We start from the raw sequence: 72,089 nt of genomic DNA on the forward strand, positions 1-72,089 counted from the left end.
TTTAACGCCAACCCCAATAAATAGGTCTTGGAGGAGTTGCTTTGATTGGGATACTTTGAGGTGTTGATACTGTCTTATGGGACGACTCCTTTTCAATCCAAATTTAAGATAAAAATGTTTCCAGTGAGAGCCGCGCAAAACTCCTGTTAATGGTGAAAACCAACTGCAGCAGATTTGCCAGTTAAACCTTTATTAGCGCTGGTAATTAATTAGCAGGCAGCTGACGTTGTTACTACAATGTTTTGATGCGTGGGAGAAAGTAACAGTGAGAACTTTTCTCAGTGATTTGTGCATCTAGAGCAGACATTAGGTGGACCATATATATATATATATATATATATATATATATATATATATATATATACAGTATACACAAACACACACACACACACACACACACACACACACACACACACACACACACACACACACACACACACACACACACACACAGTCTGTATATGAACACATTACAGAGTAATAAAGACCCTGCACCACATAGAGTGAGCACCAGTGCACATGCGTGTTTTAGAATTGCCAGTTGCCACGCATATGCGGTTTGAGCAACAACCTAATCATATCCTGGTTGCTTAACAATATCAAGTGGCAACCACTGGTTCTTCAAAGTGAAGCTAATTTGTAAGTACCTTAAACTTGCATTCTTTCATATTGACAGCAGGGGGCAAAAAGTAGTCTGATTGTATAGAAATCTGTGAGAAAATGACCCTACTTCTCACTTGATTTAATCCGTCAGTACACATTTTCCTAATGAGTTTATATTCTCAATCGCTAGTTACAAGTCTTCTTCAATACAGCATGATGTTCATTTTTGTAAATTATAGTTCCATTTAGTGCAAAATAGATGATAAAGCAGCGCATGCTTTAGGGCGTGATTCCCTTGTGATTGAGCCCTGCAGGCTGCAGTAATCTCTTTCACTACTGTCCCTGTCACCTGACCCATCTAGCCCACCTGTTTACACCTTCCTTCATCAGCCCTGCAGTATTTATTCAGCCCTTTACCACTCACTCCTGGGGCCTGTACTACGAAGCAGGATTTGGGGTTAGTGAGGTAACTTTAGGGTTAACCCCGGGTTTTCAGTCCTACGACGGTGGTTTACTTCTTACCGGTTTAGATTGGCATGGCAACTTATGCTGCACACCTAACCTGCTCCGGAGCAAGAGATCAACTCGTGTAAAAGCATCGTCTACGGTGGATCGTAAGATAAAACGAAGTAGTTATAGGCTATATAAAGTCATAATCCAGGCTAAAAGCAACACAGTTTAAACTGCCAAATGCAGGAAGAAGAGCTGGCTAAAAATCTCCGACTGTGTGAATGCATAATTTAACAGGTTTTTAATATCACTATCCCATATAGGGGTACTATAATTACATGTGTATTCCAATAAATGTATGTGTTGCTTAGATGTAACCTATTCTTATGGCGTGTATGACAATATTATAGTCTTATTTTTCAGCTGTAACCGCTGTGATTGGGAACGGACTGGGAAGAAAATTAAAAATAAATATGAGAATATAAAGCTTAAGCATAAGTTTAAGTTTATATCTAATAAACACCTACAGCATACACAAAAGTACCTTATAGCACTTATATCAAATCAAATCATACATTGACACTTTGTGTCAGCGTCTTGAGCCGTGTGTTGCCGTGTGACCCGTCGCAGTCGTGTGGTAGCCTGGTTTATGGTTTGAACTTCTGTGTATTTGTATAATATAGCAGTTTACTCTTCATTTTTTAAATATGACGCTCTGCCGACAGCACACGTGTACCTGTTTATAATTGGTCATACGCTGTAAATCCCGCCCTTTTTTAAGTGAACTGGGTTCACTTACCGAGTTGATAACCACCTTTGTGGGACCGCTTAGCGGGAGTGTGGTTGTTAGGGTTAGTTAAACCAGATAACACAAAGATATGCTGGGTATGTTGAACACGCTTCATAGTACAGGCCTCTGGCCTCTGGTGCTTTATGCCTTTGCTTTCCCGACTCCGTATTCTGCATCCAGTAACCTGCAATCTTTACCTGAACCCTGTATTCTGAAACCTATATCTGTAGTTGCCTGTCTGTCTGCACCTTTTCCCTCCAGCTTGTTCCTGCCCCATTCCGGTTACCTGTGTGGATTATCAGTTACTTCTGTTTGGACCTTCTACCCATGCCCGTAAGCATTTGAATCCTCACTTTGGTCGATAAATCATTGAACTGTCTCTGTCTGCCTTGAATGTCTGCGTTTGGCTCCTTCCCCTGTTGCCTTGCGCTCACACCTGCATGACACGAAACAAAATATATTTGTACTGCTGGTCAGACAAAATAAGCAATTTAAAACCATCACCTTGGGCTCTAGAAAAATATTGTGGCCATGTTTCACTATTTTCTGATATATTATAGACCTAATGATGAACAAGAAAAAGTCATCAGCAGATGAAAATAATTATTAATTAACTAGTCTTTCCATCGAGCCTTAAATTGGGCTTGCATTTTGGCGACCCATCAACATATCGCATTTAAAGGAGCATTCCACTAATTTTACACATGAAGATCACGTTAATTGTCATAAGGAGTATTACTCAACCAGTGACAATAGTTGTATCATGTCTTCAGGAGCTTTGAACAAGCTGTGAAAATAACCTTGATGATGCCTAAGTGATGTAATGGGGGTTATCTTTCATTACACTTACAAGGTGGGAATGTGGCGTCTGAAAGACATGGCCATCAGGCTATGATGTGTGTTTGTTAATTGTAGCATCCAGTGTTTTCGGAGCTCGTCTACGGTGGCCGACAAGGGTAAATACACTAAAATGGCCGCAATACATTTCTATTATGAGGAACGTGCTGCACCTACAGAAACGATGCCAAACAATACCAAAACAGCTGAATGTATGACTCTATTATAATATTGTAAAAGATTAAAATAAAGAAGATGTACCATTTCATGTCACCTCTTTACTCCACTTTTCTTCCCGCTTCAAAAACAAACACACTCTCTCCTCTGGTTTCTCTCTTATAGGCAAACATATAGCTGTTCCGCTCTGCACTCCCCCTAAAGGCCTTGAGAACTTCTGTTTTGTTGACTGGATATGCAGCATTTTTTGACTTTGCACTGTTTCAGTATTTGTAGCATGCTTGCTGTTAATTTATTTGTTTTCTGCAGCACGTTTTGTTTTCTTCATTTGCGGCACATTTCCGTTGTTGTGCTACATTTGTTTTGGATCTCCGTGTGTGTTTTTGAACTGGCATCGTTTCTGAAACTGAAGCGTGTTTCTTCTAATGGAAATGTTTTCGGCTGTTGTTGCATGTTTTCTCTTGTCGGCCACCGTACTTTACCCATGCCAGGTAGTAAAAGTCAGGATACCTCTGCCTCTGCTGTGTCAACTTTGCTAAAAGCAAGTTTTATGGAAGTGTAATACTAAATCGTTAAGGTAGACCAAGTACCACATTTCCATGAGGGTTAGGTAACAGTATGCCCATTGTTCTCTCATGGAGCCTGACCAATTGCATTAATTATATCGAAGTCAGTAACACAAACCAAAAGATTACACAACAATATACTGGCAAAAATACACTAGGTTCAGAGTATTTTTAGTATTTTACTAACTCTATGAATGTACTGTATACAGAGCACATACACGGTCAAGTGTAAGTGTAAATGATACCTTCAGTGCATTGCCTGCACTGATTCTTTAAGAATAAATCCTTTATGTAACATGTTGATTACAGCTGCAACTCACTCCCTGTATTGCTGTATTGTTAAACAGCTTCCCTTTGTCCCACATATCTATAATTCATACTCACAGTTTTGGTTGCTTTGTTGTCCCTGCAGGCAGTCCCAGGTAAGTCCTGGTGCCTCAGTGGTGCTGTATGGCCGGGAGGCCCCGGGGTAGAGCCTCGAGCAATGGCTTTGGCCCAGCCGCTCTCCAGAGACAACCCTTCTCAACTGGTCCGCTCCATCTTCAGAGACAAATACAAACACTCCAGTATCCTTCAGCAGTCACACTGTCTCTGCTTTCTCTCATATTATGTTCCTCTCTCGCTCTTCCCACGTATTCAACCCAAAGTGACTTACACCCTACAAGTGCTGCGTGTGGGTGTACTCTTCAAAATTGTGCGAGTGGGGTCAAGGGGTCAATGGTGGAGGCGGCCAAAATACGTATTTCATGACTTCACCAATACAAATACATTTCACCAAACAGATTCAGAGAAGAGGGACATAATGAGATGCTGTCTATATGGAATATGAAATATAACATGTTGTAATCTAGACAAATATTAATTATTTAACAAAAGCACATACATCTCTCATTCCTGTGGGACTGAATCTAAACAGCACTCACAAACTGTCAGAAATGAAGCTTTCTTTCAGACTCTGCAGGCCACCTTGGCCTTTCAGGCTAGGGCTTGCCGGGGTATTAGGGGTGTCAGGTTCTGTGATGGGACTGTGAACAGTAATTATAGCAAGGCCCCAGCCCCTGTTAAGATCCCCTGGTGTCATGAGGACAATGCTGGATTGGCAGGAGGAGCACCAGCTCCGGAGTCTCCAGAGGACCCATTAGGACGGAGGCACAGTGTCCTGATCAAGCAACCCCTGTGCACTTCTACTGCACAATTACAGCTAGGCCCGCTCAGTTGTGGAGCTCACTGTTGTTGTTAGCGTCACCTCAGTCCACAGACTCCTTAATAACGCACTCAGTAGCGAGAGCTTGCAGACCAGCAGTCAGCAGGGTGAGACGTGCAGGTTGAGTTAATGATGGGGTTACGGCTTGCGTGTGATGTTACATGAGATCTGATTGGTAGAGAGATCCTGACCTTGTGGTGCACTGGACCTATTGTTGAAAAATTCGACTGCAGGCTTTGTAATTGCTCAGGGTTTATAAGTAGAGTTTGGGTTAATATTCTATTCAGGACACATTCTGGATGTCTTACTACTGAAATAAAGACACAACAGGTTCCTACGGATGGTGAGAGGTATTTCCTTTTTATTGTTTACATACTTTCAGTGTGTTTATAAGTACATGCACTAGGTGCCAAAAGTATGTAGACACCTGAGCAAAGTGTGCGAATACCCGAACATTCCAGCCACATGCAATAGTGAATCAAGTTATTTCAAACTACAACATTAAAATGCTGCTTACACATCATTGCATCAGTGTTGATAATCCATTATTCTGATGTGAATGGGGCTAGAAGAAATACTCATATCTTTTTGCCACTCAACTTGACACAAAAGGACTTAAAACGAAAGACACTGTTAAAGCATTGGTGTCTTTATTGATTGCGATCTCAGTCTTAAAAACCACATGAAAGCAATAACTAAATATGCTTTTTACTATCTCAAAATCATAGCCAAACTTATGCCTTATCCCCATTAATATCAGGTCAGCAGAAAGTCTTCATATTTTCCGTCGCAGACTGAAAACCCACCTGTTTCGACAGCACCTTAGCCAATAATACAAATAAATAAATCATTATTTCTGTATGTAGCACTTATACTGGTTTGGCTCATTTGAAGCTATTGTATTTGCAAGATTCTTGCTGTTTGTATCCTCATGATTATTTTCACTTATTGTAAGTCGCTTTGGACAAAAGCGTCAGCTAAATTAAATGTAATGTTATGTCTGATTCATTCTTTAATTTCCAGCAGGTTTGACAACTGCAATGGTCTTCCTAAAAAGACTATGAAACAGCTTTAGCTTGTACAAAATAAAAATGCTAGAGTTCTTACGAAAACTAAAAGAACTGACCATATTACTCGATACTTAAGTCATTACACTAGCTTCTGGTAAGTCAAAGTATTAATTCGAAAGCACTGCTGCTTGTTTAATAAATTGGGGCAGGACCAAAAGCCTCCCTTAGATATTTTTCAGCAGTACACACCTGCTGTCTAGCTCAGATCACTTGAGAGAAATCTGCTGTCGGAATTAAACTTGGTGAATCAGCTTTTAGCATCAAAGGTGCTCCAACTGTAGCCAGCTTCAAATCTAAAGTTAAAACTGCCTCAGATGCTTTTCGTTAACTGATCGAATGCACTCTAATTTCTATGTTGTTTTAGCTGATCTAATGCATTCTTTATTTGCTTCTTGCATCTGCTTACTTATAAAGCACATTTGCCAATGTGTATGAATTGTGCTATAAATAAACCAGCCTTACCTCTTTAAGGGATGCCGTTGTAGATTTTGAACAAAACGTCACACACGCCTAAACCACGCCCGTAGCTGGACACAAGCGTGATCCGTGAGCGTGAAGGACGGTGCCCCACCAATTACAAGGCTTAATTCAGAGTCAATGAATATTTACAGAATGAAATTAATATATATATCATTTGTATTCTCTTTCCTAATGGCCACTGGCCATGCAGTACAGAGTCATTCAACAATAGCTTCCTCCTGATCCCACCTCCACAAGTAAATGGGTGTATAAGGGGTGCAGAAGACAGCACCCTAAAACCAATAAAACAACAAGATCAGCTGAGAAGCAAGTGAATATCTTGTAGAAGAGAGGCTGTTCCTGTTTGCTTTTCTATCAAGTTTATTGTTAGTGAATTAGAGACTTTTAGCTTTGAGCTTTGAGCTTGATTCCACTACACACAACTCAATTTGGTCTTATATTTGTGTTGTCAATACAAAGGGACACAAGCCAACTTTATTCAACTTCTTCCAGTTAACATCTAGTCGTATTAAAGTAGCCTCGTATGACACACCTATCCATTACTACAGTATTATATATTTAAGCTTCACTAGTCCAGTCCAGCCGTTGCAGACAATGATCAACAGCAAGATGGCAGGGTAGGCTTAACTGTAGTTTCTGTGTTTTATCTGCATTGCTGTAATCATCACAAAACAGTAGGCCTTTAAGCATTAAGCAGAAAAGCAAAATATGACAAGTCAAGACAATATTGTATTATGCTTATTAAAAAAGGAGAGAGAATGTACATTAGGAAATTATGTTGAATTTAAGTGTAAACATATGTGGTTCTTTAGCAGCTAAATGCTCTACTATGTTCACCGGCCTCTGGGCTGAAAGACCCTAAAACACCTCGTAAAGCTGAGGGGAACTGCACAACGCTGTCGGTTATTTTCCTGTGGATTCATCACTTTAAATGACACATTTAACATCACACTTTTATATTGTTAATACAGCAGTGCATATTTATTTACTATATTTTGTTAACAATACTTCATACTTCTACCTTTACTAAGTATTCATAAGTGCAGGACTTTTGCCTCTGATTGAACATTTTTACATTATGTTATTGTTACTTTACTCGTGCAAATAATCAGAATATTTATTTAACCACTGGTCAGAAGAGCGTTAGTGAGGTCGGCCATAATATTGGGTGATAATAAGCCTTTGCTCGCATTTGCCGTACTGGTTCATCCAATATGCTGCATGGGGTTGAGGTTAGGACTCTGTGCAAGCTAGTCAAGTTCTACCACAGCAAACTGGGAAAACTCTTTCTTTATAGAGCCAGCTTTGTGCTAGGGGGCATTGACATGTTGAAACAGGAAAGGATCTTTCCCTAACTGATGGAAGCACTTAGAATTTAATTTTATGCTGAAGCGTTAAGATTTCCCGTCATTGGAGTAGGCCAAAATTACACAGGGGAATCCACAAACCTTTGGTTGTGTATTGGGCCTTCCACATATCCCTTTTCATTTCCTTTGCCTGCTTATACATTTAACTGAAAGTTTGTGAGTTTGTGTAGCGTGTAGGTAGAAGGCCTATTGCTTTCTGTATTTTCAAAAACTGCACCTCTGTTTATCGCTGATACACAGTTCTCCTCAGATCCTCCATCTGCCCTGTTTGATTACACTCATCCTCCAGAGAGAGAGAGGAGAGAGAGAGAGAGAGAGAGAGAGAGAGAGAGAGAGAGAGAGAGAGAGAGAGAGAGAGAGGGTGCAGTGCCTTTGAGTCTCCTCCGCCATTTCATACAACAAAATAAGACGTCTCATCGCACAACGTTTCTCCACCAAACGAGCTGGGTGGGTTGGAAACTGAAAGAAAATTGCCTTTTGAATAATCCACTTCTTGATTTTTTTTCTTTTTTCATCCTGAAAGGTTTTCTGAAGGTTATTGTTGAGAATAATGCAGCTCCTGCCCCCCTGCAGATGACAATCATCTTTCCAATTTGTTTGAGATTAGGTCATATGGAAACAGCGCATCGTAAACACACAGGGTCGGCACGCCGGCGATGGAGGATGGGGAGGGTGGCACCGTTTCCCCCTGTTCTGGGTGCATCCAGCCTTGATTGCCATGACACTGGCAGTAGGAGAAACCAGGGCAACAAACAAACAGAAATCCACAGATCTCTGTTACTAACTGGGAGAAAGAGAGAAGTCGACCCCCCATCCTCCTCCCGAAGCAGCATGACCAGATTGGATGTTTGATTTGCGGCTGGATCAGTAAACACACTACGGCTTCGGCTGTTTCTTTTGATTCAACATAAATCATATCTGAACAAACAAACGAGTTCTCAGTGTTTGAGATACGGCAGTATTGACATCAGCGCTGCCATCTGAGAAGAACATTAATATTTCTCTTAGCACTACTAGAGGCCCACTTTTATCACTAAAACACTTAGAATAACATTGCAAAGCATGGCTTCTGTTGGTCAACTGTTGTGTGTTTTTGTGAGTGTGTGTGTGTGTGTGTGTGTGTGTGTGTGTGTACGTACATGTGTGGTGGATTGTAGTCATTTTCCTTGCATGGTTGAGCTGGTAGACTCAGGCCTAAATGGACATCTGGTAGAGGTTACCCTGCTACATCAAAAGAAAGATTTCTGAGAGCCAGGAAGCTGAAAGCCTGCAGAATCCTGCATCTCACGACCGTTAGCGACTTGCTATGCAGTCTGACTGCACTGTGGCTAATGACAGGCTGATTTTTCAGTGTTGAAAACTCTCCCTGATGGTTTCCCTGAATAGAGGATCAGTTGACTGGGTCAGATTTGTGCTGGAACATGTGTTTCAGATACAATCAATGGGGTGCTAATTGTGTGTCTCAGGGACATTGACATCTTTTGCAATCTAGAATGTCAATAATCAACCGGGTTAGCTGGTCACTCTGCATCAGATGCCTTTTTTCTTTTCGTTTTTTACTGAAGAAATAACACGGTACCAGAATGCTTAACAATATAGATTAGCCTGATAATTAGACAAAATAACATCCAATCTACTGCAAAAGCTTTGTGGAATATGTATTGTAAGGGATAAGACCCAATGAGGTGTCCATTATCAGGAATTAATGAGCGCCAGGCAGGCCATTAAATCCAGATTATGGACATCTCGAAAGGCATTATCCCGCTTATTACTATGGTCAATTGTAAATAAATAAAATAAGGCCATTCATAGACTGTATATATTCAAGCGTTTTGCATTAGAACACATTTTCACAAGCCATAACTCCATTTCCCTGGTAACACCTGGGGGTTTGACTATTACCTGGAACAATCAATATCATCCTATAACGGTTTTGGAAATGTTTTTCACTACTCAAATAAATAGGATGGACCTTGTGGGTGGATCATTTATGTGATACAAAGTATCAGTGAATTCAGGGGGCAGCGTACTTCTTGAGGTACATGTGCTATCCTGTGAGGTGTTCAGAGGATGAGGCACTGAAGGACTACACGTAGTGTTGTAATTAGATGTAATTAATTTCAAATGGAGGCTTTGACTGCCTTCCCATTGTTATGGTTACTCATTTTAGATACAGCCAGCGCTTTAATTTAGAACAGTGAAAAGACAGTTTCCCTGGAACTACTAAGTAGGTGTACGTACTTTATCAGGATTTAATGGACACCTTACAGCCAATGACAATTGAGTGTTCACCCAGACCATGTTTAGATTCAAACATTCAGTGACCATAGGAGGCTGTGTTCAATGTCCATTACAGCCTAATAGACTTTGTGTTTGACATAGTGAACAATATTTGATTTTGCTATTCTGCTCAGTCAGCTTAACAGCTGAATTTTGGACTAAAATCACTTAATTTAAGTGGAATTTCCTGCAATTAGTGGATTCAATCACACAGGCAACGTACATTCACCTTTTCAACTGTACTCTGCAATGTAGACGGTCCCGCATGGAGGAAGGAATCATATTAGCTGTACTGCACCATGGAATTGTTTAGAACCTTCTTAACTTGAGAACATTTAGTCAATAGCTACCTTCCTTCGCAAGAACGTGCAAATACATTTTGCTATACCACTTTCTGGTGTGACGTTGATGATGGAAGCGGATGAGAAAACGTTACTTGGCCCAGTGAATGGACAGTTTACATTTAATACACTCCCGGATGTAACTGTTGATGCTCCGTTCTGTGCGATTCCTGCAGTAAAGAATGTTCGAACCATCGGAGAAGTTCAAGCCTGAAATATCACCTCAACGCAAAGCACTTAGCAGCTAGCTCGGAGCTAGCTAGCACCACACTGATGCTAAGGTGAGCGACCTGTCTCGTCATCTCTCGATCAGGCGTTCAGACGCAGAATGAGTCGGTCTACCTGAGACACATTAACAACTCTATCACAAAATGTATTGCAATGGACTGCAGGTGGTAGAGGACAGAGGGTGAACGGAGGCTTTACAGATGGCGTCAAATGACACAACTTTTAAGCCGCCACAACATATTGTTTATTTTGCGATGAAAGATGTTATGCCAGATTTTGAATTGCACTTTATGTCAAACTGATCTGTGTTGTCTAAGATAATTGTGGCAAACAAGATATTGGAGAAATAGTATTGAAATAAAAGACATGTTGACCTTTAAGTTTATAATGCTACTCATTGAATATTTTGAATTGCTTCTCACAGCAAATATTGATATATGCGATTAATTTAGATTAATTAATCACAAAGCATGTAATTAATTAGATTAATTTTTTTTATCGCTTGACAGCCCTATCTTAAATATTGATCTACTGTTAGCACTAAACAAAGGGTCAGGGATCATCAACAACATTAGGGTTCATCCTCTGGGGTATTAACAATGTATACCCACACGCTGCTATCTCGTCATGACAACATTTAGATCACAAACAAGCTGGTGTTTCCCAAATGTTTATCCTATGGGGACCATGAACATCCTCAGCAAATTTCACATAAATTCATTAGTTTTGAGCATACCTTGGCATGGACCTTGACGAGTGTTGCTGGAATAGGAAGGGTCAAGGGACTACCAGATTTAATAGGACACATTCGGTGGGGACCACACATATCCCTATTAAATTCAGCTTGGAATCTCTCTACACCTCAGTGAGGGATGTTAAAGCAGCTGCTTTCCATCAACTGTCAAAGTCAAAACACCTGCTTTGACAGCCATGACTGAGGTGTAGCAGCAGCTGCATTCTTAACACCACAGCTGTTATCTCTAAGTATTGCTTATGAAATTAAAGAACATTGTATGGAACTAGTTTACTGCTCCTTTCCTCCCTCCCTCTATTGTGACTTCAATCGGGTTTAGGTGGGTGGGGTTTTCAAAATCAAAAAACAAGGCCCCAAAATGGTTTCGATTGGCCCTGAATAGTGCCACAGTGGGTCAACACAGATTACCAGCACAGATGAAACATCTACATAATTAGTGGTGAGATAGATATCTAACAACTTTGGTACAAACAATCATTATCCAGACAATTATATATTCATTTGATGTTTTTCTTTTTTTTGTAGAGAAAACGTCATCATTTCCTTCGGCTACCAGCCTCTGATTGGTGAATCAGTAATGGCAACCTCAGTGTAATGCATTGCTACTGATGGCTGACTAATCTTCCAAAGAGCTGTACTCAGTTGGGAAGTACACTCAAATCAGACCAAAAATACAAAAGTCCATTATCCCTGCAATAAAGAGCTAATGACCCAACAACTATATTTGCCAGGGCACCCATCTCTTTGAAAGGGCCAAAGGAGAAGGAGTCATTAAAGCAGCGTTATCTGGTCCAGATAGCATTGGCATGTCTGTAAAGATCATTATTTTTGCGCCTGGAGCCGTTTGAGAGCAGGGCTTACTGCACACCCAGAACTAACTCCAGGGTCAGTGTAACACAGGGATGAAGACGTTAACGATACGCAGCCTGGCAGCTAATGCTTTTTCTAAATGCTCTTAATGACTGCGAACCCTAATGTGGGAGAGTTTGGCATCTCTGTTTTTCTTTGTGCTTTCTCAGCTCACTGTAGCTGACAGGGACATGGTTGAGTTGTTGCTTTCTCATTTTCTTTACTTTTACCAGGGTTTCTTCTAATTTGATGTCTTTTTTCACTCTTTTCGGGTGGAGGGAGGTGAGTGCACATCTCACTGTAGGCCCCAGTGATCTGTGAGTGGCTGATATTGTAATAAAGACTTTAACTTTAAATAAGAAATAGCAGCAACTAGCGCCTCTTGGCTGTTAAAATCAGTCGTGACAGCGACGTTGGTATTGTTTTCAGCTGTTGAGTCTATGTGCGTCATCATGGCAAAAGTGTTCCTGGAGTCACCTACTGTAGCAGGAACTACCACAGACATCTTTTGAGTATTCTAGGTGTTTATATTTCTGTCTGTGGACAGATATTGTCACCGCAATAGCATCGTAACTGAGCAAGATGCATTTACAAAACTTTACAGATGTGTAGATGGGATCAAAATGATGTTTGAGTTTAAATATTAGTGTGGTCCCCTTCCTGATTTGGCGTCACAAAACTTTCCAGGTGTGTAGTTGATATTCCAATGAAGGCTGTGGTTCGAGCAAGGGCGCCAGAAGTATTGGGGTAGGAAGATGGTTAAGGACCTGTAGAGGCTAAGCCAACGCTTTAAGCCACTGGGGTTCCTGGGCTTTGTTGCTCTAGTTGACGCACTCGTTGTCGGGCCTGCTGAATAAAGATTGCAATTCAAACTCTTTTGATTGAACACTCAGTCCGTTTATTTCGTGTTGAATTAGCTTTCCCATCAGCAAACAAAACCTGACATTCAGACACACACTAACTTAACCTAAGGAGCAAACGCTACCTCAGCCAACTTGTGTATGTGTGTCCGGTATGTATGTGTGTGCATGTGTGGTCAAAAACTGTTTACCTTTGGGCGGAACACCACCGCCAACAAACATTGGTTCCTACTTATAGCAGGAGCGCTAATTGGCTCCTACAGGGCCATTAGCTCCCTCACTTTTACACCCCTGCTCCAATTTGGTGTTGCGGCTGGAGTGATCCCATTGCAAAATGGTCAGTGGACTAAGTTTAACTTTAGGAAAATGTACCTTTTTTAGGAAAATACATCATACTTTAGGTCATTTTAGGTCACAAAGTATTTCTTCATTCTAAAACTTCCATGAACCAGTCTTTGAGAACGTCTTCTTAAACATGTGTTTATATTATCTTTTTGTTTGTTGGTGGGATTATTTTAATTAGTCAATAACAATTTTTGCAGCCAAAAAGTATTCTTGAGGGAGAGCTAGAAGGTATCAGAAATGCTAATTTAAAATTTTTCACTTATCACATTTTTTATATTTCCTAATTAATAGTGCTTTAATATTTGTTTTTTTTTCTTGGTAATATGTTTTAGTTCTGCAATAATAAATCTGATCCAATTCCAGAAAAAAATGCATGCTAGCACGTTACTTCATATTAGTGCTTATACATTGCCATATGCTGACTTACTGTACAATAACTAATCATTTTCATTTGGGTTTTTCATTTATGTTACAGTGTTTTCCTGCCTCCCAGGAAGCCATTGTTTGCTATTTATTTCAATATGGTAGGTGCATCAACCTGTGTAATCAATCATAGAGAATTGAACCTGTGTAGAAACAAATGTTGGGGGTGTCAAGCAGCATTGACAAAAGCTGCTGATAGTCTAAACCTTTTGACCCAATGAATACTGCTATATCAGTGTGTAGCATTCAAGATAACAAATACATAAATCTAAGCCTATTCATTTTTATTGGTTTTTCGTTCTCACACAAGACCTGTTAACCTCTAGTGTATGAAAACATTGTGTCCTACCACAATGATCATAACGCCATCTGTTATATATAAATTGGTTGAAGTATTCTACAATAGCATTCTCCTAAGCAAACAAAATATTTGTAAAAAAGATTCATACAAAACACCACCTTCATTCATCTGCATACGTTGTAGTGGTGCAGACAGCACACCTTTGCATTGCATCATCCCCGTGACACCAGACAACACGGCGGTAATGATGCTTCGTTATCAGCAGCAGGATTCGGGGGTTAACATCTGACTCCAGAGCAGCTGAACCATAATAACACATGACACATGTCTGCCATTAGTGAGAATTCTCCCTATGGTTGCCACACTTTCTTTTAATTTGACTCGGCTGTAATCTCCATGTGTTTTCATCTAAAGAACTTTCAACAGCTTGAGCCTAATCAAAGAGTCTCTCTCTCTTCTTTGTGTCTCTGGATAAGGAAATTCAATTAGCTTAATTGGCCTAGATATTATGCTCTGTAATGTGATGTAAGCATCAGTGTCGACAAACTTCACAGGGCACTTTGGAAGCACCTCGCTAATTAGAGCAATAACTTTAATCCAAATGTTTTACTTCGACATTCCAGATGATTCTAAATTGAAATCCAGGTAATTAGTTGAAACAACCCACAATGAGATAGCTGGCGCCCCTTCTTGAAAGCAGCTGACGGCGGAGTATCATGGAAGCTTTGGTTTTTTCTCTTGTTCCATGTTTGACACATGTCAGCACCAAAATAGAAAATCCACTTTTTCCTCTGACAAGATGAAAGTCCATTGTGTTTTTAGAGCTGAACAAAGAATGGATTTGAAAAATGAATCTCATTAGAATGGGAAATGTTAAACAGTGCAACCAAGGCTCTTCTTTCAGAGGTTTTGTGAGCTTCCTATCATCGGGACAAAACTAAAAGAGGGCATTTTACAAGCAGCAGACACAACAAACTGAGAAAATGACTGCTCTTTAGATCAATCATATATCATAGGCTGCAACATGCTCTGCTGGTTAGGGTAATGGACAGGGAACAGGCTCTTTCTGGTGGCTGGTTTGCATCTAATGCTGTGCCCTTGAGCTAGATACTTAACCTTAGCTGTTTCAGCAAACACAGTGACTTCCAAATGAATATATAATGAAAGTCTAAACTTTCTTCAGAAATAAATCTGAGCCTAAGCCTGCCAACTATTAAAATAACAATGAAAGAAAAAAGACACCACACTCACTGGTAACACAATAAAACTGTATTACATTTGTGCTTAAAATTATTACAATTACAGTATTTACAAGCGTTGTCCTAAAAATAAACATCTCATGCTGGATGACACATAAAAAGAAATCATTGTACAATAGCAAGCAAAAATTAATATTTCTTTTATGTACACCCACAATTTACAAATTAAAGAATGTTTTTTTTTCCCAGCTAGAAATGTTGCCGAGCGCTGTTTGCACTCGTTCAGATGCTGATATTTAATATTGGAAGTAACTCCTCTGCAGCAGGGAGCCACCGTTACTGAGATGACCAGATCTGATGGTGTCTGACCTGCTGCAGAGTGCAGTTAACTGAACCCAAAGCTGTGTCGAAAATCACGCAGCCACCCTCAACATAAGCCAAACAGTGATTGAGAAATCATCGATTGGATTCAAGTATCAGCATGTCAAACAATGCTAAATTTTGGACAACAGGTGACGCACTGAATGCTTATCAAATAAATAGTGTACAAAAAGTAACCAACCCCCACCATCCCCGACCAATCCCTACACCCCTACAAACGCTACAACAACCTGCCTCCACAAGCATATTCCCACATTTCCATTTGACCAGTTTCGATAAATAGAAATACTGTCTCCAGCAAAAAATAGACAGCCTTCTTTCAGAACAGAGCCAGGCTGCCCAAATACGGCTAAAAGTAGCTCTGGCGGAATGCATTTCAGGAATGGAACCGTAATTTTGTTCACCCCATTAAAGATAGTCTCGCACAACCACGTGTTTGTCTACAGGCATTAAGTCTGGTCCATAAGGTTTAAAGCAGCTTCAATTGTTTTTTTGACCACTTGAGGGCAGAAGAACAAGCTGAAAGCATCTGAAAATGCTGTATTCCTTTCTAAAAGGTGTTGTCTAAACGTGTCTCGCGGCATCACGAGAGCAAGCGAGAATTGCGGGATAACGAGATCAGGCAAAAATCCATCTTGTCTAGTTCAAGTAATGCGTTTGTGTCAGAACCACAGTGGATCGGACCAAACAGTGTCTTGTGAGGCGCTACTGGCAACTACGGGCATGGTTTAGGTGGCAAAGAACGGTACTGCCGTTGATCTAATTGGTAAGTTAGGTGTTTGTGTCCATGCAATGAATGGAAATCTAATGTTCACTCAGCTTTTTGCTCTGTTTTGGTCTCCACCAACTGCTGAGAAAAATATCTGGCTCTTTAGTTGCTAAATGCTCCACTTCACCAACTAGTTGCGAACTTTGATTGCCGTTTGATGCTGAGCAGGCAAGAGGCTAAAAAGCTCAGAAGAGCTGAAAGCAATTTTTGTTAAAAATAAAAAGGTTTAGTGTCCTCAAATGCTTCTTACTTTGACCAGGAAAGTTCTTTTCATTGATATTCAGATGCAGTCGCATGTTTGTGACACTATGTGACACTCGTCTTCAAGGGTTAACTGTCTTTTAGTGACATAGTGGTCTCAAATATATTTATGTAGGGATTGTGTGGGAGATTCCATCCATCCAGAGAAACACTGATTATTATAACTCTGATTTTATGTCACGGAGCCAATGCAGCTGTGTGATTTGGAAGCATGTAAATACTCTTGTGATCAATTTTGGAATCTGGAATTTGGAGTTTTGACGGGACTATATGGACCAGACTGAGCCTCCCAAGACTGCATGACAGATACATTCCCAACATGCTCTCACACACACACACACACACACACACACACACACACACACACACACACACACGCACACACACACACACACAAAGAAACAAATTAGTCATCCGTGTTAATTTTGCCGCTCTTCCGTTTACATTCACTGTGTTTTAAATCTGATATCATACAGTAAAAAGGTCTTTATCTCAAAGTTACATTGATTGACAATACCTCAGTGTATTTTAGATTCAAGTAGAAGTTGTCTGTCAGATAAGATGACACAAGACTGCTTTTGGGTGGGTTAAAACATTTTTTTTTTTTTGCTTTCCAACAACCGGGATCAGCTGTTGGTTGCTCTGAGGCCGGTGTTTGTTGGCCAGGAAGAAAGGAGGCAGCATCCGTCACAAACAAAGAAATGGCCAAACTATTTTTTTCATACTTGTAGTTTGTTGTAGGCTTCCAGGGCCTTTCCCTGCCACATTGGCGTCTCTATGGCTATTCTGTACAGCAGAGTGTGTCCCCTCCCCTCTCAGGGAAGCTTGCTTAGTTATGTACATGTGGGGGACAGGAGCTGGACAGGAGGCAATAGTGCTTTTTGTTGTGTGATTGCAAGCTCTCCTTCAGTCTCTCTCTTTCTCCCACTCCTCTTCCTCCTTCTCCTCTTCCTTCTTGTTGGTCTACGAGGGTCAGCGGACCTGGGGAGCGTAGCCCTCCTTCATCAGCCCTTCCTCGTAGTCTGTCTGGCACAGGATCATGTTGTTCTTCAGGAAAAACTTGTCTCCCACACAAAACCTGCACCACACAAAGAGACAGAGGAGGGAGGGGTTTACATAAGCATCAAAGCAAGAATCTCATCATTAGCACTGAGCTGTAGGCTAGCAGGCCTAGCCAGCTGCAACGCTGCCGTGTGCAAGCAAGGTTCTCCTCTAGGAAACAGTCAACTCAATTACAAGGGGGGAAATGCAGGCTAGGTGGGGGGGCGTTGGTGGAATTATCTCTGTTTCAAGCTGGGGTTCCTTTTCACCTGCAGCTTTTACACAAACCCCCACCGACCTCGGCAGTGGCCCGTCCTGCTCCAGCCAGAGGGGGCCACAGTTACGCTTGACCTTTCAGCACAGTGCCAAGTGGAGATTATGTTGAACGCGTAAGAGCAGTAACTCTTCCTGTATTGTCCTGAGGGCTGCTTATCTCCCTCAATGTACAGGTTAGACAAGGTCGGCAAGCAGCGATGCCAATGTTTACCAGGGGGGAGGTGGAGCTGGGGTAAGGGAATGGGGACAGTGAACCTCGCATCCGTTTGACTTTCTTAGATGTTAAGACTGCAGAGTTCAGTGCTGGGAGCTGCACACAGCGCATGGAGCTCAGGTACCTGACAAGATCGGGCTGTTCAGAGCATTTATTCAGGGCTGCAGGGCAGATTGAGAGCCTGATTTGTTACATCCATTTGGGACCAATTAGCAGGATTCAAATACACCGTAGGTGTTGGCACAAAATACCAAAAAGTGTGAGAATGTTGTGTTCAGAGGAAAAGCTGACATTTATTTAGAAAAAAATATCACATAAAGCGTTATACTCTGATGTAGTTGTTTAAGTTCATGAACATTGCAGTGATGTACGACATGGGCATTAAAGTCTGTCAGTCACTTATACAGTACGTACACCAGGTGACTCCAAGCTGATTTTAGGGATATGATGCTGTCAATATTCCTGGCACTGTAGGAAATGAATCAAGGGCCCTTGTCGACTCCTTCTTGGAAGCTTGGTGCAAGAAAACTCCTTGCAGCATCCTATCAGGAGGTGCTTTTAAAGCTACGCCCAATAATGCACTGGCCACATACATAAGAGACTATAAAAGGCAGCCTTTGCACATAAAATCAGCTAGAGCTTTTTTAAAAGGTGAATATTATCAGTCATGGCTGACAAATAGAAATGCATGTGATTTCACAAAACAAATATTTTTACACTAATAAGAGAAAACAAGGGCAGCCATAAACATAAATCGGCCTACAAACAAGTGGCAGTAGGGCTGTAGCCAGAATTACAGCCAAATATTGGAGTTTGATAAAGAAAATGAAACGGCACCGACGTCATTAAACACTTACAGTGACGATATAAACACGCAATATCGTTGACAAAAAAAGACGAGAGTAAAATATATTTAAAAATAATAATAACTGTACCAAAAAAAGAAAAATTGTGTTAAAAAAGGAGGAGACAATATATATATAATAATATTCTGTTTAGACACAGCTGCACACAAGCACAGTCTGGAGAACTTGGAGTAACTTTCTTTCTTAAGTAAAATGAACAACAACATGGTTTGAAAAAAAGAAAGGTGATATTTTTACTGAAATGTTCAATATAATCTGAATGACTAACAAAGTCAACATTCACTGACCAAAGCGATACTAAAATAATTACTTCTTTGACTAAAACGCACAGATTTTTAGTCAACTAAAACTGGAAAATCAGGATGAGGTTGACTGCATATGACAACTGACAAGGATATTTGACACAGGACTAAAACTAAATGAAAAAAGAAAAATAGCTGACAAAAGGAACACTATTTCCCTGAGATGGCTTTGACTGGAGACTGGAGGAGCAGTTGCTTTTTGTCTACACAATGATGAATTATGAAATTGGATTTCGAAGCATGTGGCTTTCTTCCCTGAACTGTAGATGATCCCATAAAACAGCAACTCAAGATTAGCTATTTTTGTCAGGAGAAAGAAAAGTTTAGCCTGCAATACAGTCGTTTCCTTTCATATCGATTGTGGTTAATGCCAGGATGCTCTCACACCTTTATTAACAAACTAAACACAGACGACTATTATCCATTCACCTGGGCTGTTTGACAAAGTGATTAACCAGAGGCAGAGGTGTGTTTCATGTAATGGTGTCATTCACTCTAATAAAAATGTCCTGTTAAAATGACACATTCTCTCCCAGAATCTATTAGTGTCTGTCTTTACTGACCCACTCCCACTTTAGCTTTATCTCCCTTTTTTTTTTAGATTTTCTTATACACCCTCTCCCCACTAGCAGTACTGCCTCTCTCCCTCTCCGTCATCCTCTTCCTCCTCCCCCTCCTCGCAGCTCTTATCCCTGCCCTCCACTTATTTCACACGGCCAAATTGTTTCTGCTCGGTGAAATGTCAACAGCATATGTGACATCTGTGCACCAATTATGATGAGGATATTACACTGTGCCTATCGCAGGCGTGTCTAATAAAGGACCTTGTGTTGCCCTAGTATTTCCACTTTCTTTAAAAACAATTCCAGGGCAGATCTTCTATACAGCTCTCTATTAGAGACTGCTGATATATTAGTTTGCTGCTACTGGAATTTCAGTAAGAAATTGGATTACTAGCCAATTTGTGTTGCTCACTGCTGATATAATAAATGAAATGACTTTACTGTATTAGCTTCAACAGTATTCGCCTATAAAATCTGCAATCTGATTCATCCTGATTTGAGGAGCTGATCACCCACATTACACTTTAGCACACTTTCAATAGCATGGCAGTTCAAAAGCCGTTCCACACTGACATCAACACAAATGTTAAAAAACCCCACAAGAAATAATTGTAAATATTCAGACAAAAAGGTAAGCAAATCATCAGACAAACTTTACCCAGTAATTGTTGTGGTCTTATAATCTTGCTTCGTATCTGTATATGTATATTATATTTTTATAAAAGTACATGAAACGACATCATTCTAGTGAGAAATAAATAAATAATCCAGACTACATCTGCTCATGAAGACTGTGGGATGCTGTTTTAAGCCAATAGTGATGCTTCTAACCTTACTAAACAGGACTTTTGACATGTTTACACACAGTTACTCTTCCACTATATTGAGAAACAGATGCGTCACAATGAGCTACAGAATGCTCTACGGAGGCTGTCAACGTCGCTGGTTTTGGACGAGACCCGCATATGTGTGTGGCCCGACCTGCCGGCTGGCCTTGAAGGCACTTTAATAATGTTTTTCCATTTTGACGTGGATTATTTTTAAAATAGTGCCTGTATGAGGAAAAACACAGCCGGAAAATCTGAAACTGCTGTTGAATTAGGATGAGATCTGGTGGGTCAAGACCATGACATATGGTTCACTTCATTTTCACACTCATCAAACCATTCAGTGAGCCCCTGAACTCTGTTTGGAAGCATCAGCTTTGATTATTTTGTATTCATTTACTCAGGTTCAGGTTTTTCCTTTATTTTGTCACCCATATGTACCTCACACAACGTTTCTGTGTGAGCAGCCCATATGAGCTAGCTATAGCTCAACCTTCATTAAAGCTCTCCCTTAACACCACATCTGGTAGTATCTATATAGTTGTGCCATCATATCATGGTTTCCAACTTCAGTCAGCTTCTGCTGGTGCCGTCTTCCTCTCTCCCTGTACTCCCTTCACTTTTCTCCCTCTGTCTTCCTTCCTTTACTTAGAGGTGACTGTGACTAATGAGTCTTTAGAGACCTCTTGTTGTAGGAGGAAGAGAAAGAATGGCTTCCACAGGCACACACTTAAAAGATGTATTGCGATGCCAGCAATTTGCCTCGGAGGCCTGTGTTAACTAGAGTGTTCACTTCAACTCAAATGAAGAAACAGGGAGATTGTCAAAGAGAGAAAATAGTCTCAACTGCACCAAATCTAATTACTGTTGAGATGCATACAGGTTCAGAAACACTTGGCCCTGTGACACTGATGCTTAATTGTAACAGCATGTTGTAAATCTTCTCTGGCAGATTGCTGTTGGGCAATCAGACAGCAGCACAAGGACACACTGAAGATGAGTTTTTCTTTGGGGAGTGTAATGTAGAGAACATAATTTCACATATGGAAAGGAGGAGATTGACATTTATTTATTTCTTTTGTCTCCCATCTTTGGTGCTAAACATCCACTGCTGTTGTGTTTTAAAACGCTCTGGCATTTTATTCATTCAGTCTCCTTCTATAATGCTCAGCACTCACATGCGTCAGGTTTCTGTACTGTACCACCAACAAATCAATTGTTAATCAAACATTGTGGCCACAAATGGTGGAAGCCATCATTATAGCTGTGTTTCACTATCCAATTTAATATGACCCTACCCTGCCAGAGTATAAAGTCCAACACAGAAATGCAACACAGTCAGCCAGAGACAGCCTTTGGAATAGGCAGCCCCTTAAATGGGACTGACGTGAACTTACTAGCCGACCCATTTTGACGAGTTCAGTCTAAAAATGCTGACCTTGAAGGATGTTGTCTCTGATGGTACACAGCTAGGATTGTTAGAATGCTGAAAATGTATGAACTGGTTATTGGTTGAAACAATATCTTATCATCTCCATGAGCAGATATAAACTGACATTTATTTGTATAAAATGTGTCATTTTCCCTTTAAATTGTGCAGGATTACGCAGTTAAATTGTGTTCTCTAGTAGGCTGGCTGCACAGGCTCTGAGTTCTCCACACCAATCATACACAAAGTGACAACTGTGTCCCTTATTGGCTATTAGGCTTCTGTCTAACAAGTCTAACTCATGACATACAAGGCACCAGTGGCTAAGCTTAGCTGTGCTGAACCCAATTGGTGTCAGTCTCTCCTTCCAAAGCTCGAGTATGGAGCATCCTCCCTTATCAGCACTGACCTTCCCCTGCACTGTCACCCATCCTGCTCTCCTTTGCTCCCCTCTACTCTAACCTTCCTTCAGCCTCCCTAGACTGTGGCCTCCAGCTCATCAGGGGGAAATTGGGCCAGCACTGGCTAGATGATGAGGCTGGACGACAGCCCCATCGATTAGCTGTCCCCCAGGGCTGATCTGTGGCTAACTGCTTGCTGGATGGAGTCTCATATCTCTGTCCTTATTCCCAACACCCCCACCCTCACTAACACCTCCTCTCTTCTTAGAACCAGCCCCCTTTGCCTCTAAGACCACGATGGTGCTTCCTCTCCCCGGCTCAGGTAGGAAAAATAACAGGTCTGGCTGGTGGGAAGGTCACGACTGCAGATTTATGTCCAGTTTAACAGAGTAAGGCCACGTTGGGTGCAGACATGAGCAATCAGAGCCAATGTAGGATCCTATATTTTCACTGATAGACCAGGGACAGGAGCTATTCACTCCCCTCAGCTTGATACCATTTCAAAGTCATGCACAGAGTGAAGAAAGGGGGAGATGGGGGGCGCTTTTGCTCTCTGGCAGATACACAAGTAAGATAACTGGTGAGGCTTTTCCATTTATCTTATTCCTGAAGCAGGTTCAGCTCTCAATGCTTTTTTCATGGCAAGCAAGAGATTGCTGACAATTTGGTGGTGATGATGACAAAGAAGAGGGGAGCAGTTGCAGGTCATGATTGCAGTGACATGTCCACTCAGCTAACGGGCCAGTCTTTCTATCTCTGCCCTGCACTAACTGGCCTATAACTTAAGCAAGGCCCTTAATAGCCGAGCATGGCAATGACTATTAGAGTCCTGCAGTGAGTCCCTGATGAAATCAGAATAATCACTGGCTTCGAGTTCCCCGTCCTTGCTCTGTGGGATACAGTAGGGTGGATGTACCCACAAAGCAACGGCGTGGATAAATGCATGAGTGAGTATGTTTGTGTGTGGCGGGGGCGGCTGTATGTTCATACTTGATTGGAGCAATTCAACCTTCAAACGGCAACATGGGCTGCGGCTGACCTGCAGGAGTGAGGGATAATTACAATGTGTGACCCCTGCTGACCTTGTGATCGCCTGCTCTGTTTATCAGATTTCACATTTTCTGATGATGTTTTGCAGAGAAATCTCTTGGCCATTTGTGAGATGGATTAGATTGCTTTATTGAAGGGCCCATGGGGGGGGGGGGGGGGGGGGGGGGTCGATGGAGGCTTTCATGTTTGTTTGAGGCTGGAAAACGAGAGGGGACAGAGCTGGTGTAGATGAACAAGGCAGCAGATCGGTATGCCAGACAAAGACCAGAAGCCCATTTCCAGGCAACAAGATGCTGAGAAACTATTCGGGAAATCTTAAGTGAGATCTCCTGATAGATCTCAGACTGAGGCTGGGAACATTTGTAAAAGGTCATTCTATTAATCTGGATGTAAATGTTAAAAAAAACTCACTCAGACTTGATTAATTTAGTAATGTTGTGGTCATCACTGAAAATGCAATAAACCTGCTCTGAATCCCAAATCTTAAAAGACAGACATCAATTAATTCAAAATGTTAGATTTATGACTACAGAGATAAATATTGCAGTGGCATATAACTCCAAAACACTTCCTCACAGAACAATAGCTTGCTAGTAGGCTGTAGACTGTAGTCTGTTTGCAGACAGAGGGTAATAATTTGTGCATCAGAGCTTAATTTCAAAATTTAAATACCCATCCAAATAATGTTTTCTTTAGGATGTGAACTCATGAACTCATGGCAAACAGATCGATCCTATCGAAAGTATTTCTCCCCCCGACAGGGGTACCAATGTAAAGAAACAAAATGGAAAACAAAAAGCTGAGCTGAGGAACAGCTTCAATTAAAGTTGGTGCCACACCATAAATCTTGGCCGGGCCTTGGAGAAATTGTGATGGGCATCTGAACGGTGCTTTCAAGGCCACAGTGGACCATGTGAAACACACTGACGTCGATTTTATTCAACAGTTCATCAACTGGCCTAATGTAAAAAGAAAGATTTGCTCGCGCTTTAATGGGTTTTAATGTGGGAGAGCAGAGTTGGCCTGCCTGGGCCCGGCTGATGAAGATTAGCTGACTTCTTCCATTAGGAGAGGCTGTCTGGTGCAGCCGGCTGAAGTGGCAAGACAATAACCGAGTGCTAATTGTGCGTAACCAGGTCCTTTGCCTTTAGCATGCACAATGTGTCTGGTTTGTGTGTTAGTGTGTGTGTGTGTGTGTGTGTGTGTGTGTGTGTGTGGTTGCATGCAGGTGCCTGTGTCAATGTGTCTGCAAAAAAGCCAAGTTTGGGTAAAGGGGTGAGAGAAACATAGGAACCTGGCAAGAACATAACCTTCAGGACGTTTCCCAGAGGTTTGCTGTTTGATGGCGTTTCTTGTAACCTTCAAAAAACCTTTGATAACATTCTGGTTTGTTCATTAGCTCCAAAAATGTTCCCAAACGGCGTTCCATCATAGTAACAAGGGAACGTGGATCCTTTGAGATTCCCATAACTATGCAAAGGAATGTTTTACATGTGTCAAGAAAACTTTCTGGGGCCCAGGATGTGCAGGGCTACAGGCTTTAGCATGTTTTCAACAAAGAGTTTGTGGGGTCTTCTAGTAGCGTCTGAAACATCCTTTCCGAGAGCGTGTCAGGAGATTAGCTCTATGTTATACAACCTATTCTGTTATTTTTCATGTGCACAACTACTTGCATTATCCATGAATGTCCCAAAATTGGCTCTGTCATCTCCATTTGTGCAGTTTTTCCATAATAAGGCTACAGGTACATGCAAAGATATTCCAGATTCTTGGAGGGAGACTAGGAGGCAGTGGGATGCAGCCAGTATGAAGGCAGGCTTTTGGCCTTTGAGTTGTGGAATGGTATAGACATTGTTGCCTTTAGACATGGTTGTCATGAAGTGTCATACGTACTAGTTAATTTGAAGGACACACTGGATACCGCTACAGAGACCAATGTTCAAATTGGCAGCAGTGCCTTTTCGAATGGTCCATCAAACACCACTGTCAGGATGTTTGCGGGTAGTAAGGCCATGAGGGATTGTGTCTTGTTGTTGTATTAGCAACTTGGGGCACTTTAAGAATCAGCTCTCACAGTGGCTTTCCACACTCTCCTTTGAGAGAAGTGTAAGTGTGAAGGTACTGGCCATTCCAAAATAACCATTTAAGAGAAAGATACTAAATAAACAAAGCTCATGTTATTGTGTACACTGTGAAACTGGTGTGTTATTGTTTCTAATACTCCTGTCATGTACGTAAATGAGGGTGGACAAAAGCAGTATTCAAATTCAACTCTAAAAATTCACCTCTAAGTATGAACTCAGATACAGAATATTATTAGCATCACAGAGATAGGACGTATTGCGGTCTTGTTGTATTAGATTGCAATAAATTGTAACTCATTTTAAGGGATACCAGAGAGATTCAGTGAGGGTGACACTGGAGTTTATTAAACAAGGGTTTTTCTTGCACTGAGTTCAATACCTCCATGTCAGCTCCCTCTACTTTGCTGCTGTGGTCCTAAAATCTCTGACCACATTCTGTCTACAGGAGGAGGCTCAGTAATGAAGACTGATGGGAAGCATAATGAATGAACTGCACCTGTAGCTCCAGGCTGACACTGTACAGTAGTAGTGCAGGATTATAATCACTGTGCTAGGTCCAGCAGGTGTCCCTGAGGCCCCGGATGTGTCTTCTTGGTCACTGGTTAGAGAGATAAATCTATGATGTGGGATCTTTCTTCAACTTTCAGTAGTACTTGAGATTCACTACGCTGCAATCTTGCTTCCCTGACCAGCCATCTGCCTAGGTGCAGGGATGGGAAAGGAGCAGTGGTGTGGTCCAATCACTCACCTCTGATTGCAGAGCTGGCATGCGAAGCAGTCCAGGTGGTAGACGTTCTCCTTGGCCCTCATGACCATCTCGAAGGCTGGAATTAGCTTGCTGCAGGCTGCACAGTTCCCCGTTACACCAAACAACCTGAGACACACACACAAAGAAGACATATGATGCAAGTCCGCCTCAGTACACAACAGTAAGTCTGGGAGGGGTGTAGGTTAGCTTAGCACAAGGAAAAATGACATACTGGCCACATGGAATGGCAGTCTTTGTTCCCCCTACTACTTTTTATTTTCAAATGTATTTGTTTTTAGGTGTTGGTATTATGGATCTTCTCCAAAGTGTACAGGTTTCCCATTGACCGTTGATTACATGGTATGCCATTTGAAAACTTACATTCCCATACAACAAAACTTTATCCTCAATTACATTTCGAGGGGAACACATTTTCTTACAGGCGCAGTTTTAAAAACACGTGGTTAACGTTGTAAATTGAAACGAAACAAATAATTGGTTTGGCGGACGACGCAACGGAGGAAAATCTAAATAAGTCAGTGTTGACGTTTGGTTTCATACAGGACACGAACACCAGTCCTGTGTTTGTTAAGTTATTTTGAGTCCAAAATGTGTTAACTTGACTGTGTCCCACCATTGCACCACCATTATAACTGTGAATACACCAAACAGAATTTACAAGCGAACGACTGCTTGCGCTGCTTCTCGGTGCCTCTGAGAATGGAGTGACAGCTGTCAAGAGATTGTGGTAAACACACTAACATGAGCTGCTGACACAGATAGGGTCTCTGAATCAGGCACATAAATAGGTTGGACAGAGCTGGGCAACAGTAGCACAGTAAAAAATAGCAGGGCCACAGCTTGTGCTATGGAAATAGATGGGACATGGCTAGCACTACTGCCCAGGGAGGACCCTATTATTTCTTTGCCTGCTCCGGGGACATTAATGTGAGTATTCATTAGGGATTCAGGGCTGTTACTACACAGCGACCTAGACCAGACTAGCAAGGGAAAAAAATATCTGATAACGAAATCATATAACAAAATAACCTATTAGGCAGACTTCTTGAGGCACTTTTAGCCGTCGTTGTTAAAATGATAAAACGGCATGCCACTCTCAGAGTCTGTAAGAGATCGCAATCTGATAAATGATCTCAGGGCTTGGGAAATGCAGGGTTGTTTATTAACCTTCAGAAAGTATGTTTCCCAGAGGCAAAGGAAGCAGATAGATTGTGCCCTCATGAATATCTACAGAATTAAGAGCCACTGTCAACACACCTTGAGACAATGAAGGATATCTCTTGTAACATGGTAGGTGGAAGAAAACAAAGAAGGCCAATTCGATGGATTAGTGCTCACTTAATTAAAAGAATTATGCCTTTTCCTTTGAGCAATCTAAATTTAGATACATTTGTGGTCTCTTTTGTCCTTTCTCTTTTCTGCACAAATGTGCATTGCCGGAAGGCCTTCACATGAAATAGATATTTCATCTATTTCTCTCCTTACAAAGCAGAGTAATTGATCTAAAAAAACCTTTAAAAAAGAACAAGAAATGATAGATTTAGTGCAAGATAATGAGCATGAGTGTTTGAGCATAACAGCAGCACTTTGTATGGCATCTTACGACAAAGAGTCACAATGCAGCCGCCTCTCACTTTGCAGGGGCGAATGTCCTTGTCTCAGTAATCTGAGTCATATTCAGATAGCATGCACTCAAGCTCTGTATTATAAATGATGTAGGGTATTTGTGTAAAAAAGTGATGTTTTAGGCTTTCTGCCTGCCAGCTTGAATCAAAACGGTATTCTGTTTCACTGTTTCACCGTGTCTGTCCATGCTCTTCTCTCATCTCTTGCAAATCTGAGGTGGCCTGAGCAGCTGAAAAGGACTGTCACACTACTTTGCTCTGAGAAATTCTGGGTTAAAGTCCTTGTGTCTGCGAACAACCAGAGTTTGTGCGTGTCTCCCATCTGCTCGGCACTCAGAATAAAGAAATAAGGCAAAGAAGTCCAACCACCACCAACACATTCTTACTTAATGTAAAACAATAACATATGTTTAACATCTTACAGATGGTGTGTAATGTTTCAAACTGGTTTTCTATGGCTAAAACATCAAGTCAAGAAAACGTTATAGTCCAGCGCATAGACCAGAATATGACAGCTATGGTCTGAGATATGTATTCCTAACTGGTGGAATAAATGTCAGTATTCTTAACAATGTCCAAAAAATTAAATAAATAAAAAATCATATTATATATTATATTATACATATATAGGGTTTTATTTATATGAATTAAATACAAGTAATAATTAATGAGTTATAATAACAAGACAAATGCATTTTGTATCTCAAACATGACAAGACATTGACATCTTCTATGGACTTAAAACCTGTAGGCTAACAGCGATACAGTGTGCACTTTTTAATCAGGACAGGCTGTCTCATTAATTGAAAGTTATAGAAGTAAGCACATCAATTTGACTGAATTTCGTACAGAGGTAGTTGCATTAGGCGCTATGCTTTCACAAATCTTATAACATTCAAGCTGGACTCCGAAAAAGAGAAATTCTATTTTTGAGAATATCTTTCAGCCAATACATTCATTGATTTTTCTTACTAAGGAAATGGAATCCATGTAAAAGATAAAAAAATAAAAAATTGTAAATACCCCCAGGGTTCCCAAAAAGAACATCCGAACTCCTGCCTGCTTCTCAACCACTTTTTTTTGCTGCATAATTCATCCGGTACCTTCCTGTAAACACTGCTTTAAATGATTAAACATCACTTCATGGGAACAATACATATACATTCACTGCACTCAAATCAAACAATCTTTTTAGTGTTTCCGACAAGCTGAGCTAGAAAAGTAGAGCGGCTGATAACAGTCTTCAGAGATTTACCCAAACTGTATCTGCGGCAGCGCCAGCATGTAGCCAGTCGGCTCGATGGGCTCTTGTGTGGCAAACACTCTTCAAACCGGCAGTGCACAGGAAGCCCTAGCTCACCCTGTGGGGAGGGAAGATGGATGGAGCGTACCTGCCACTCGTCTTTTGCCGCTCCGCCAGTTTGATGCCACAGACGCTAATGGCTCTCGAGGGAGGAGGCAAATTAAGCGTGGTTTGGTTGCAATGAATTCAAAGGCACAGCCTCAAACACAATCAGAGGATGACAGTTTAGAGGCCTTGTGTGTAAGACCCAGGGCCTGAGACTCAATGCTTTCAGCACTGGATTATAATATTATAGTCGGGTAATAAATATATACCTTTTCTAATGCATCTCTCTCAGGCTGAAAAGGGTACAGCTGTCTGCTGTATCTAGAATGCTTCTAACTGTGGGTCTGCTTTAAAAAAAATGAAATACAGAATAACATATGTAGAATAGCAGGCTTGACATACACTTCATATCCATGGCTGACAAGACAGCATGTATATTTAAAGAGGTTGAAGATACAACATGAAATTAAAATTCATGCTTTGCTCAAATTTGAATTTGAAAGAGAATAGATGCAGTCAGTGCCCAATACCTTGTTTTAGTCAAAAGGCATTCACTGTGCATTACAGCCTGGTACGGCTCAGTGGTACCTATTTGATGAGAGAAAAACAGACACCAATTAAATTATTCCACAAGGCTTTAGCCCAGTGGACCCCAAAACCCAATCCGAGTGTACAGGCCCCCGCCCCTTTTGGAGAATGCAGAAGCGGCGTCATGCCAATGCTTTTTCTCAGCTTTGTCAAGCTAAATCCAAAATACAATGACCGCCCAATTACCGGGGTGTAGGAAGTAAAATGCATTATTATGGAACATATACATGGAGCAACAAAAAACTCCACAAAGGCAAACAGGGCTGATGGTCGATAACTTCAGAACTATTTTGTACCAAAGAAATAACCCCAATATATGGGAATTATTCTGCGGAGAGTGACACTGTTTCGGGAGAGAAATGTTGCTGCTGAATGTGATTTTCATTGGCGAGAACGCCACATTAATAAATTTCATTCGCCTCGAATTTAGAGGCAGGTATCTTAGAGAAAGGTATCTCAAAACATGAACAGACAAAATGATCAGCATGGATAGATACCACTAAAAAAGGGAAGAGAGGAAATATGTTTTTTTTTTTCCTGCTTTGGGTGAGCCAACCCTTTAAAACTACGGCTGCCTACTGAACAAACTTTGGTCGAAAGGATCAATCAAATGCTCTCATCGTTCACCTGACTGGGTATTCCAGCAACGGGCAATGCTTTTTTGGGGTAAATCCATTTTTGAGAGCAGGAGGGGGGACACGGATAGCACCAGTGTCTCCAGTTGCCGTTTGAAATTCCAGTGGCAGCGTTGCTCTCCTCCTCCCTCCCCCAACCCCCATCTCTTCCATCCCTCCCACCACTTCAATTGCTCCAGCCTCGGCATGCATTCATCAGCTGCCGGATTAGAATTTGTTTCCTCACAAACCATTGATCATCGGCCTATTACTAGGCAAATGACAGTTAATTACCCACTACATTAACCACCGGGACCCGGGGACCGACTCCCTGTGCCATCAGTCAACATGATGAATGTGGCAAGTTCAGTAATGCACGGCCGTTCCCTCGTCCGCCTGCCACGCTGAGAACAACCCCTGGATCTCACTTCCAGGCAACCAGGGAAAATCTATGACAATCTGCATAATCACAGGCTCAGGGTTAATAACAGACAAATGATTCGTTGCATCTCAACATAGGCTTTTTTAATGGGGACCGTGCTTTGTCCACTTGATGATCCACCCCTGGTGTCCCACTTGGAATGTAATCACAGTGAGAAGCTTAAGTTTGGCTGAGCAAACAAGAGTTTGTCCAAGGAAGGGACAAGAGAGGCGAGAAATGGTTGATACGGTTTGCCCATCAATGCTTCATCTCAAGAAAATCTTGACAAGAAAACAGAAAAAGAAAAGTGCTGCAGCAGAAATCTAAGGGGCTGATGTGAACTGTGGCAGACGGGGGAGGGGAGACAGTTAAGGGTGGCAGATGTAATCAGACTTGTGCGTTCCTCAATTTTGTCCGCCCTGCGTGTTTGATTGTCAGTGATTAAACAACTCTGGGGGCAAAATTATTTCAATTACCACAGGCATGACCTGGGAATTGTCCCTGGGATAAGATTTTCCTCCTTGAGTGCCCCGACTTGCCTGGCTGCCGGCTCTATCAGTTCTCATCTGCACCTGGACTCTGATATCCTAATGATGAATTATGGCCTGCTTTCTGAGAGACTGCCGACTATACAGAGGAACATTCCCCTGAACTGTCAGCCTGAAGAGCAGCTGCAGAGTGCTACCTAATTAGCTCCTATAGAAAAGGTTGAAAAACACCCACCATTCCACATTCCACGCTTCTCTGAAAGCGTGAGAAGAAGAGATAAACTACTGGTGGCAGTAACTGTCCTAAATTACTATCATCAAATTACATTTTTTTTTAAGCAAACCCTAACCTAACCCATTAAGAAATAATGCCATATCTTTAAACCTTTACCTCTCTTCTAAATCTACTCACACCTAACATCACATTGGTTACATTTGACCAAAGTTCCTTTGCCCTTAAACTAGAAACAACTATTTAAAAAAATAAAAAAGCGTGTTTCAAACAAAGTAACCAGGAAAAGGCTTTCAGCTCAGTTTTTTGGCAGTGCTGTGTTTGGGTCCATTTTGAAGAGGGTGTAATGAAAGATTTTGAGCCCCACAGGGGCCAGATGTGCAGTTCGATAGGCACTTCCCTACGCCAACACACCTGCAATCCCAAGCTGAGTGCCAGGCTGTGGCACACCAACCCTGCAATTATCTGCACCAAACATGCACAGTCCCAAGAGTCATTGCTCTTCACAGCTAATTTAGCTAATCTCAACTGGAGGGGACGGTCCAAAAAATGATGTGTCCAGGCGACTGAACTGAAGCATTTTAGTTTAATACCAGTGTTATGTTCCACATGGAGACAAAATGGTGGTCTTAATATTCAAGGGAAGTGAGAGAAAAGCAAAAATATGTCAGTGATTCCTTCAGAACTGTGCGTATGCATTTTGAGACGAAAGAACTGGAAGAAGTTTATGGAAAATACTGAGAGAGAATTCAACCAGTGCAGTATTTGCCAGTTTTAAAAACATGACACTTTTAAATACAGTAGTCAACAACAAATCAACAACATGTTATGTCCTCTAAATACTTTATGACTTCACTACCCTTTCTGCGTGTGCTTTTTCAGCCAAATCCATTGATTCCTGCTAGAAAACTTAAATCGTTAAAGTTCGCCGCCAGACACGTTTTAAAGTATGTTAAAATACTCTGCTATGATTAGAATTTTGTTTATCAAGGTTTTCCAACAGAAAAAGTAATAAAAAAACCTCTGCAATAGGAATACTCTTTCTCCCTCATTGAGAATCTCTGTATCTGGCCTCGCCCTGCACATAGATTAGTTTACTTGTAGGCATGCTATGAGTCTGGCCAACACATGTTTTCATGTTCATATGGGCACCTGGCTATTGTTTTAAGACATTCAGACACCTTTAAGGACTCAATTACATCAACTAAATAGTCATTTGTTTTTTACAGTGTTAGGTTTCAGTCATGTGAAAACTATTTGTTGGTATTAGTTAGCCATGTTCATCACCATGAGTCAGTTTTAGCTATTTATTAATAGTCGAGCTGCTTTATTAGGATATTGGAAATTACAAGACTACTAAGAGCTTTGGTTGATAGCTTTCTTCCCACTAAAATACGGGCTACATGATATTGTCATTGAAGGCCTGTCATTTATTCCATCAAATAACATTCCTTCTGTGCATTTAGAACACAAAGGCACCCACTCTTGACCTCCCTGTAAGGAAATGTGACCCCTCTCATCGGAACAATTAAGTGCTGGATGGAAACAGACCTTCCAGTATGTATGACCCTCCTTCAGACTCAATCGCTTGTGATTACCTGTGCCCAGTTTGACCCCTTAGCATTTTCAGATTACATGTGAAAAGCCCAATTTAATTACAGGAACTTCAGAACACGCGTATTTGCGAGCTCAGGCATTATTGCCACGGTAATTGCTAGACGTGTGAAGTGAATTGTGGTGTTTGGAGGTTAATGGCAGCCAAGCTTTTCTAAGCACAACATAGCAATTATAGGGTGCTTTCAGAGCTTTTAACATCTATGTGCCATGCCATTTCATTAAACTGCAAACTGGAGGTGTGAGCTGCAGAGGTACACATTTCTTTGTAATATATTTTCTGGCATTTGAACCTTCAAGAGTCACGGAATATATAACAAATGATTGAGAATTAACAAACAAGTTACTTTGTGTTGTGGTTTGTAGCTTGCGATGGTCAAATCCATGGTTGTTAGGCAAATGTTTTCCCAAAAATGTCTTTGATAGAAAAGGAATGTAGAGCAGCGGAACCATTCCAAACCCAAACAACCAGAGCTCAAGCATGTTATTACACCTGAAAATCAGCATCTGGAAGATGTGGACATGACACCTGGCCCATCAAGGTGAAATCTTGCTGATTGACACATTGTTGAAACACTGACATTGATAGGAATATTATAAATATTCCCACCGTTGCCTCCAAGCCAACTGTCACGAGCTGTCAGCAGCAATATCTTTTCATATTTATTGCATTTTCTTATTATCCTATCTGCTACATATCAGTGGATATATCTGAACAATCTACCTCGAAAAAAGGTCAACATATTCTCCCGACAGTCATTCTTGGATAAATACTGCGGCTTATTCTGTCCTTCAAGGAAATTGGTGGGAAGTGCAATATATCTTATTCTTAAGAACACTACACATTGTGTTTTCATCTTTTCCTCAGTTTTTACATAACTAAGTGTGTGAAGAGACACTTCATGTAAGATTTTAACGAGGTGAATTACTTTTTTTATTAGATGGCAACTGGAGAGTTTTTGTAGAATTTAGTGACTGAAATCATATTTCCTGCATTTATATACAATTATATCGACCTAAAAATGAACATGATGACATTGATTGTGTGGCTTTTCATGGCAGTAAGCCTGCAAATAATGACTATTATCATTGTTGTAATTAGCTTTTCAATTTATATATATAATATATATATATATATATATATATATATATATATTATATATATAAAAAAATATATATCAAAACCCAAGTTCACATCCTTAAATAACTTCCTGTAAAGCATTCCTATACGATGATATACAACAAAGAAAAAGCAGCAGATCCCTGCATCAGAGAACCAGAGGATGTTTGGAATTAATCAATTAGCAAACTTGCTGCTGATTACTTTTCTGTCGATCAATTTATCAAGTAATCATTTTCAGACCTAAACGCATTCTAACTAAAAATGGAAGGGAATTTTTACTTTTATGTATTATTAATTACCACAATATTATCCATAATTATTCATTTTCATCTTTTCCTTCACTATTCAGTTGCGTCTCACGACGCAGTATCTGAAGATGATGCTGTATACTGTCCCAGCAACCTCCACCAATCAGACGATCCACAAATTGCTACAGCTCAAGCTATGAGGACGTGGTAATAACTAAAAGGCAACGTACGAGCATGGCTGCTGGATTGGGGTGGCTGGATTGACACCGTTTAGGGAAAGTTTAAAGTTCTATCCAAAATAGAAATTCTAAATAGGCATATCACTAAGTATCAAAAGCAACCCTGCTTTATGATCGAGTACATCTGGGTATCACAGTGAGGCATTACGGACAGAACACCTACATTTCCTGAAGGTATAATGGCTCTTTATCGTACGAAAGACGTGATGATGAAGCAACAATGTGTGAAAATGAAGCCAGGCAAGCTGTGGAACAAAGGAGATCTTGATAATGAATGGACCAAGTGCAGCCAATTAAATTAATGAGAGCCTACGAAAGCCTCAGGTCTGGCCAAACCCAAATATGGAAAACCATTAAAGTCTGAAAAGCTTTCTATAGCACTGAAGCAGAGCAACTTTTAACTGTTTGTGTTAGGAGCAGCTGGAGGAGAGCTGCTACATCATGAGCAGGAAAGCATGACTAAAACCATCATTAGGACCACTTGTCATGTCAAATCCACAATGCCAACTGTGCTTTATGTGAATTAAGTTAAGAACAATTGCTGCCCTGACACCAGTTTTTAAAAAGCCTCAGTATCTTGGCTCTACTCAAAGTCTGATCTGATCGTAATATGCGATACATCACATTTATATTCATTAACACCACACTGACAAATCAAATGACTATAACTTTAACAAAATAATCTTAACATACTAGATTTATCCTGAGCTTTTAACCAACTTTAAAATGTTGTCACTCACCCTCAGTTGTTCAAAAATGTCTTCTATTCTGATGCTAAGTGATTAATACAGTTGTTATTTGTCCCCATTTCCATATCCTTTAATGGCAACCACTACCTAATCTATTTAATAGCTTCTTCAAATGTTAAAACCTGGAGAAAGAAAATCTAAGAAATCTAACAGTACATACAACATCGGATCAAACGATGATCAATGTACTGTAAAGGCAAATGCACGTAATCACCAGCGCATAGTCAGATCCTCACAAATGAAGCAGAGTTGTTATTTTGGGCCAGTGTGATGCGTTGTGAAGTCCGCTGGCAGGATGATTTCAGCAGCTCACCACCTCTGTCTGTGTGCAGCAGAAGGCCCGACTCTCCCACCCATTGATCAGGCCTTCTTAATGCAGCGTAGGTGGCTGAGAAATCACCAGACTGACACATGGACGCCGCTCTGACAGCACGGCTGCAGATCGCTTTGATTGCCTCTTTAGCATTTCACAGATTAAAATCGTATGGAAAACTGGCGGAAGGTGCAATCAATGCAGCAGCAGCCCCTCTGCAGTCACTACTGTGTCCTCCAGCCTCTCACCACCATGTACTCAGATACACATCAGATATACAAGAGGCAGGCGTGACCTCAGCAACACATTGATTCTTTTATACCTCCAAAACCAATTATAGATTGGATGTCTTCTCAATAATGAGTCTTTGTATGGATCTGGCCCGACGGACTTCTTTCAGTTTTCAGGGTCTTTGCTTGGACAAACATCCTGAGATGATGCATTAAAACGGTTTGAGTCAACGCTTTTCTTAGGTTGTCTACATTTGTTTTGGTTTGGCACCTTCTGTAGCATTAGCCAGCACAGACAGCCACACAGTGATGCAGGGCTGGATGTGCCAACACTGTCAGGTAACTTAATGAAGTTGTTAATTCCTTTGCTGAGTGACTTGTTTGTTGATGTGCCCTGGCCAAGGGCAAAGCAGTGTGTAGCATTAGCATTCCTCTCTTTCTTTTGGCTTCCTCATGAATAACTCAGGCTGTTAAAATTGCCGCATTTACATCTCATTTTACACAAGCGTAGCACAGTGACTACGACTGGCTCAGCTCGGTTACGCAAGCCAGGCTCCTTCCCTCGTCATTGTGGCTCGTGTTATCACAGAGATTCAGGTTCGACGCATCACAAAGCATCACACTCTCCCATTCTGAGCACTGTGGTTATCGTGAAGGAGAGCGCAACATCAGAAACATCGTATTATGTTCGCAAAGCTTTTGCACTATGAAAACAACAAGAGCCTGAGAAAGTTCTTTTCAGTGCTCTCCCACATGATGTTTTCTTTTCTTTTTTTACCAAAAGATGGTTTACAAAAGGATTCTATCATAGCATAGATCTCACCAAGTCAGCACAGAATAACTTGACCGGCGCGGATCACTGTGGAGATCTGGCTGCCGGCGTGCGGCCTTGGAGGCAGCGGCTGGATCGGGGCTCGGGTGGCGGTGGGGGCGCACAATAGTGTGTCTGGCAGTTCCGCTAGGCCGCCCACTAATTGAGAAGTCGCTCAGGGGTTCAGCGCAGGCCTCACAGCTCTGCCTATACCATCCAAATAACGCCTGTAAGTGGGGCTGACACCAACCAATCAGCATTTTGAAATCCTGTTTTCCACAGTGCTGCCCCTGCCCCCCTCCACCATTCACTGTTCTAACAGCTGCAGCCAGCTCCAGTCTCCCTGGCTCGCACTCGTCTCCGCGTCCTCCTCTCCTGCACCCCCACTTCATCTCCATAAAGGCCTCATTAACCAGGGGTGGCACAGAAGGCCTGGCTAAAGCCCACCACGTCCACACACACACACACACACACACACACACACACACACACACACACACACACACACACACACACACACACACACACGTTGCCTCATCCGCACACACACCACCACACTAATTGCTGGAAAGCTGAGCAGCTCAGGTTCACACATGCAGACGTGCCGCTTCCACGCTTCCATGACCGAGCTTGACTCCGACTCACATACTTCCATTAACAATGTGAGGCGACCTCCCTAATGTGAAACCCCACCTCTGACACGAGCGGGCTGCAGGACGACTGCTATCATAGACATTGTCCACATTGTTTCAACAATTTGAATGTGAAAATTTCCGAAACTAGAAGTAGAAATAGTCAGAAAGTAGCAAAGTACAAAGGATTTATATACTTTTTTTTAGATACGAGTAGCAATACCACGGTATAAATATACTCTAACTAACAAGTTAAAGAAATGCATTCAAAGTTTTACTCAAAGAACAATTCTAAGTTTTAAAAATGTAGTGCTGTTTTCTTACTTTAATCAACATTCACTGTGTTCCCACATTCCCGCAAGTGAGTACAATCTCACTATTACTGATAGAAATAATGGACAATAAGAAAAAAAAGTAAGAAAACAACACTACATTTTCAACAACTTATAATTATTCTTCAAAGAAGCCCAAAAAAACTTGAGCAGTCAAAGTGTGTGTAAACCTACAATGAGCACAGCATGTCAAAGTACAAGCAGGAAGTGGATCTGTGGCCATCTTGGTTTGTTTGGAACCAGAAGTGAAACGAGAACTGAACGCTGAACAAGACTTTTTTAGGCGACCAAAGTGTTAATTTTATGAACAGAAAAAACATTGTGAAAGGGTTAAAGTTATAAGACAAAAACAACGCCGTAGTAGCAATCTGTCAATCACAAGGTTGCCACACCCTAAAGCATACCCTGCTTTATCGTCTAATTTACACTAAAGGGACCATAATTAAAAAATTACAGTATTGAAGAAGACTTGAAATTAATTAAGAACTCATTAGGTCAATGTTTACTGAGGTATTAAGTCAAATGAGAAGTAGGGTCATTTTCTCATAGACTTCTACACAATCAAACTTAATTTTGCAACCAGTGGAGTCGCCCCCTGCTGGCTATTAGAACAAATGCAAGTTTAAGGCCCTTCCGCATTGGCTTCTCTTTTCAGAACCGGAGGTTGGCGCTTGCTCTAGACATGTTCAGAGCTCAAAGTAATCCACGTCCTGTGGAAGCTTCAGCCCACAGCGATCACTGGAACACCCCCAGTGAGTGTGTGGAGGCTGAGCCCTGAGCAAAGAGGACAGAGGGTGAGCGATGGAACTTTCAGGCAAAAATCACCGGCTCTCTAAAGCTGCAGCAGCAGCCCTCGTCAACTCAAGCCTTATTGGCCTCAGCCGATCCCAGACCGGACTGTGGTCTCTGAGTTGCTTTCAGCCCTACATCTACATCTGGCTGGATCGACACTGAGATGGTTACCACACACACATAAATGCAGAAGTTATACTGTCATACTAAAGGGGGAGTGTTTGCCTAACAGGTGCTCTACCCCTCTCTCTAAGTATATCTCCCTCTTCTTTTCCAACTTCTCACTCTTCAGGCACAAAGAAAGACCCTCGTCTGCTCCAGCAGGCCACATTAATCATGCATGGCCACATTTGATCCGGCCTGCCACAACACATCTGCTTTTGTCACTCGGAGCAATTTAGCATTAATAGTTGAAAAACAGAGAGAAGAGCAGGTTCACAGTAGTGAGGGTTGTTCCCTTTCAGGCATCACACGGGTTCCATCCACCACACTCAACTTCCAGAGGTGGTTTGTTTTTGGACCGACTATGAGAGTGTGAGATTGTATACAGGCTGAAAACTGTGGATGATTCCCAAACACATAGCCCTGAAACAAAACAAAACCAATGCCAAAGCCTGTGTGGTTGATGAGGGGAGGGGGTGCTGCATATCACTGTGTGTCAAACAGCAGGGCTGTTATCATACTCTCACATGCCTGCAGAAGAGAGGTGGCAGCCAAATATGTGGCTGCGCTGCAGCCAGCAGTGTGTTCCACACGAGGCATGGGGCCGGGCTGCAGAGGCAGTGACCCTTTACATACACACAACATGAGACATGACAACAAATCACAACATGGAGTTCAGCAGTGAACAAAAAAAAGAAAATAAAGACTTTATTTTCTTCCACGGCGTCAGATTATGAAGCCCTCTGACTAATGCCAGGCCTGTCCCTTTTTGTTGTCATTCCTTAATCATTACAAAGCCAACATTGTGCTCATCGAGATCAAGTCAAGATCCTAGAGTTTCAACGGCACTACGTACGTCAGGATGCATTTTGTGTGGGTGTCTCCTCACAACAGGGCTGAAGGTCATGTGCTCAGTATTGTTCCTGGGAATTTGGATGTGTTGGTTTTAAAAGCCAAATATTTATTTCAATTTCAGACAAAGAAAAAAATGAGCTTTGAAACACAGTTTAGAGAGATCAAATGTACAGAAAATATAACTTAACTGTTTAATCCATATCTGGGTCAATGTTGTGTACTTTGCACATGACATGATTTTGCACACTGTGTACACGTGTATCACATTTACTCCCTTTCTAAACTTACTCGTATATATTGTTTGTGTATTTGTTTATTGATGTGTAATGTCCGTGCACAACTCCATTTGTTTCCATTACAAATTATAATCTGAAATGGACACGTTGTTTATTCTCTTCTCACATTCTTTATTTTAATTTCTTTTACACCCGGACCAAAACAAATCCCTTGTACACATGTAGGCTATTTGATTGATGACACCGTTTCTCACTCTATAAATCAAAAACAATATTTCCACAAAGTGAGGAAAATAAAAATGATTTTATTAATTTTAAAATGACTTGAAAAGGAAATTGAAGGGGGAAATCCGGAGGTCAAACGCTGCTACAGACAAAACACAAATCACTTAAAATACACTTCCCCTTAACCATTTTTACTAAAGTATAAAACATTTTTCTTCTTCTCTATCAAAGAACTTCCAGCAAAGCAGATTAAAAACGGGCAATACTCGAGACCTGAACCTCTCCTTAATCTGTAAAGCCTCGTGGATCATTGCCTAAGAGGAAAAGGGAGGAGGGTGATCCATTAATATATGCATGGAAATGACCTGCGGCACTCCCCATAAAGAGGGGCCAGCAAAGGTCAAATAGCCTCCAAACTGCACTTGAGTTTAATTAAAAAGACAAAGAAGAGCATAATTTCGGAGAGGACAGGCACAATTACTGTTCGGTGAGAAGGGGAGCTGGGCTCAGGCTTTTTCAGGAGGCCCGTGTTCCCCTTCCCATAAGGCCTAGCGCCATCTTCCTATCCCTTTGATGTCAATACAGACCATTTATTAGGGCCATAAAGGTTAATCTGGAAGGAGAGAGGATATCAAATAGTTGAGAGGAGGTGAGAAATCCAAATGAGCTACCACTGTGGAAGGGAGTTAAATTTAGCCCGAGTCCAGTCAGCAGGTAATGGAGTTACCAGCATCAACTTCTGCACTGTTTGAAAATGAAATGAAAACCTTGAAGAAGAAAAAAAAATTGAATGCAGACACTTTGGCGCCCGTGACCAGAGAGGGCGACGGTGGGTTCTTACACATTTAAAAAGGCTTGATTCGCTTGAATGAATTTGACGCAATACGAGTCAATATTCATTACAAAAGAGGTCTGCCTGGTCAGAGCGGGTTCGTGACTGGGACGGTCACATGATTTACAATATTACAAAGCATCGAGAGATGATGGATGTGTTCAATTGCGCAAAGTAACTGACTCAATGAATTTTTCATTACCCTGGTTGATGTGTTTGGGACACTGAATTAGATAAGCCCGCTGATGAAACACAGAGCTGAGGCTGTGTATCAGCCGGCCCTCAGGGCCATACAGGAGGCAACGGAATCAGATCTCACTACACACAGAAATACCATCAGGTTTGGGTGGATCGTACACGAGGCTGTCTGTGGGTACAGTTAATCATGACCTACACACGATGATGACTAATAGAAGGCACCATGGCAACACTGAAATAGCAGTCCATTAGCCTCATGTCAACACTGAGAAAATAAGGGCTATTTTTCTTGTTTCTACTGGAAGTAAAGATGGCGGGCAACAGTATGCTTTGAGGATATTTTTTTATTCGATAGAGTGACATCGCTTACACGACGTCTGAAGGGTCAGGAGAGGAAGGTTGGAATGAAACCAACAGTTTATCCAGATTGTCTAAACCACTTTATGAATCAAACTGAAAGTGAGCACACCTGAGATGTTGCCCCTCGTTGCATGGGAAAACTGCACACACACACACACACACACACACACAAGGATTTTTTTATTAGTTTAAGTACGATTTTTCCATATCTTATGTGGCTTTGTATCGAATTTGTACTTTATATTGGAATACAACTTAACTGCATAGATTTAGATACGACAGCTGTATCAAGTTATTCTCTTTTCTTGCTGTGTTTTTTTCACAATTAATATAAGTCTTCTTTTCCTGGGTTAAATTTAGCCTTCTGTCTCACTGATTTCCTGTCATGATTTAATCATTAATTATCTACTGTCTTTTTTTTTTATAGCTATTATCAAATATGTCTATTTTAGACCAAATCAGAAGAAATGTGATAAGATGCACCATGTAGTAAGATGCACGGTACCAGATGCAAAATAATGTAATAGTAACAAATAGAAAGGGCGACGCAAACAAATAACTTAATTCTCAGTTTTCTAAATGTCAGAAAACCATACTTTTAAGTGAAATCACATGCGTAAAAGAACCACGGATCTTTTGAACACAGGACTGTTCACTTTATTACCTACATTATAACATCAGGACAAAAAGAAACACAGGCCCAAATAGGTTTCTTAGAGAGGATCAACTGTCGTTCTCTGGAATCTAAGAGTTAACAGAATAAATAATGTAGGAGTTTTCCTCCTCAGACAATCTTTGAGATAATCTCTCTCGCTGTAATAGCCTGACCCATCACACTCCGCTCTCACTGACCGTGTGGGAGGAATCGCTGCAGCAGGACACATTCCCTTCAAATCCCCAAAACAAACAGGAAAAAGTAATGCAACAATGTTAGGCCTTTACGCGTGAAAATACGAAGCTGTAGGTCTGATAGCTGCACGGGGGGAGAGAATTACCCCCATTCTATTCCTCAGCACAGATCAGATCATATCAGGACATAGACCACTCCGTGAACCTTGACCCCACCAAAACCAATTTCATTTGGAGAGATGGAGGGCTAAATTGTGCCGTAGTGTCGAGGACACTGAAGCCGGATTTGTGATGCATGCAGACTGAGTGAGGCCTCTCGTGAAGAAGCAAGGAAATTGCAGTCACATATTTCCCCTCTGTTAAGAGAACTCTAAAAGAAACAGGAACATGTGGGATTCAGATATACTGTGTTTTGGTATGAGTTGTGCTGTAAGGCAATTTCAGGGTGCAAAATACTGTCCTGCGTTGAACTGTATTTACTCATACCTGGCGACATTTAGTCCATGCTTTCAAGCCTTAACCCGACCCACAGAAATGACACTATTGTGCTGCACAGCTGAAATGGAAATAAAACCCTCATGAACTCCACTAACTAGAGATATCCAATGATTTGACTGGTGATTAGCATTTCTCCCATTTTCATATCCGCCCCCCCCCATCCGGTGGCTCTGCGCAAGCCATTTGAATTTAACACTGCCATCAGAAGTTTAACGACGAAGCAGGGGTGCAGCGAAAGGGACAGGGAGAAAGGGTGTTCAAAGTTATAGCCCTAACCTATTCATATTCTAATACCTTCAGCTCAGTGGTAAAGGTATGCTTAAAAGCGCCAGGTGGTGACATCTTAATTTTTCATGGCGGAAAAATGTGGCTGCGCGGCTCTCCCTTCTCTCCCCCATGCATTATTCTTGCTTTAAGCAGCGTGTCTCCTCAGGGGGAAGGGGGGGATATTGTTTTACAACATACCCAGCTGCGGCCTACTTGCCTTGCCCGCGGTTCTTTTCAAGGAGTTGTCTTAGGTGACCCCTCTCCCTGGCAGTTATTAATAATAACAACACGTGCCGGGGAATAGTTCACCTTGTAGCGCTGAGGCCGCCTCGCTGCTGCGTGTATGTCTAGCCTCATACGGTGAAGTCTCCAGGGGAGAAGGGGGGGGGGGGGGGTAGGAGAGAGGGGTGAGGTGGGTAGAGGAGAAGGGTGTGTGTTTGCGGTGATATATGAAAGCTATAGGAAGCCAGAGCGAGAAACACACAAAAGACATCAAACAAAAGTTTCCCCTTTGTATGTAACTAGAATCAGGTAATCATCTATGGCCCCTCTAAAATGATGGAGAGCCTGATTAGCAGCATCAAAGAAGGCCAAGAGGGCTGAGACTTAAGAGGGAGATGGAGAGGTATGGTGTGTGTGTGTGTGTGTGTGTGTGTGTGTGTGTGTGTGTGTGTGTGTGTGTGTGTGTGTGTGTGTTTGTGTTAGAGAAAGATAAAGGAATAAGAAGGTAAAGTGGCAAGGCTGACAGACCAAGTGCTGCATTCTCCACCTATAAGTCCCATTAAGAGCTTGAGCAGGAGAGGCCCTTTCTGCATGCTGAGTGTTCTATTGTAATAACAAGCAGCGGATTCAGGATTCAATCTGGGGCCTGAATGAACCGACGCATTCCAGGCAAATTCTCCCCCTCAAGTGCTCAAATGCTCAAGTGATTCAAAAAAACTGAAGGCTCCTTCTTTTTTTTTTTTTTTAAAGGCCTCAAAGAAATGAAGAAGAATCTTTGTGTTAAAGATAAAACTTCTGCATACCAGTTTTAAAACTTAACCTGAGGGTAGGTTTGTGCCATTTCACATGATACTGACTTCAATAAAATAGGAAATGCACTTAATTTCGGAAATCAAATAAGTGGATGTGCTAAAAGCCTTTTGGTCCGTCAGTATGCGACTGACTTGACTTTTAGATTTAAACTGCTGTTAACAGAGCACTGTTCTGCTGCTGTCACGCCGCAGAAAAAATAAAATGTGGCGAGGCAAAAGGACAGAGTAAGTAATGATGGTGGCATTCACTGACACAGCAGGCAATGTAACCTTTTAGAGAACCACATCCTTCAAAAAAAAAAAAACAACTCTCCCCATTCTCCTCTAAACCCCCTCCGTCAAAATAAAACCCCCAAAAACAAAACAATTACAGCACAGGTGCAGACATGGGAAAGAAAGACACAAAACATTATCTTTGTCACACACACACACACACACACACACACACACACACACACACACACACACACACTCGCTGAAGTTGAAGCCATAAATTACGCATCCAGCTAAACGGGTCATTCTATTTGTGGGTTTCTCATAATGTGATATCAATAACTGGTTACTTATGTCGGATTTTGGCTGTCTTGCTTAAATCAAGTTGGTGTGTCAAGTGCAGGAAACAGCATGTAACAATCAAGCATCATTTTACGCATGGAGTTTTATACACAGAAGTGACAGGATATCAGACTCAGTCACATAGGCTGCATATAAGAAGTGAACGTAATATTATTTATAGAGTACTTGTCATACAATAGATGCAACTCAGTGCTTTACAAAAACGCTAATGCAACGTAGTCACTGTGACGTCACCCATTGGTTTGCGGACAACTGTTTTGAAGCCTCGAGTTTGGCACTTTGGCTGTCGCCATCTTGGTTTTTTTGGAAGCAGAAGTGACGCAAGAGGGTGGAGGATGAAGATGACTCAATGGCCAATGCTTTTTCTTTTTTTTTTTGTCTCAATCTTTGACCCCCGTTTAACTCAATCTCAAAACTTTGAACCAACTTGTCGCGGACTCAATTTAAGCGGACTTGGTTTTAGTTTTAAGGCGTACCAGCGGGTTTACTGGTCACACTCATATAATCATGTAAAGCAGTTTCATACTTCCAAAGATACCATGAGTGTGTCTTTCTTAAGCTCAGGATTCTGTACAAACCAGTACTCTGAACCTGCACTGGGCCTATTGCACCCTCAGTCTATCGTACAGCAAGTTTAGGTCACTTCAGGTATGTTAAGTGATTATTGTACTTTTCACACAGCCACTGATTTGCGTTCTATTCTACAGTATGTAAATCAACTTTGTAGAGACTTGTAAACGTGTGGTTATCCATCCGTGTCTGGAATTACTCTCTTCATTACAAGCAAGTGACCAGTGACCCCGTTGCCAGATAGAACGATGATTACGTCCAATTCCATTGTTTTTCATATCTGCACATGATGGCTACGTTAAGGGTAAGGGTAGGGAAAGCTTCTGCCGATGGTAAATGTACTTTTATTAGGTATAGTATGTTTAGGAAATAAGACATTTGGTTACAGGTGACAGGACTCCAGTTTCCTGCATAAAAGTGGGAGTAACTGCCCATCTACCTTCCTTGCTGCATATCCATCCAATATGAAGATTTTTCCAGGGCTAGGGGGAAACACAACTGCATGCTTTTTTAAATGGTCAGCAGTGATGTGCACTACTGTGGTTTTACTCTACACTGCAGCTACAGTAGAAGATAAGTAAGCTCTGGTGTCATTGACCAGCGGCCTGGCTGAGGATGTCCTTGTGCCCTTCAGTGTTAGTTGGGAGAACAGCTGAACATCTGCGCTATAGTCATTAGAGAAAGAGGAGCTGGCCTGAATCTTTCAGCCTGCAGACAATCAGGGAGGAGAGAGCTCATGACAAACTACACCCGGCTTCCTGCACATCTCCCAGGAGCATGGCTATCGTCAAGTGATGTTGTGCAGTGGCTACCCTGAAACCACGGGCTCTCAACTCTTTGTGGAGGCTGTTTGCCATCCATCGCTACCATAACAATGACTGATCTGGCTGGGAGTCCAGTCCGCTCTGTGGAATGAGAGTGTGCGTAATTTGGTTGGAACTAAGCTCTATCTTTAGCCTGATATTCACGCTGAATGGCCATTTAATTACCACTCCATTATTCAGTCTGACACAGACTACTCTTTAGGTGCTTTCTCCATCTCTTTTGTACAACCGATTCATAACCAATCACTTCAGTGAAGCGTCCCACTGCTCTTACATCATTATCAGTAAAGGTACATTAGCCAATGCACAGTTAGCAAAACTCATTCCTGTAGGCGTGTACAAAGGTTGTACTATAAGTCCTTCATAGTGGCTATGTTCAGTTTGGATTCATGTCAATTACATGAACAATGATACATGTTCTTCCATATATGCTCAGTATGTTCCAAAAGGTTACTGTTAACGACGCTGCTTCTATGTCATGTTTTCCTCAAAACTCCACAACTAGCACTGTTTAGCCATGCTGTGGTCTAACTGTTTGGAACCTAATGAGCAGTATTGACAGACAGATGAGTGGTAAATTATGCCACAAGAGTGACAGCGTCTACTTATTCTGCTGTGAAAATGTCTTACCAGCTTTGTATCTGACATGAATTCAAACTGACGTACAACCGCTGTTCTTCATGAATGCGCAAACTCCAAACTTTTTACAGCCATCTTTAAAATTCCACAGTGAGCGAGTGTCTGATACTCACACAACAGATTTAGACTGTATCACTTTAAAGGAGCGAATGTGAAGCTAATTTTAGAGACGGTGCATATAAGGCAAAGACACAAGTGGATGTGAATTTGCTCTGGGCATTCACGCGCATTGAAAGTGGGTGCTTATCTTGAGGCCTTTGGACTCCAAATCATTCACGTACAGAGAGAAGAACAAAGGGAAGAGGAGTCTGGATCGACAAAAACAGAAAGTAGTGGAGTAGGATGATTTCTCAGCTCACTCAGAGACTAAGTGATTACACACACACACACACACACACACACTTTGGGTCGATTACACATGAACTGCAAAGTCCAGCGTGCAAGTTCACACACAATTATTTTTGCGGGAAATAACGAGTGTCGTTAATACAGCTCACAGTGAAGCTGTATGAGCCAACATATAAAATAAAAAATAATTAAGAGATGTGGCAGAGGACAAGAGGTAAGGATGGACCTAGAAATTAGATCTTAAACCGATTCAGAATCTGGCCTTAAACACATCATTTCAATGTGCGCATCTGAGCTAAGAAAAATATATGTTGCTACTTTGCGAGTAATCCCACAATGAACACTTTTTTTTTTTTCATTAAAAGATGTCACATGTGTTCATAAGGAAGAATGTATCTTAAATGAGATTTCTGAAAAGAATAGATGAGTTTCAGACAGCCGGAGCCTTTTCTCCTCACTCCCTGCCGGGTCCCTGGAGATAAAGCTTGACTTGATGTCACAGTCACGCCTGACGCCGACATACAAACTGACAATGCGTCATAAACCCGATGTGAGATGAAAAAAAGATACATTTTTCATTTACATTTACATACATGGTTATACAAGGTGGCGGTAGACTGCAAAGTTGATTCTGAAGGGAGAAAAAAATGGAAGTTATTACACTGAACCATGCTCTACATGTTGGTTATCTCTCACTGATAGCCAGCTTTCCAAAACATTAATAAATCCAGCCATGTTGACGGCTCTGTGAGTTTGCTTGCATTTACAATCTTAGTAAAACCACTGTAGAGGAAAATTGAAGTTGGATTAAAAAAAATGAATGAATAGATAGATAAATAAATAAGTGTTCTCCTGGTGCTGTCTTTAAAATGGATGCCTGGAATTTACAGTTTTCCATTAACTGATGCCCAACAGCTTTTACACGCCTGCACCCGGCCTTGGAGCCAGCGCTGGTGTGTGTGTGTGTGTGTGTGTGTGTGTGTGTGTGTGTGTGTGTGTGGTGGCACTCAGCAGGCCGCCGTGCCGCAGTCTTCATTTTCTCAGCGTTTTTTTTTTACTTAAATGTGTCAGTCTGTCGGCTCTCCTCCCTCCTCTGGGCTTTCAAACATTATCGCTCTGTACTGTGAAAATCACACATCAGCATAAACAGTGGCATCGCGCTATTACCAGTATCATCAATGGAAGCTTTGGTTTCAAAGGGATCATTTGTTGATAAAAATGTTCTTGCTGCATTTCTCCATATTCAGAGAGAGCAAAGCACAAATCAAGCTTGAGGAGATAATACCTGTAATTATGCTTGCAGTCGCAGGTTTATGAAGGGATGGCTTGCTTACACACACACACACACACACACACACACACACACACACACACACACACACACACACACACACACACATCCTCTCTGTACATCATATTTGATCACACAGGGACTGCTGAAAGTAAGTTTTTTTTCTCTCCGTATTTGTGTTTTTCCTCTGTTGTTTGTGCATGTGTTGCGATAAAGGATTATTATTTCTCTGCAGGTGGGATCACATCGCTCATGGTTGTAGACCCCTGAAGAATTCTATTAACCCTGGTTATGTCAGGCCTAATAACATGCCACCCTACTAAGCACAAAAGGATTGACTTGGAGAAGAGGGTGGGGGTGTATAATGAAGGCCCAAATAATTTACTGTTAAAGCCAATGGAATATAAAAATGGACTTAATGTGTAGTCATCCTTATTCTCTCCTGTCGCTAACCTTGGCTGACAGACTGAGATAAACATAAGTAGAAATAATACATTTGAGGTTGCTTTTTGAGTATGGGAGCGTGTATGTGTGTGTGTGTGTTGGTGTAAAATTGTATTGCTTTGCGATGCTGCAGACATTGATTGTGGCAGTGATGGGGCCTGGCTTTCTTTGTTGCGCTGCAGATCAGATGTGGAGTACTGCGGTTTGCTATATTTGCCATTCATTAGCCAGCAGTGAGGAGATGTCAGGGCACATTCGCGGGCAGGCCACCCGCGTGATAGCGAGCGTCAAATCAATTCAGTCACCTTGAACTTTGAAGATGAAAGAATAACATGTTGGAATTGGTCTTCCTCTTAGCCTGCACGCCTGTTCAGAAACGCTCGCCCGGGCCTCACTGCTGCTGAATGCATTGGTGTTGGGAAAACAATGTCCACGTCGACTGATTCATTGATGACATTTACAGTTTTTGTTCTGAAGCTCTGGTCACACCAGAAAGACATGTGGACACTTTAGAGTGGGTCTGGTACTCTGGTACATCCCACTAAGACACTAACCAACCCTGTCTCTTAAAAATGATGTTCCGATACAACTAATCTGCAGTCTCAATGACCTTTTCGAAGGGAAATGTACTTTTTCCGAAAATTCCAGTTGCAGTTTTGAACACTTGGTTAATGTTGTAAATTGAAACGGAACTACTTGGTGAGGTTTGGTACGTTTGTCACGTTAATAAGCGTATTGGTTCCTATTAATGATGTAAATCTTTTGTTAAGCATCCAAAAACTTCTAGACACTCTAGTGTTAGCACGTGTTACGCAAACAGGATGAAATGCATTTGTTGGGAACTATTTTCAGTGGCGGATTAATTCACATTTGGGCCAGCAAACTACAGTGTGTGTGTGTGTGTGTGTGTGTGTGTGTGTGTGTGTGTGTGTGTGTGTGTGTGTGAGCATTAAAACTGCACGTCTCTGTGTTATCGTGTCGACTGACCACCAGCTGTGGTGCTGCCTGAAGCTTCTGTCAACAAGTCGACAAGCCCTGTTCAAGTCATTTAATGTAGCCACCTTAACATTTGGCTCGTGGAAAGTGAGCAACTAATCCATCTGCAACACAACTGCAGTGCAAAAAAACAAAAACAAAAAAAAGAGGGTGTCTTCCTGCCCCAGCAGATTCACACTGACATTCCTCCACACAATTATTATACATTACATTACGGTAAACAACTAAAGCAGAGGCACTCTGCAACATTCTACCCCAGGCTTACTTTAGCACAGTGAAGCTGTATTACGTAAGAGGAAATAAACAAAGCATAACAAAAATAAATATTCGATTACACTCGGGATGGACAGATATGCATTATGTAAGGACTTGTTATAAAACTAAGTAGTGATTGGGGTCATCTTTACACTAACTTTTCAGCAACACTTCAAACACAGGGTTTGGGCTTAGGGGATCCCTGACCTCTGACCTGACACGGTTTTTGACATTTTATTCCAAAAATGAATTTAAATTTGAACCCTCACACACAAATATATGGATGTATCAAACCACCAAGCTTTTAATGAATGGAGGACCCGAGCTACCACCTGCTGCATTATTCTCGCTACTTTCAGTCCTGTCTTTCTATGTGAGAATGTAAAGGTGCATAAAACAGGTAGATGGAAACATACTTTACTTTAAAAAGGTGTCTCCACCAGCGGCTGACTGCACAATCAGCTGGTGTGTGTATGTGTGAGGGTGAGTGTGAGTGTGCAGGCTGAGTAAGTGAGCCTGACTGTAGGTTGATAATCCTGCAGCAGGGCTCAGAACATTTTGGGTATTCTCTGGCACAGCAGCTTGTGCTCAAAGCATGTTACAGTACTTAACAGTGTGTGCCAGGGCCTGCAGCAGGCACACACAGCTCACACTGTCTGACATACGTTAGATAAAATGCAGATTTCTTCCACATTGTGTGTAATTGTCTTGTAGTTAACATTTTTTCAAAGAATGTCCCTCATTGCGTCTAAAAACAGTGTCAAAATTGACTGTGCGGATGTTTGCTGGCAGGAAAAATCTAAAACGATGCGTTAGCAGCAACGACACTATGACCCGTCATCCCTTTGTGTTTTAAATAAAGACCATTTGTAAAATTATATATACATTTGTCTCTCAGACATCAGGTTAAAAAAAGGTTAAAAACCTTTCTCCAGCCGAATGAAACTAAAACCAGAAATCATTTGATTTGTAGCCCGTGTCTCTGGAAAGCTTTACATGCGTCAGGCCTCCATGAACTACATGTTCTTATGTAAACAACTTAAAAAGCCAGCTGCAGTTTGACCCTCAGCAGGTCTCAGTGTGAGAAAAAAGATCTCCATCTTAACCCAGTCATGCTGAAACACATACTTATTGGGCTTTTTGAAAAGATGTTAAAGTAATCAGTCAATGAGGAGAGATCATTGATGTAAAAATTAGAAATAATTTCACCTCCTAGTCACACATACTTTTTTTTTAATTGTTTTTTAAAAGGCTCAATTCATTCATTCATATTGACCATATAAACTAAAGTAGAGTCACATGTATAACTCAAGATGCACAAAACTAAATGTGTGTTTGGTTAATGTCACAGATTGACTACAAAACACACCGTACTGCAAATAAAACTTAACTTTTACTTCTGGGAAGAAAACAATAAATAAAAATAAACATTATATTCCAGAGAATAAACAGGTGAGTGAGCACTATTCCAGCTACTAAATTAAATTCAGATAAAAAACATAAAGTATATGAACTAATCCTATCAGTCAAAATGCTGGTGTTCCACCCAGTGTAAATTCGGTTTACGCTTAAACCGATTGTTGTATATCTGGGTCAATCCAGATACCTGTACTGCTGTTCTTTAGGAGCAAAGTGGGTCATCTTCATGGGTTGGAACGACTCCTTGCATTCTGCTAGTGTAACAACAAGTTTGTTATGTCCCACTCTCCTGACATATAGAAGAAGCTGTTAAGTTATTCACTGGTTGTGATGCTTTTGAGAACACTTCATGTGAACCCTTGACCCCTCTTATGTCACAAAGGTTAGTGACATGGCTTGACTGGATGAGTAAAGCCACTTTGAGTACATTTTGCACTTAAACATTTCTCACCTGGGATATTTATTACTTATGTCGGTAACATATATATATATATATATATATATATATATATATATATATATATATATATATAATCCATATTGAAGGCAACTATTCGCACAGGTGGTGTCATAACAAGCATATTTTACTTTGAGGAGGCAGAAAAACATAGTACAAAAATGCAATTTAGGGAAATTAAGTCACATGAGACTTCTAAGACATTTATATTGATGTGTGCTGAATAAACCAGAAAATAATAATAATAAATATTACAATACCATCATTTGCATGTCAAATTTCAACTGCCCATTCACTGGGTCGTGCCAAGTTTTGAGGCCTTTAAATAAAAAAGGTCACAGGCAAAAACCAAATGCCTTCTCGTAAAAAAAAAAAAAATGGGCTGTGCTCAATTCCACATAATAAAAAGGGGGCTCACCCTGAACTCTAAATGTGTGTAAAATGGATTTCAGAGGGTTAACTCTCAAACGCCCGTGTACACACCGGAAACCAGACATGTGCATTATGCAGTGTGTTTGTTGAACGTCATGCAGACGCTGTTTTTCTTACCGTAGGTAGTCTCTCCGGCACAGGATGAGGTTGGCTTTGGTGTAGAGCGTGGAGCCCACCTCGCCCAGCCTGCAGTCACAGCAGGCACACTTGAGGCAGTCCTCGTGCCAGTACTTATCGAGGGCCTTCAGCAGGTAGCGGTCCTTGATCTTCCGGTTGCAGCCGGCACAGCCTTTTGGCTTGGTGTCCGGCTGGACGGAGAGCATTTGTATACCTGGGAGAAGCACAGAGAGACCATTTAAAAAACACTCATCCAACACCAGCACACTGACAAGAGGAGGAGGCAAACGTTTCCTAACAGTGAAAAAAAAAAACACAAAGAAGATTCTAAAACACGAAGAAGCTAAATTATCAAGCAAGAATTATGATGCATTAATAAAATACAGAACATGTACTATTTTGTTTAAAGGTTTTAACTGAAAGGAAAAGTGAAATAATGACAGATAAGGGAGCAAAATACAGATTCTCACTTGTTTTCATTGTGCTCCTCGATCTTTAAGCAGCAGGTGGTGCAAGTACAATATTCATGTATTTAACACAAATTTAAAATAAGACTGAAATGAAAAAAAAACACAAGTGAAAATGAGCATTCATAGACTAGATCATTCCTATATTTCTTAATCGTCAAAAAAAACAACACATATTTTAACCTGGACTGCAAATTAGGTATCATATATACTGTATGTAGGCAATTGACAGTTTCAACACGTAAAGAGTAAAAAATAAAATGTTAACCTTTTGTCACCCATGCGTACAAAATGAGTATGCAGAGCTTTGGGTCAATTCCACACGACACAATTATCAGAAGGTTTTAAAGGACACAATTAAGTCTAGTTAAAAAGTTAGTATGCAGACTTTGCAAAGGCTCTTCAAAAAATATAACACACTTGTGAATGGTGAGACAGCTTTGGGAAGACCTTAGAAAACAAAACAAAAAACAATGACTTTTTTGCCACATTCATAATCCTACTTTAGCTGTGTCCTAATTCAATACTATACTCACGATTCTGAGCAGTGTTCACACTAAGTGCACTAAAAATGAGGTTCAGAGTACTGAAGTGTACTTAAAACTAAGTGTGGATATGGGACACAGTCCAGGCCTGTGTTAAAGACAAAGAATATCTCTAACTTTGAGAACACACACAGCTTCCAATCCAAGTCTGTGGAAATGTAACATTTCCAGTAAGGAATGGTGTACTTTAATTGTCATGGAAATACAAAAGACTGAAACTTTCGCTGATTGGCAAACGACTCAAAGAGGAGGATGTAGTCTTTGTGAAGAAAGACACACACCCTCATTGTCCTCCACTGTGTATGGAAAATAGTTTGAGGCATCTAAATTGATCTAGTAAAACCGGTGTGGAGGTCATTTCACTGTTACTCAACATTCATAGTGTTGTTTGGAAGATAACTTTCTTATACACTTTCCAATAATTACAATTTAAAGTGTTATTAAACCAATACTTCTGATTTAGAACATCAAAAATAAGTTGCTAGTCCCTGTCAAAATAACAGCAATGGACTGGAAGATGAAGAAAGCCAGAAGAAGTGAATGCAGGCTCTGACCAGTGCGATTACAAACCAACGGTCCTGTTTAAGAGCTGTGAGACCAACAAGCAGCCCACACAAGACACAAAGCCACAGTTTCACATTTCTTCCAGGACACTTTTTTTTTTTTTTACATTGACCTCCTGTGTTTAAAGGGGCGTGGCTACAGGCGAGGAGCTTTGCAGCGGCCTGTATTGTTTGGCCTGAGCTGACTGTGGAGAGCCTTTGTTGGTCCATTGGGAGCAAGGAGGAGGGGGACAATGTGGCTTCGCACCAGGCTGGAATTAGTATTCTCCTACCATTCCCTGAGGAGAGGCACACCCCCACTCCCCTTTGTCCCCAATTCACCACACACAACACACACACACGCTCAATATTTAGCATGTGGTGTAGTTTTAGCTTTAATTTTAAAATACTGAAACTTTCTTTTTTTTAACCATTTTAGTTCAAATGTGTCCATGTGTAACATTTACAGGTAGAAAGACACTTTAAAATGTGTCTTTACTACTAATCAAATCATTATGACCATTGGTAAAATGATGTGTTTCCATTCATTTCACTACAAATAATGTACAGGAAACTTTAAAGTTGTGCCTTCAAAGTAAAAAAAAAACATGTCATCCATCATTTCTGACCTGTCTGAACTGAGCACACAGCACATTCTCAAACCTGGTGTTCACTGGGATCAACTATCCAGCAGGTTTCAAGTTCTGCAAGTTGTAAACTAATGTTGTAAATAGCTAACCTGGTGGCTAGCTAGAAAAGCTAGAAACAATTTCAAACTTAGTTGCAATGACAGAGGAAAACTATAGCTGCATTTAAAGCATGTAAAACACTGATATGGTCTTAAAATAAACCTGCCACATGTAAAACAATAAATAAGAAAAGGTACATGTTTCCCTCACCTGCCACACAAACTAGATACTTTTTTTTTGTGAGAAATCATTTGTAAAGACAGGCTATCAAACAGGTTGCAGTGTGAGCAGCTCAGCTCATTTGTTCCAGTGCATTGGGGCTGTTGATTTGTTAATTGGCTGGATTTAGAGAGCGGGGCGCGCGGCTGCTCGGCCGGCTGCTCTCCGCTGCGCCTGTTCAGCGGCACTGATCCGTCCAGCCTCGTTAACACTACAAAGTCCCCGCTACTCATTACCAAACCAAAAGAGAAGGAAGAGTTTCAACCCCCCCTCCCCTTTTTTTTTTTTTTTTTTTTTTTTTACTGTGCAATCAACTCGGGGGAGAAGGGGAGAAGCATGACAGGAATTTGACCACTTCGCTCTTCCGATTGCTGAGGGGAAGTGCCTGAACAAAAGCTTCATTTTCCATAAAGGAAAGGAAATCACAGCTGCTCTCGGAGCCCTAATGATATCGGTTTTGTTTGCGCGCTGGCTCGTATCCTCCCCTTCCACTCTCTCATTGTGGACTTGAAGACTGCTGCCGCTGCGCGTCCTCGGCCACATGTAGGCTATCATCATCTGAGCCCAGAGCGGATGGAGGATGATGGAGGGATAGAGCGGAGAATAGCCTGCGTTTTCAGCCCCAGCTGTTCGGCAACGAGATGCTGACATTTCACCCTATCGGTTTAATTACTGTTGCCATGGCAGCAGAGTGCTGGTAAAGGCCAATAACGGATTTAACACACAGACTCAATTTGCCATGCAGCTTTGACAAGGAACGCACGCGGGCACATATCAGCTGTATGATCACGAACATAACACCAGAGCACGTCTCTTTAATGTCTCAATGAAAAAAGGTTGGAATAACAGAGATAATGGCTCAGGTTAGTGCAACAGCAGGTCAGATCTGGACACGTCGCCTTCGACGCAGAGTGATGCTGCAACTTGCCGTCGCAGAGCACACTAAAAACACACATGAACGTGCTGTTCATACAAGCCGAAGCGCAAAGTAAGCGTCTTACCGAAACTTTTCTCCCTTTTCTGCATTTGTTGAACCGCTGAAGCAGCCGAAGCACCACCATGCAACCCGGAGCCGCCTGGTCCGGTGAGCAGCTGTCTGCAAGGCAGGCTGGGATCGGGCTTTGTTAGAGAGGGAACAATCCAACACGGCGACCAGTGAAGAATGAAAAGAAGGAGAGAACACCGGCCAACAAAAACGCACGAGCCGAGAGACGTTCGCTGTAGTCGGTGGTCACACGGCGTGTGAGAGCTGGTTTATCGCCGTGCGGAGATGTGCGAGCGGAGAGATGCAGGCAGCGAATGACAGGACGACAAAGAGATGCTTCCCCTCCGCGGCGCAGAGACCATCTAATCCTACTGGCCACATAACACAGCGGCTCCTGCTGCACGCTGCTTCGCTAATCAGCGCTTTGACGTACCACCGGGCATCGTGCACACAGAACGACAAGAGGGACGGTTCCCTCTGTCCGCTCCCGCAGCATCACCACCGTAAACATTTAACCTGTTCTTCCACAACTCTCATGTTCTCTCACATAGCCTGTATGTATATTCCATAGCCCTGTACTTTGAACATTTGAATGATTTTCAATCTTTTTTTTTTTTTAAATGATTAAGAACAAGTACCTGCAAAGGTTATTGTTCCAAAATGCTGATTAACGACGAATAGTATAGCTTTTATCCAGCTCACTCACCTTTCTAAACAAGTTAAGCAGAACTGAACTCCTCCAGCAGCTGATTCAGCTACAGATCCCCTCAGAGCAGGAAAAAGTTCACCAAACTGACATCGCGCGTACACTGATCTTCAGGATGGAAATAATGAGCTCCACGTGGATCAAGGCGCCCAGTTTGTAGGAGACTGCCCAGCTACAGGTGTTCAGCCGCCCGCCGTTGAGCATACAGAGAGTGTGAGTGTCTCAGGCCGGGCGTCCCCAATGCATCAGCGAGAGTGGCGAGAGACGGGGGAAGTCAAGCTTTATTATCTCCAAACCCCCCAATCCCTCACCGGTGAGACATTACACCGCCACGATAAGGTCATTCACTTATTACCAGCCTCTCCACTATATGACGGAGAGCATGCATCGCGTGCGCGCCCCCGGAACGCCCATTTTTCCCAACGTCCTTCAATCTGGGAGCCGCGGGAGCGCGCAGACGCACGGCGCTCATTATATTATAGAGACAGAAACACAGGTAGGTTTGTCTAGAAGTGCACGCAAAGCATTTAGAAAATCCGGACAAGTTGTTATCGGCATGGCATTAAGGTGGACTTGCTGCTTTCAGATGCTTATTATTATTATTATTATTATTATTATTATTATTATTATTATTATTATTATTATTATTATTATTAATAAAAAAACAATTGTTCATTCTGACACCTGACTGACATCTGTCTTTCACAAACCAGAGAATATTCACATCTAGAGTTTAACAACAGCAGTGTGGGGAGTCATGTTCATGCAGTACACATATTGTGTTAGATTGAACTCAAATAGGACTGATAGGTGTATTAATTATTGAACTTTCAAACAATTAATCTATGCCTAAAAGAGTACAAAGAGTGTCCGTCAACCATTTGCTCCTTCACGCGTATTTGCGTTTACCATGTGGTGTTTTTTTTTCATTCAGTTCAATGAGAGACTAGTCTGAGCGAATAAAAAAAGAAAGCAAATAAAAAAGAAAGCAGATATAATATGGATAGTTAAATCAATCTTCGCCGAGGTCATTGATTCCTCTTTCTCTAACATTATTTCTCCATGAGCGCACACGCAGGCGTCATGTGAGGTCCCAGGCTCCATCGTGGCAGCCCGGACTGATTATCGCCTCTCCACAGTCTTAATTTAAATCATTCCTGTAATTAGAGGACGGAACCATTCTGTGCCCTGATATTGCACCAGTCCGCATCAATTGGCGGCCCAGTTTGGACTAGATGAGGCCCACATGTTCGGGCACGGTGCCCCCACATCTCATCCCTCCCTATTGCATATACAGTGTTCCAACACACAGCCTGACAAGTCTTAAGTTATTCCCTTAAATATTCTTGCAGGGAAAGAAGAAGGAGGGTGGGAGGGGGGAGACTGTGGGAGGAGGAGATACAAGTCAATAGTTGGCATGCGGCTCCAGCCTAAAATGCAGCGATAATGAGATGGGTCATAAAATGCTCTCTGCGCCATTATGAGTGATGAGATGCATTAAAGCTGACAGGGTATTACCTGCTAGTAATTAGGTTTTGTCATGGATTGAATTATTTCAAGGCGGCCTATCTTGGTAATCATGCAATTTTCTGCAGAGTGTGTGTAGAGTGTGTGAGGCTGCCACCTCTCTCCCGGTGCCCTTCCGCCGGTTATTCATCCTCCGTGTGAATGGAAGATGGAGACAGAAGGCAGCGGTGGAGATGGAGGATGGAGGAGACCGTCAAACGGAGCGGATCAACGCAACGGAAACACGCACCTGCATATACCCATCATATATGCACAGACAGACAACAGGAGAAGCTTGTGTTTGTACCTGACCCCAACCTCCCGTACCTTGTCTCTAATGAAGAAATAAAACGACAGTGGGGAGCAGCACCGAAGCCCGACACCACATTATCAAACTGGCGGCTGATTCGTTTAACCACCGTCTGATTTACAGCCTGCTGGCGGGGGGGGGGGGGGGGAGAAAAGCCAAATGTTATGCTCTCTGCAGCTGTATGCAGCGGGTTGTGTTTATGTTTTCTTGCGAAGCTCACCGACACTTTACGCGCAGCCTTCGCTCTGCGTAAACACTCACAACCCAGAAACACACAGAGGACTGAACACATACCTTTTAAGTACAGCCAGGGATGCCCAAAACAAATTCTCAGGGTCGCTGCAGCGGTGTTTATCTTCTTCTTTAAAAGTGTCCACAAGGCAACTTTGTCAGAGCTATTTCAACTCCAGATTGTTTAAAGAAAAACTTGGCCACAGCAGTTAGAGAACTTCTCTGCCTTAAGTTGTTGGGATGTCAGATCACCTTAAAACTCAGCTCCTCCGCGGCTTTGCGCGTCCCGGGCCCGGCGCACAGGTCGTCTTTTTTTTTCCACTTGCTGCTTCCTCACCTTCTTCCTCCCCTTGTCTGTCTGTGTGTCTCTCTGGTTCTCTTGTAGGAAAAAGCGGCGGAGAGTCGAGCCTACTCTCCTTTTTAAACCCCTCCACCAGGTCCCCAGTCAGCAGCACACTCCAGCTCATCCAAGAAGCTGACAAGCACCGTTAGGGAAGGCAGCGCATGTTGCTCTAATGGACCTCATTAAGCTCTACTTACAGATGTTCTCTTAACATAATTGATCTGCAGCGAGTTGAGAGGACGGCAACCTATTCCCCAGCCCCCAATTATGGCCCGGTAATTAGATCCCCAACCTCCAGTTCTCCACATTCACCCTTCTAACATTCCGAAATATCAAAGTATCTCTTTCTCTCAAAGCGACCGCCCCCCCACCACCTCACCCCCATGTCTCCTCCCTCCCCCCCTCCCACCCACAAGACACTATTGACAGTCAGATCTGCTAACCTTTGTAGTGTAGCCAGACTTAGCAGTGCACTCACTCCAATTGACAGAGCTCACTCACTCTTCTATTCCTCCTTCCTCTCTCCTTGCCTTTTTTTTTTACCCGTTGGGAGACAGAGAGAGAGGTAGAAGGTAGAGAGAGAGAGGTAGAGGGTAGAGGGTATAGGGTAGAGAGAGAGAGAGAGAGAGAGAGAGAGAGAGAGAGAGAGAGAGAGAGAGAGAGAGAGAGAGAGAGAGAGAGAGAGAGAGAGTGGCACAGATGGAGAAAGAAAGAGAGAAAAAGAGGATAAAAGTAAGTTAGCACTTTTCATAAAGGGTTGTAATGATAATATCTGTCAGGGGAGAATCCTAAATAAGTCCTCCCAACTTTGAAGAGGGAGAGAGAGGGAGGGGTGTTGTAAACGGTGAGGAGTGATAGTACAGCTTTTATAATGCCAATCAGTGTCACTCCTCTCACCCATCTAATTACCCAGAGTGCTAAAACAGAAAGCACTTGGGGAAATGGTAATGTCAGGCTTTTGCATGTTAAAAAGAAGACAATTTTCCACGGTGACATATAAAAAACTATTTGTGACGGGGTGTAATCAAGTTTTTTTTGAGCAAGCAGTGTCTGATGTTTTCACATCTTTATGTTGTCACAGATGTACTGCACATCGTTTTCTGGATATCTGGATGCATGACCCAGATTGAAATGTTCCTCTGTGTGTGTGTGTGTGTGTGTGTGTGTGTGTGTGTGTGTGTGTGTATGTGTGTGTGTGTGTGTGTGTGTGTGTGCGTGTGCGTACGTGTTTCCACAACAGCACACAAAGTGAAACTGTAGCACGCGTATGAGGCCTGCAGCTGACTTGAGCAGAGATATCTTAAGTGTGATGGTGACAGTAGATCCGTTATGCATCACTTGTGCGTTATTAACCGGCACAGTCATATCGATTGTTGTTTTCTTCTGTTCTTGAGTTGCAGCAGTTTAAGTCTGATGATATTTTGTATTTTTACTCTTGTCAACAAACAAAATATTATGTGTGTATTGAAGCCTCATATATATCTTTCCTGAGCATCATAGGGCACCATTGTTGTCCAAAAAAGCAATCAAAACACGCCAATGAGGCTAAAAACCGCCAAAACAGGATAAAAATGCCGTATTTCCTCCTGTTTGAGTAACATTTGTTTAAAAACTTCCATGGCCAGCTGTTTTAGGAAATTATTTGGGAAATTATCATTTAACCTTTTAGCAGACATATTCTCAATTTGTATCCGAGCATAATTTATGACTGTGTAAACAGATTTGCAGTAGACGCAAATTAATGCTGCTGGGCAGTATTAGCTGAAGTATTTGCAGTGTGTTCAAATGCAATTCCCAGTAGAAAGGTGACACAATCAGTCCACCTTTGTTAGTGCTGGTTCTCAAAGTTAAGTGTGTTGTGTCTCCAATTCAGGAGATGCTCATATGTTCTTATAAATTATTAATAATATTTGGCTCTTAAGTTGCTAAATGCTCTACTTAGTGCACCAACTAGTTTCTACCTGTGTCTGTCTGCAGTTTGAGCCTGGCTATGTAGTGTACAGTGGATTTTAAGAGCCTTCTTAACGCCTGCTGCTCTGCTGCTGCTGCTGTTCTGCTGCTGCTGCTCTGCTGCTGCTGCTGCTGCTGCTGCTCTTCTTCTGCTGCTGCTGCTCTGTTGCTGATGTTCTGCTGCTGCTGCTGCTGCTTGTCTGCTGCTGCTCTTCTTCTGCTGCTGCTGCTCTGTTGCTGATGTTCTGCTGCTGCTGCTGCTTGTCTGCTGCTGCTCTTCTTCTGCTGCTGCTGCTGCTCTGTTGCTGCTGTTGCTGCTCTTGTGCTGCTTCTGCTGCTTGTCTGCTGCTGCTCTGCTGCTGCTGCCACTCCCGCTGCTGCTCTGCTACTGCTGCTCTGTTGCTGCTGTTCTGTTGCTGCTGCTGCCACTTCTGCTGCTGCTACCACTGCTGCTCTGCTGCTGATACTGCTGCTGCTCTACTGCTGACACTGCTGCTGCTCTGCTGCTGCTCCCTGCCAATTAGCGTGTCTTTATGTCAAAATAGCAACAATACTGAAAATACTCAATTAAAAGCAATTGCATTCATAGTTTTACTGAAATATAATCTGTGCAGATTGAGCCCTTTCAGTGTTTTATTAGCAAATATTATCAGATTATTACTGATGTATTTAAAGCATTTTAACATTTTAGTTTGTCATTGTATAGCTACTTTATTGGCTAGTTGAATTTATGTATGTACAGTATTTAATCAAATTCTATGTTTTGTAGTTTATGTAAAATCTTCATCTGAAAACAAAATTAACGGACACTCTTTTGTACCAAATCTTTTTTGAGTTCAGTACTGCAAATATTGTGTCTGCACTACCGCCTGCAGAAAATATCAGCCTGACACTTTTTCAGGCTCTCTCCTTCTCCAACCTACTCTTTTATATGTTACCAAACTAACTGACAGCCATATAAATGGGAGCAATACAACCTTAAAAAGTGTTACAAACGCACTCAGCACTGTGTGACAAAGTTGAGCTTGCTGACAGTAGCTGAGAATGTTCACAACTACAAACCCATGTACTTGACCTGACTCGGCTGGGCTGCTGCTGATACCAACTCTCGTACATACTTGCTGCCCTTCACACTTCCTGTACATGATGACCTACGGCCCATATGACAGAGAATACATGGAAAAAAACACTTGGGGGATTTGGCTCTCCCCCAGATTCCGTTCATGTACCAGTAAGCAGGAGACTCAGTGCTTGTCAGCCAATGGATACTATTCTTGATTTAAAGGCCTACAAAATGATATTTCGTCAGTGTTATTGGGCTTGGTATATGATAGAGGTTGCATATCTATTGTGAAATGTGCCATATATATATTTTTAATATTGATGTATTCGTAATAAATCACGATCATAACAGCATAAAATGTAATAAATCACGATCATAACAGCATAAAAATGACTTCCGCTAACAACAATCGATCGCTGCGCCGAGAGCATCCACTTCGGCAATGTTCGGGCGATGACGTCACAAGTAGAATACTGCCGCCGCCAGTGTTCGTCTGCGTTGAAGCGTCCAGCAAAGACTGCTGTCAATTATTACGAGAACAATCGATTGTCAACAATCGATTGTCAAGGATAATTGTGAAGCGATGTGTTGTATGGGGATGTGGGGCCGTCTCCAAATCTAGCTTTCTGTGGCCAAAAGATGATAAAATGTTATGTTTATGTTTATGTTTATGGACAAGACAAGTGCGTCGATGAAACCGACGATTTGTGGGCAGCACTTTGAGAGATCGTGTTTCGAACAAACTATGCTCGCCAAGGAAATGAGATTCAAAAAGAATTTAAAACTGAACCCAGAAGCTGTGCCTACAATACTGCCGAGAACCTAGCCAGCACAAGCCAGCACGCCGATTCAAACACGTCCACCGGTGCAGAGTCCTCCACCAAAGAGACGACGTAATGCATTTGCCAAAAGGGAGAGAGCAAAGGTAAGCCGTACTACTTGTTTCATTTATTTATTGTTACAAGCATAAAGCCATAATCGGTCTAGGCCTACTGTATGTAACGAGTTTACATACAAATGTAAACTGTAATGTAAATGTGTCCTAAATTTCCCTCGGGATGAATAAAGTATCTATCTATCTACACCAGGCCCATGTTTATAACCATTTTATTCAGTAGTTTGAGTAAAAGCGTGAGTCTATTTAACTGTTAACTATCACACTATTATTACAGAGGTGTTGAAACATTGGTGAATGAAGCCACTGACAGAACTGAGGACACATGTATGATCAGCGACCATCTATTGGACATCCACACTGGGGAGGAAGCTGTGTGTACAGCAGTAAGTATACAGACTGTACGTGATCTGTACATTACAGTTGTAGTACCAGTAGACCTGCACATGACGTGTTAAACATACAATCACCACATGCATGTACATAATTCATATATTTGTTTAATTTGATATCATTACACTCTCAATCAATTCAACCACATCTTTTATTATGAATGTTATTAGATCTTTTCCTTACGCAGACATGTATAAACATGCACTACAATTTCAAGCTGGTTTGAAAGATTTATTAGTAAAGTTGTGTTTTGTACATTTCAGACATGTCAGAAAGAAATTGCTGTGCAGACGGATCCCCCTCCACGGATACACCACAAGTCCATGCAGGCACGACCACGTGTCAGGTCAGCTGGACTGCAAGTTCCAATCCAAGTTGGTTGTTCCAAAGGTCAGCATCATAATATATATATATATATATATATATATATATATATATATATATATATATATATATATATATATATATATATATATACATATATACATATATATATATATATATATATATATATATATATATATATATATACATATATACACACATACATACATACATATTATATATAATGCTTGATTATAAAACATCTTTTTTGCAGAGTATGTTACTGAACTCTTGACCGAGACTCAATGCTTTGTGCCAAGACAATGTTGATGAGGAACCTTTCGAAGTCCCAGCTCCACTCAGCAGTTCAGTGGAAGAACCAAACAGGAGGGATGCTGTTGTGCTGTATAGAAGCAGATTCAATCACTGAACTGACATTGTGTTTTATTATTGACTCTAATAAAGTGCTGATACTTGAACGACGTGTAGTTGTCAGATGGAAACGTAGCACTGATCTTTTGAATGGCACATGATGGCATTCTGTGGTTCTTACCAAGTATTCCCCAAGCAGAATCTCACCAGCTGGCGGTATGCCACATAGCGATACATTCTGTAACATACAAGATAATACATGTCAATGGTAATCACTTCAACCTTATTTGCTTAATTATCTATTTATTCTGTAACTTTGCCAGAGTGATCATTCGACTCCCCATAAATACATCAAAGTTTCTGAGCTCTACACATTTGCACACAAGTAACTTATTCATTACGTGGCTGATCACCTGCTTGTTGTCTGTCCCTCTTCGAATACCTTTGGTAGGCTGTCTGCAACACCCAAACATCCAGACACTTTGACTTGAGTCCTGGGTGATCTGTTATGCAGGTTATGTTTGCACCATGTCCCTCATATTCATTGAATTCCTCCATGACATCCTTTTCTTGGCAGCAGCTCTTCAATTGCTTCCATAATTGTACAGTTTTCACATGTACACCTAAATGTACAAAAGAAGAGTGGTAAGGACATGCACACAATATGCAATATCCAGAAAAAAAGGCCAATATTAACGTCATCTTAATGTCATACTATTTATATGCCTGTGTTTGACGACAGGCTCGTAAGCACTATAGGTGAGACGGTCAGTATACAGACTATACTTTATAAACCAGCGCTGTCCACCGATCTGTTTGTTAGCTAATAGCTAATGCTTTATATATAGCTTCGTAATATATGACGTTTGACATCAGACACAACGATAGAACCTCAACCGCAGAAACTTCGAGAAAGAATCAAGTTATCAAGCTTTACAGACATCGATGTGTCCAAGTAGAGAAGTAATTGAATATTTAGGGATCGAGCAATTTGCGGACAACTAGTTGGGTTCATAACAATTCAAGGAAACCAAACTATCGACTCACTAGCAAGCTATCGATAGCTTGCGATTTATTTACGATCAAGGATAATGTTACGTTTTATTATGATGTATTTATTATATATTGAGAAGTTCTATGAACTATAGTCAAATGTATATACCTGTCTGTGTTCTGTTGCCGCAGAGGATCTCCGCCAAATACAGGATCACCGTCACCATCATCCGCATGTTCCGCTCCCGTCTGTGTCTCCATCTTGAATACTGTGTCTCGAGCTGCTCTGTTTCCACCACGTTAAACTCGCCCGCATGATCTAAATCCACGACACCTGGCATCCTCTTCAATAAACTCCTCTTCTTGTAGGTGCAACGAGTGACGACTCACTGTCACTCGATTCTGTCGAAATATACGAGCAAGAGTCCGACATCGCCACGTCTGCCGTGCTGTCTGTGTATTCAACTGGTGGACTGTTTTCTACTTGTGACGTCAGAACACGGCGTCAGGTGTTTCCGGTAGCGGCAATGTAAACATCGGTGGTCGACATGATTTATTAAATACTGCGATCATTGTGTCACATCATCATTTTACACCACAAATAGCATTTACTATCATCAGTAGAAATTCATGTTTATCATTTCGTAGGCCCTTTAAATACTTTTCTTATTTCTGCTACTGTTGTACAACAAACATATAAGTCGATAGATTTTCGTTTATTTACTGTAAAAATACGATAGCACAACATAGCATTGATGCAATTATCACACCGAACACTTCTTGATTTCATAAGTTATCAGCTTTGTGTTGCCTCCAGCTTTTGAGAGTGATGATGAAATATAAATTGCTTTACGTCCATTAGATACACCCCTGTTAACGTACACTGCACTCTTATGACCCGTGAGGTGTGCACTGACTAAAACTCAAAAACATTGAAAACTTGAAAGTTCGATATATTTAGAGACAACATAACATTCTAACTTTTCGAACTGTCAGATAAAATCAGTACAATATTACCCAAGATCAGTACCTCGACATTAAACTGAACTTGAGTGAATGTAATTTAGTTACTGCCCCCACTGGGTTTCACCTGACAACAGTGAGACGACAATGCAAACACACATCCTGTATGGGTGTGTTTATTGTTCCCACTCTGAGCACTTTTGTGGTGTTATGCTTGTCAGTCAATTCAGTTCAGTATGATGTATACTATTACATCATTTCCTGTTGATGAACTTTTAAGTTTCAGTTTTTTTCATTGGCTGTTCATCCTTTTTACCCACCTCCCTTTTCTCCAATTCTTCCCAAACACTTTGGAAATGTTAAACATATTACATATGACTCACGCATTTTCCAGAGAAACACCTCACTGACAGCAGGTGTTTAGAACAGCTGACGTAAAGGTTCTCTCCAGTTGGCTGTGGGTTGAGGAAGTAAAGCATATTGATATCAAGCTGTCATGATTACCAGATGTAAGTGGTTTGTCCCATCAGTAACATTTCTGATGTCTGTCCTTCTAAGATAATCTTCTCACTGAGGGTTTTGACATTTACTAGAGGACACTCCAGCACCTCTCTGCTATCATTCTCCTGCTACAGTGGAGTCCTCACAGACTGACGAGGAGCTTAAGGATTGGATACTGCATCTGGTCCTCCAGCCCCTCACACACACACACACACACACCCTCGACTCCCCCAGGGGGATAAGCCAGGGGACTGTCTACACTAACGACCAGCAGAGCCTCTCCTTAAAGTCACACTCAGTAATTGCTGCCAGTATATGACCTTCAAGTGGGGTCAAGGGATACGTAATTTTAATGACAACTTTTCCTCTCCCCCGCAGGCCAATTTTGTCTTTTGGCAGAAAGAGAAGTGGCAGAGCTAAGTTCCAGAGCCTTCTTTTCACAAAAAATCCGGAGAATCACCTTCGGTAATAGGTCAGAAGGGAGCCCTCCAAATCTAAAGAATGGCTGGGCCAAAGAGTATTGACCCTTCTTATTACTCCACTGAGAGTTAATGGAGATTACTTAATTCAAGCGCCTATTCATTTAGTCAGAATATAAAACGAGAACAGCAGCAGTCAAAGGACTGGGACTCTGTGTAATAGGCAGTTTCATTCTCTCTGACTCTGAACAGGAAATAAAAGACAGTCGCCGGTGGCAAGTGGCAAGCTATGGTTTTAACTTTTGTAAACGCAGTAAATACATGAGTTGTGTTTCATTGAAGCACATCAGTAAAAAGACAATATGATATATTTCCTAAAAAACAGGGTATAGACTCGTACAAAAATAACCCATCTCAATCATCACCTATGACCACCAGAAGTGTGTGGCAGTATCTGTATCTGCAGAGACCCTGCCCTCTGCCCGTATTCTACCTTTTCTTTTCATGTTGCTGTGTCTGGGACGTTTCTGGGCATCAACCACTATAGAAACGTAGCGACCATGTGCTGAATCATAAGCACACATTTGATTGAAGCTATGAAAATGCCGCACACAGAGAGCCAAGGCAATTGCAAATATAGCGAGGCAAAACGCCAAGCAGACAAAGTTTTTTCAAAAACGAGAGTGAATCTAGGCTTGCCTCTTACCCGCTGAAGCACCCTAACCCTTGTTGGAGGAGGGGCCGACTTCAAATGTTGTGTTTACAAACCTCAACCGACAAATCCTACTGACTGTGCCTTTAAATTGCACCTTTGTGGTAAATAGTTACTGTAAATACCAGCCCAAGGATTCAAATATGACAGCTTGTTCAGTGGCCCTTACGCTTCAAACTATGACGCTCTATGTGACCGTACTAGTTATGGCGGGAGTAAAGGAGGAAGTCAGGTGACGTAGTATAAAGAAGGACAAAGTCAGTGTAGGAGGGAAGTGAAGTCGGGGTGGACGGATGGGTCAAAAAACACAGGACTTCCACCCAGGAGACCGGTGTTTGTGTCTGGTGTGAAACCATAAGTTACCTCATATAAAATACTTAACTTACGTTTTGTTCGTAACTTCCTTAATTACATATTCATAAACCCTAACCAAGCAGTTGCCTGTGAACACAGATGTTTAGTAAGAAGTGTCACATGCAAAGCTGGAAGTTGGGAGTGACAATGTTTTGTAAAGAAACATTATCTTAACCCTTTCAGACCTTCATTTTTCCACTCATAAGAAACAAGGTTTGTGTTTTTCTCCTACCTTTCATGTATAAATGAAGCTTAATCACATTTGTTGAGAGGAAATTACATTATTTATATCCACTACAAATTACATTTTGAGCATTTAAAATGTCTAAAATATTATTACACTGAGATTATAATAATGCAGGACTTTCAGTAGTTTCAGAGCACATGGCCATTTATACCATTCATAAAACACTTATAGGTTCATAGATTGACTGACTTCTCATCTCAAAAGTAGTATTGTGTTCTCTAAAAGTGAAAAAAAGTGTTACAATTGATACGACTGTGCCAACTATATAAACCATCAGATTATTGATGTAATCCGCTGCCCATTTATGTCACTCCAGACAGATACATATCCACTGGGATGGACACTCAGGGCTATAATTTTGTGAATGAAGCAGCACATCGTAGATCAAAGTCATTTCCTTTTAAACGCAGGGTTCTCCTCGTCATGTCGCAGTGACAGTTTGGGAATCCTGAGAAAATGAATGTTGTCTGAGACCTGAAGAGTTTAATCTTCACATTGTGACATGGACGTGATCCTAGTAATGACCCACAGGAAAATTAAGAGACTGTAAAACCTAATCTGAAAAATCTCTATCACAACATTTTGATCCCAGCCTCTCATCTACCTGTTTTGTAATTATAGATGCAGAGCAGTCCCTAGTTTTAAGTTCTAATTGTCCAAATGTGTAGAATAATCAATCATGACCGACAAGTTCATTGTGCATGTAAGCACAAGTTTCTGTGTCTTATTTAACCACATTCTGGTGCTTGTTGTGTTGTAAAAAAAAAGTAACCAGTGGATCTGTTGTGCGTAATTGTGGCCTGACAGTGTGTAACATCACTCCAATTAGAGACTGCAGATGGAACAGATACCTGCTGCCTGCAGATGGCTGTAAAGACAGTCACCAGATTAAAGGAAAGGCCAGCAGTACATGAAACTCATTCATCTTTATTCTGTGGCGTTACTGCCCTAATCGGAATAAAACTGTATTTTTCCCTGCGAGGAACAAAACACGAGTTTTTGCACTTGTGTGATTTTAGAGAGGTTTGAGTGTCTTCACCACATAAAGCGACCAAACTGTTACAGATCACTGTCGACCTGCCGCGAGCGTGGGACGCACTAATTCTTGGCACCGAGATTACAATACGAAGGCGGATTGGTATCACCACACCCTGTACTGCGCTTCTCCTCCCACTGGGGCGCACAGTCAGAATCAGAAATCCTTTATTTGTCCCACAACGGGGAAATTTACCTTGTTACGGCAAAAGAACAAGAAAGTAAAGTGACCAGTACACTATAATTAAATAGAATAAAAGTAATATAAGTACAAAAGACAAAGAGAATGTCAAAACTCCTTTGTTCTCCTACATTAACCAAATCTGCAATGATGAGTGTAGTATTATACCCAGGTATATATTTAATATTCAAAGGATAAAAAAAGAAACAGGTAGGCCTCCTGAATTAAAGAAATGTGAATGTTGGATATAAATGCAGAAATATAGTTTTTTTCTGAGGAAATGAGGTTAGATACTATAACTGGTAGGCTTACTGAGTATGAAATGTGTAAAATAGGGTTTTAGTCTTTGATCTATTACTGTGTAAAGTCTTTACTTCAATGTGGACGCAGATTTTAATGTAAATACAGATCTTATATGTTATTATTCGGTCAGTCAAAGAGCCAAATAAAAACTACTACAACAGTTCTTCTCTCCTCCCTCTGGTGCTATCTATGCATATAGACGTTTCACTAAGTTTAGAGATGCTGACACCTTGGAGGTACATAAATTGCAGTTTGTGGTGTTCACAGCGCTGAAAAATGATATCCACTGCAACACTTTTCAAGAAACAGTGTTCCTGTTAGGCTGGATAATCCTCAGAACATGCTATTAACAGTTTTTCAGAGGGGATAGTTCTTCATAAGAAAACTTTGTACAGTCAGGTCTGCGAATCATCCATAGTTTTTTTTAAGCTACCTTAATCCCATCCCATTGGTTTCTCCTGATTTGAAAAAAAAAAGCAATATTCTGTCTGTATCAACATTACCTTTATTCTCCAGGAAGTATTTATGTGGTAATCATGAGATGATTTGTAATCCACCTGCTCACTAAATGAACAATGTCATAGAGGATGAAATACCTTTAAAATTAAATGACTCAGTTGGATGTCAGGTAGGCTACAAGATGACATTACTGTTGAGAAGAGATTGGTGTTGGATTATATCGGCTAAATCTCTTGTGAACATGCTTCTCAGAAGAAAAAAGCAATATATTCTAATCCCTGCATTCTGACAAATTTGAAATTCATGCACTTATCGATCGCAACACAATAACAACTTTTTACTTTGGCCCTCTGAGTAATAAATGGAAATTAGAGTTATGTACATACTATTGAATTAGGGTGGACATCAAAACAGCGCCTGTAAAATGACTGTTGTGTTGAATCTTGTGAATATGTTTATGAGAAACAGACCTAACAAGGTCAAGACATCAGACTTCACTGTAGCTGGAGGGAAATAAAGCAAAGGCCTGTTTCGAAATCAGTTTAGGACAACAACTTTTGAAGAATAAATAAGAGCAATGCTTGAAACGGTATGAAAGATGTCTGCGCTGTACTCTTTTAATAGATACGGTCTGTGTGTGCTGGTTTAATAAAGACAACCAAATATCTAATTAGTTTCTATTCTATTAGTATCTCAGAACCACACACAGAATCCCAGCATGCATCATGGGGCGCATACAAATTAATCGAGCTCCTGAATCAATAAACCGCGCACAAATTAGCAGTGCATACCATTAAACATATTGTTGCCATTTTAACATAAATATTATAAATATGTTGAACAGAATATGATTTAGTTTCTGGATGTACAGATTCTTCAAACATTAGGCACTCTCTCTGCATATTTGGAAAAGCTGCATTTGTACATTAAACATTTTTTGATTAAAATGTTGGAAAAGAGTTTGTCATGTAATTTATTGATGACTGAAATATGATTATTATATGTGCCACTGTTTTAGTGAATTAAAACCAACCTAAAATGTTTACGGTTTTAGACTATGTGAATTGTTGTGACTTTTAATCGCAATACTATGACTATAAAATAGCAATATATTCTGTTTTATTTACTGCTCCCTCAATTATTTTGGCATGAATGAACTTCCATAGTTTTGGAAAGTTCTAAACTTGATCATGGAAATAACTACAACCTGAGTGCCGCTTTAATTAGTGGCAGTAAGTACACAATTTATCCAACTTATATTCTGTTACGCCGGGTATTGTGTAAGAATGTTGATGCCAGTACGAATAAAATACCTGAGTTTTAGCTAAGTATGTTGAATGGTCTTGACAGTGTTCAGTACTTTGTGCTAAAACACAATTTGGTTGATGAGAATCAACAGTAGAGGAACTAAAGTTAAGGTCTCTCGCATTTCAAGTCCTTTTTATTCCTGTTGCCCACCTTCAAGGTATCCTCATTTTTCATGCGTTTTCCTACTAATGTCAATATCCCCTCGCTTCATGCATGCAGTCTTTTCTTAGCAGAAAAAACTACTTGTTTAAGTTAAGGAAACAAAACCTTTTGGTTAGGTTTAGGAAAAGATCGCGTTTTGAGTTCCAAATAACTACGGAACTGTCGTAAACTACGTACGATGTTAGTAGTGTGTGTTTTCTTTTAGCGCTGTTATACTTCCTGGTTCACAAAAACATGAAATAAACACAAATAGATTTTGTGGGATGGAGTAC

General features: G+C 41.3%; 1 protein-coding gene across 5 annotated transcripts; it reads right to left on the reverse strand.

Moving 5' to 3' along the window:
• Window positions 1-17,051: 17,051 nt before the first annotated feature.
• lmo3 (LIM domain only 3) lies at window positions 17,052-59,455 on the reverse strand. Of its 5 annotated transcripts, none has more exons than XM_029462174.1 (5): window positions 56,794-57,365; window positions 53,111-53,194; window positions 52,641-52,854; window positions 26,337-26,462; window positions 17,052-17,613 (listed from the first exon to the last, which is right to left on the reverse strand). In XM_029462174.1, the coding sequence occupies exons 2-5, from the start codon at window positions 53,118-53,120 to the stop codon at window positions 17,508-17,510; spliced, it is 456 nt and encodes a 151-aa protein (XP_029318034.1). In that variant the 5' UTR covers window positions 53,121-53,194; window positions 56,794-57,365; the 3' UTR covers window positions 17,052-17,507. The 5 variants fall into 5 exon arrangements, with proteins under 5 accessions (XP_029318034.1, XP_029318035.1, XP_029318037.1 ...); XM_029462175.1 differs by lacking the exon at window positions 56,794-57,365 and adding an exon at window positions 55,094-56,087; XM_029462177.1 differs by lacking the exons at window positions 53,111-53,194; window positions 56,794-57,365 and adding an exon at window positions 58,904-59,455.
• Between the last annotated feature and the right edge of the window lie 12,634 nt (window positions 59,456-72,089).

The sequence above is a fragment of the Cottoperca gobio genome, chromosome 23 (assembly GCF_900634415.1).
Source record: "Cottoperca gobio chromosome 23, fCotGob3.1, whole genome shotgun sequence".
NCBI classification, from domain to species: Eukaryota; Metazoa; Chordata; class Actinopteri; order Perciformes; family Bovichtidae; genus Cottoperca; species Cottoperca gobio.

Coding starts and splice junctions, on each gene's coding strand:
- lmo3 (XM_029462173.1), bottom strand. CDS start 56,128: ATGCAGAAAAGGGAGAAAAGTTTCG. Junction 52,855..56,103: donor GAAAAGGGAGAAAAGTTTCG/GTAAGACGCTTA, acceptor TGCTTCTCCCAG/GTATACAAATGCTCTCCGTC. Junction 26,463..52,640: donor TGCCGGAGAGACTACCTACG/GTAAGAAAAACA, acceptor TGTGTGTCTCAG/GTTGTTTGGTGTAACGGGGA.